The sequence below is a fragment of the Pinus tabuliformis genome, chromosome 9 (assembly GCF_031772625.1).
Source record: "Pinus tabuliformis cultivar Carrire ecotype Pingquan chromosome 9, CPIR1, whole genome shotgun sequence".
Classification (NCBI taxonomy): domain Eukaryota; kingdom Viridiplantae; phylum Streptophyta; class Pinopsida; order Pinales; family Pinaceae; genus Pinus; species Pinus tabuliformis.
This window is the reverse complement of record NC_142307.1, coordinates 1,083,721,116-1,083,793,204: the sequence shown is the minus strand read 5'-3', so window position 1 is coordinate 1,083,793,204 and position 72,089 is coordinate 1,083,721,116.

Genomic DNA, 72,089 nt, shown 5'->3' with positions numbered 1-72,089 from the left:
GGAGGCCACCCGATATGATTGTCAACCGTCAGATCAAATGGGGCAGATCGCATGGTGATCGAGGCGAGGTCTTGTCACGAGGTTTAATGGAGGGGCCTGGCAGAGTTTTAAGAGTGTGGTATTAACGTTAATCAGAGATTATGGTGTGCTTAGGGCGTTGGGGGCGATTTCACTGGCAGGGTCAATTATTAATTAACCGCAGATCAGTTAATTAATCTCTTTTATTTGGATAGGGTTTATATAAAGTTTATTTTTCAAACTTTTTCAGGGTGGGATATTAATATAAGGGTTTTATATAACTATAGGGGAATGGTTTTTATCTCGGGAGTTAATATATAAATAGAGTTAAAAGTTAATATGAACGAAGATGGAGAATGTTTATAGTGCTAAGTGTAAAATGAATTCTTTGCAAAAAGAATTTGCTTTTCACATAGAAAACATAAAAACTTAGGCTAAATGTATATTTGTGGGTTTTTGTGAAAAGGGGGTTTTTATGGGGGTAATGGCTTTTCCTTGGGAAAAATAGTGTTTAAACTTTAGGAAAAGGGGTTTTTTGGGGAATATGAGTAAATTTGAAGGGGTGGATGTTGATGAGGATACTTTAAGTACTTAGGACCTATAAGTCATTGGGTCGAGGGTCCCGTCCCTCCAGAAGTCATAGAAATGCTCTGAGCCCCTTTAACTTAATATTTTAGGCACTTTAAGACTTTTGTTGGAAATTAGTTAAGTGGAAAATGTAATGAATGAGGGAGGTTAATCAATTGACTTTGTGTACTTTGATAAATTCTCAATTCTCATCCATATTTTAGAAGTTTGATAATGAAGGTGAATAATATGATCTTATCAATTATCACAATTCTACAACCATTCTTCTACTTACCCACCTACTCATCCTAACATTTTTACTTCTCTTTATTAGGGTGCACTTAAGCTGGCAAACCCTTTATCAAAGCTTTTCTTTTCTTTTACAATACAAATCTATATAAATCTAACCGTATTGCATCCAAGGGCTCAGATTAAACAGTTGAGCTCCTTTTATTCACTCTACCTATCTACTTATCTGCCAAGAATAAATAGTTTGGTCAGATTTTATTCTCTATCTCTAAGCACAAAATTGAAAACATGAAATGGTCAAGTTTAAACATTTTGACCATCCATGAATTATGGCAAAGGTAACAAGCTACACAAAATCTTTATTTTGCATCAAAAGTAAATAGTAGTGGCATTTTGGCTTGCACACTTTCATGGTCTTTTTCTTTCTTGGGGTTCATTTTTCATCATTTTTTGACCTTTTTATTCTTTTTGTCCTTTGATTTTTCTTTTAGGACATACCATATTTACATTTTTAAATTTTTTTGAGTTTTTGAATATGGAAAACATTTGTAGAAAGCAAAGGTATGTACATATTACAATTTTAATCTCAGTCATTAAAAAATTATGACTCCTTTTGACATAGGAACCTAACAGTGATATTTGTGGGTTTAGCGGTAGCTCATCCCTACGCGAGGGTCTTCCCATCCTTTGGAATGTGTTGCATGCCCTACAATATGCTTTTGAATCCTTATGAAAGGTTGGCCACCACAACCCCACATAATGACCTCCTTCAGCTCCATCATGAGCCTTAGCGAGGATGTTGTTTCATTCAAACTATGGCACATAACGTTGCAATATTTCATTTGGTCTCATTTTGTACAAGTGCCCGACAATGATAAAAAAGTCTATCACATGCACCACCAGTTCCTTCTTTTGTATCTTTTCTTGAACTATTATTGGGCTCACCCAATCAGATTCTTCAACAAGTTCAATGATACCCACCGCAAGTATCTTATCTAACTCAATGCGGACTCTTTCCTTATACTTCAAATTGAGGCGGTAAGGTCTTTGCTTTACAGGTTCCGCATCTAGTTTTAGGGTGATCTTCATGACACCCGAGTCTCCTATTATTCCTTTCAAATCGGAAAAATTCGTGGGGAAGAAGTCTTGATATTCGCGGAGCAATTTGGTGACCTTATCCATTGTCACGTCGTCCCAATAGTCCCCAATCTTTGCAAACTTTGGCTCTACCACCTGTCTAGTTTTGAGGGGCTCCATTATGTCTGGCTTCTCTAGCTGTGGTCCTTCAACTTCACGGTGTCCTTTAGTCTCTGGAATATTAATATTCCTCGGGTATTTGTCTTTTTCTTCCACTGTGACATTGTAGAACTCCAGCACGTGGCTCGGTTGGGTGGTCCAATAAGGTTGAATCAAATCTAGAGGATCCTGTAGTATCCTAAAAATGGTTGTCTTAACCTCCTGCAACGCTTCATCGATAGATTCAAATCCATCCTCAAAACAGAAAATTATCATAAATCCTTGGTGCAAAACATCCCATTCTTCGATGCCATGACAAATTTCAATCTCCAAGTACCAATTCATTGGTATAACATCCAAGGTATGACAAAATAGATGGACCCACTCGAGTGAGGCTTTGCTCCATATACTTTAGCCCATTTGGCCAAATGATCATGTAGATCATTTCTCCCATCATACTTTTCGGTTAGTCGTACCTTTGGGTGGCCAAAGTGTATCCTCGTCATCCTTCTATATTCGTGACAATCCTCAAAATTTTCCTTGTGTGTACCGCACCATCTTGCGGATGTAGTGCGCAATGCCCAATCTAATGCTTGGAAGCGATGCTTCTCTGGTACTTCCCTTTCAAATGCATCCAAAAAGTGATAAACATTAGTTAACACATCATAGTGAGGTATATTTCTTACCTATGATGATACACATCACAACGACTTGGTCATCATATTATAGCGCAACGTAGATACTTCATGTAGTCGATTCTGCCAATGCTCCAATTCTTCATCTGATTCTGATGTGCAGTGCTCTCACAGTCCCATGCAATATGTCTGTCTACTGCTGGATTCACCGAATACTCATCTTGCATTATTATCTTGTAAATCTCGTCCAAATCATCATCACTTTCATAATCGCGGACCAGTTCCATATAACGTAGGCATTTTGCAGGATCTAGTGGCACCACTATGCGGAGAGATTTCTTCTCAAATATCATCTTTCGCTTCTTCAGGTTGATTACCCCATTAATGTAAGTGGCCCAATTGATCCCAAGGATGGCAGGGTAGGGATTGCTATCATCCACAATCTCTATTACTTCAAAATCCACTAGTGCGCTCGTTCCTTTGACATCAACTATTACCCCCTGCAATCTCCCCATTGGGATGATTTTCTGTTGATTCGCCATCATTAACTGAAGCGGAGACCACTATAGCATAGGTCTGCCCATTCACTCCCACGTATTTTTAGGAAAAACATTCACGTCAGACCCTAGATCCAAGATAACTTGGTCCATTTCATATTCCACTATCTGCATAGTGAGTCTCATCTCACGTCTAGTCCTTGCCTTATGCTTACCAAGATTTTTGACTACGTGCAGTTCATCAGTAACATTTTCCTTGCCAACGCATCGATTGATCAGTTCATGCAGTCCCTTCACAACCTTACTATCATGGAGTAGTTTCATGCAGGTATCCAAGAATGTGGTAATCATGGACGAGCCCATTTCTTCAACCGGTTTCTCCTGACTTCCTGAGGTAGAGGCCTTGGTGAAGACTTTCTTTGCTTCCATAAATGTTTCTTTTGTGCATTCCAAATCAAACCTGGTCTCCTTTTCTGGTGCTTTGTGGAACCACTCACCTTCTGTAGGCTACTTCCCCTTAGCCTCAGCAGTCGTCGTTCCACTCCGCATCATAATGTTTACCTTAGGGTCTTCCCCACCAGGCTTGGCCCTCATCGTCTGTAGGTTCTGAGTTAGTTGTGGAGGCTACACCCCCTTTTCGCGAATCTTAGCCAACAATATAGTGAAATCCTCCATTGTATGGTAAAACTGAGTATAATAGCGGCCTGAAAGACATGTCGGATTTAGGCAGTCTCTCACGTAGTGTCCTGGTCCTCCACAACTGTAACAAATAAGTTGCCCTCGATATATACCAAGTTATCCTCTACCTCTTCCTTGGTTGGCCCCTAATACTCACCTCATGCTCCTCCAGGGCCTTGGTCTGGAGGTTGCATTTCTTCCTACACCCTGTATACAGGTGTCCTGTCCATCATGAATTCATAAATACGGAAGTTGTGCTCGTCGTGGCCTACTAATTGACAAAAATTGTAGAATAGCTGTTGTGGTGTCTGTATGAATTTCTGCAAAAAAAGGAAATTGTCGGTCGCATGTTTCCCAGCTACCTGGCAGATAGCACAGCATAGCGTGGGCCCTATACTTGACCCTGTTGCAGCCTCCGGCCTCAGAGTCATTGGTCCCCCTGCTGCAACATAATTTGCAAAGACTGGACAGTGATCCTTGTCATGCCCTTGACCTTTGCATTTAGGTTACCAGACTTCTTCACGTACCTCACGCCAAACTGTCATATCATTCTTTATACTTTTCATCTGCAGGCAGAGGTTCTGCAACTACGCGTGAATCTATTAAACCCCTAGATTAGCATCCTGAATTGGTGTCCCATGCAATATCATCACAATTTATAGAGCTTCCACCTGGGTCCTGATCTTCTGTTGTGATAGCGCAACCCTTAGGTGAGGTAAGAGCGAGGGCACAAACCATTCGCAGTGATACCCATCAGTCAGATTCATGTTGGCTTGACGGATCGTACACTTCAATCTTTGATCCAAATCCCCGGGCATCTCTCCAGGCTTCATCATAATATCTTTGAATCCCACAATGGATTGTGCTTGAGACTTAGGTCTACTGAATTCCCTATTTAGTGCAGTCTAGATATCTGCTAACACAAACGTCGAGTTATCAAAACTATACTTAATGTACCACATTAGTGTGTATACCTGCAAAGCACCAACCAATGTTTCTTTCTTCATTTTATCATCTGTGATACCCTGAGCTTTTGATACAGCCTTCGCGATGAACCAAAACTGGTTTGGATCTTCATTTCCTATGCCCTTGAACACAAGTAGTTTTATGGAGTTCTCCATGTTGAACTATGCTGGAGATGGTGGCAGTGTGGGTGAGGGGGTAAGTGGTGGAGGTGAGGATGGAGGTGGTGTGGATGGATGAGATGAGGATTGAAGTGGTGTGGGTATTCACGGGAACCCTTGTCTTATCAACTGAATAGCGTTCAGCGGAGAAGCCTATGTCACTCCTTCATTGTCACTCAGAGGAGGCTCAATCAGCGGGCTATATTTGAGACCTCTTCTTCCTTCGTCCCTAAAAGTCCTTCCACTTCCCATAGCCCCAAACATCAAGGTAATTGCATAACTTGTTTTTCACATAAGAGCATCTTAATCCAAGTATTTAATGATTTCAAATACTTATCTCATGGCCCCTTGAAGAAGCAGTGCTCTGCTTCGTTATAACTGACCAAAGTATCGAGCGCGAACTCTGTCACAAACCCTCCTATGATACGGTCAAGGCAATGATCGACAGTGCGCATGATCTTATCTTTAGAGGCTTCCAATTTTCACACTAACTCTGGGGTCTAGACAATCAGACCATCAAGCCTCCACCTCCCTTGGTCGTCTGCCAACTTCGCAAACTAATCATAGAATTCAACCAAGAAGTAATAGAAGAAGATTTTGTCTATCTTTATGTATAGATATTTGTCCAACCACTGTTCTTTTGTAAATTACAGATTCATGTTTTCTTGCACCATGAATTCATGGATCTTTCTATCCAACCAATCTTCAATCTCCTTCTTAGTTGGATTCCAATGATGCAACATCAAACATCTCGTTATACAGATCCTGGTCCCAGAAATGGAACCATTTTTTGGCTTGATGGGCCCTGGCCCAAGTTCAGCTTTAGTTAGCCAAGAAAATCCCTACACTATTGGCCCTTTTAGCATCAATCTGTGGAACGCGGACTGAATTCTCACTTGAAGTAGTATGGGGGGATGCAAGAACCAATTTTCCACACCATGAGATGGTTGTGATGTCGGTTTTACACTTTAACTCTTCCTTCATGCAGATCGATAAGCGTTTAGGGCTTATCGATGTACTTCTTTATTAGTCTTTCAAAACTTTCGCGAAGGTCTACGATCATCCTTCACGTAACCCTAACAAGCAATTCAGGCACTTACGCGCCTCTGTAACTAACTTTTTGTATAGTTTCCTGAATTATCTTAAGTGTTCACCAATTCTACCATGAAATTAAGATTGTCTTCGCATAAACATAGATCTCTACTTGTGTTCTTATAACAGAGGAAAACATATATATATTCATGCATCAAATTAGCAATAAAACATAAACCCAATGCTTAAAATAACATAATCATTTTGTATTTTTAAATTAGTAGGTCAATATTTTGAATTTTCAATATTCTACATATTTATATATCTTTAATTAACTTTTCAATCCACACGAAATAATTGTTTCTAAAAAACAATATTTTTTAACAATGGACATAAAAAAAACCATTTTTATCATAAATATAACTAAAAAACTACACATTTTGATAATTTTTTGCTAGAATTGACATGTCAAAATCACAATTTTTATACGAAACTTTTAACTAAAAATGGTTAAATAATAGTTTTTTTATGAATTTCATGTCAAAAAAATAAAATAATCACTTTTTTCTTTCAAAAAATAATGATTAACTTAAAAATTGATGCGAAAATCACATATTACAAATATTGAATGCATAATAGTATCAGTTCCCGTAATCGGAATCAAAGAACCACCACTCGACTGCCCATGAGGGTGGCTATCCGATTCTCAAAATTAGATAGCTACCACTCGGCCATCCCCACGGGCGGCCGAGTGGTGGCCATCTGATTCTGAGAATCATATAGCCACCACCCGGCCACCTCCACGGGTGGTTGGGTGGTGGCTATCCGATTCCGAGAATTGGATAGCCACCTCCATGGGAAACCGGGCGATTGCTATTCGATTCCGAGAATTGGATAGCCACCCCCACGGGCATCCAGGCGATGGCTATTCGATTTATCTACAATAGAATGATAGAATGGCATTGGGCTCCGCTATAATGATATAGGAAACTAAGTGGATTAACGAGTCATCAACTGTGATTGTGCAACACCACCGAGGCCACCACAGTTGATTGCTCCCGGCTCCAGCGAGTGGGGAATTCAAGTGGTTAAAGGGGAAAGCGACAGGGGAACTGGATGAATCATCGTGGTAGTGACGTGGCCTGGTCAAAGGTGATTACAGGGAAAGATGGGAGATATTTTACTCACCATCATTCAGTTTTCCTTATTTCTATTTATTTTGTATTTCTTGCATTTTAAAGAAGGAACCAAATCCCGATTGTAATCATTTTTTCAGTGGACATATCGCACACCGAAACAACTAGTCGATCAAATAGCTAGAGATCTAGTTGAGATATTTCATAAATAATTTTCAAAGCTCTCCCTCTCCTTATAAATAGGGGAAAGAAACACTTAATAGAGGTTCCATAATTCTGCACCCGAGGGGTCCAAATTATGTGATTCCACTTTTGGATCTAATTGCATGTTCATGAGGGACTTGAGTGATACATTGTTGAATGCAAATGGACTAGGGATTTCAAATTTTCAAGGATTAATGAAACTATTATGTTGATTCTTATCAAAGAAAAGAGTAGTATGTTTTCCTCTTTGTATTTCATTTCCTCTATGTTTCTCTTCTACTAAAATTGTGTAATTAATTTGTCGGTTTCAATCTCTCATGGTTATATGTATGTTGTTGAGTAGTAGTAGTCCCTTTGTTAATTAAATATTTACTTATGTACCTGTAATTAGCACAAATTTACATATGTTGATCAGTGACAAGTGTGTCCATGAGGTATAGAGTATGAAAACTTAATTCACACTCCACAATTCCTATCATTCCACCTCTTCAGTCTTCCATCCTTTTGTTGGAATATTTTTGCTTAGGATTTTGTATTGTTGCCAACCCTATGCATAGAATTCCTTCCTTTCTCTTCTCCTCTTCATTTTATTACAACTCCAATAATAATTTTCCTATTTTTGTGTATCGGCCACAAAAACCATACATTTCTCTTTGAGATTAGCCCAATCTACCCCCTGTATATTCAAATCCATGTATTTTTTTACTCCACCTTAATGGAAGACTATTGAACCAATCCCCCTTATTATCTTTTTCAACTACATGACAATTGGAGTACAACAAGAGGCCCTCACTAATAATATTCCAATGCACTCCTCTCTTTAATACGTCCAAAGAACTGGTCTACAATCAACCAAGAGTTTGTCTCTAGAAATATTCTATATCGCCTGAAGCACTTGTGCTACAGGTTCTAGAAAAGGCGACAACAACTAGTATACTAAGAGTCAAGGAAACTAAATGAGCATCAGCAAAAGTATGGGACACGTGATCTTGAGTTGGCAATGATCATTCATGCTTTGAAGATGCTTGGCAATTGATTCATATTGATGAGTGATCACAATGGTCTAAGATACTTATTTGACAAACTGAATTTGAATGACATGCAAGCTAAGTGGTTGGCTACGATCAATGAGTTTGAATTCAAGATTCGGTATGTTAAAGTTAAAGAGAATTGGGTTGTAGATTCTCCCAGAAGAATAGTATAGGTAAAATACATAGCATTTATGAGTTCATATGGGATAGATTTACAGGACTAGAACTTGTAGGTAGGACAACAGGTACAGGTACAAGGATCTTAGGCAAGCGTAGCAGGCTACAAGTGAAGAGGATGTGGACTATCAACTCACAGAAGATGGTTTGATCAGATTTAGGGATAGGATCTACGTGTCGGACAACAGTGAGATCAAGAATCTTATCTTGAGGGACTTTCATGTTAAGCCATATTCAGGTCATCCAGGATATTAGAAGACGTTGAGAGTAGTGAAGAAATTCTACTATTGGTCGAATATGAAGAAAGTGTTAGGAGAATTTGTAGCTAGGTCTTTATATTTTCAATAGGTAAAAACATAGTGTAAGCATCTAGGTGGTCTACTATAGCCGATTCCAATTCCAGAGTGGAAATGGGAGGTCATTTACATGGATTTCACTATAGGTTTTTTTAAGACATCTAAACATCATGATTTTATTATGGTTGTGGTTGAAAGGTTGAGAAAGGTAGCACACTTCATTCCATTAAAGTCTACTTATTCAGTTAGTGATGTAGCACATGTTTTCATCAGGGAGATAGTGATGTTGCATGGTGTTCTGAAGGAGATTGCGTCAGAAATAGATGTTAAGTTCACTTCCAGGTTTTGGAAGGAGTTATTTTTAGGTTTGGGTACATAATTGGCCTTCAATACAACATATTTTCCGTAGACCAATGGACAGGAAAAGAGGGTCAACAAGATTTTAGAGTAAATTTTGAGAATGTATGCTATGCATCATCAGCGGAAGTAGGAAGAGTATCTTCGACTAGTTGAGTTTTATTATAATGGGTATCAAGAGTCATTGAGGATGAGTTCATTTCATGCACTTTATGGACAGAGTTGTAATACTCCTATCAGTTAGAGTGATCTAGTGAACATGGTACTGATTGGACTAAACATGTTGGCAGAAATGCAATAGGAAATTAAGGTTATTTAGAAGAATCTAAAGGTAGCATATGACAGAAAAAATATTTATTTAGATCAGCACAGGTTTTTTAAGGAGTTACATGTTAGGGAACAGGTGTACTTATGCATCAATCCCAAGAAGAGCTCCTTGAGGATTGGGTCATGTGCCAAGTTGGGACCTCGATATTGCGAGCATTTCAAGATTCTTTAGAGGATTGGACCAGTGGCTTATGGACATGTACTACCTCCAACAGTGAAAGTCCATGATATTTCCATGTGTCATTTCTTAATAAGTATCTGAAAGATGTTGATCATGTGATTGACCAGTCTATATTGCAAGTGGAGCCAAAAGGAGAATTTCATCCGGACCCTTAGTGCATTTAGCAGTGAAAGATGCTCATGGTATGGAATTGAGCAATCGAGCAAGTTAAAGTGTAGTGGAAACACTTTGGGCCCGATGAAACTACATGGGAGATGGTTGACCATATGTGGGTTATGTATCCTTCTATATTCACTGGTTGAATGAATTTATTTTGGTATATGTTTTCGTGTTGTGTTTTGGTTATGTCTATATATGCATATGAATTATGTAAATACCACATTGATCTATGTTATAAAGCTCCAATAAGCGTTATGGTTGTTATGTTGTCATGTGGGTTACATTGATTTTCCTTTCTAGCAGGTTGTTCATTGTAGATATTGCATCGAGCTAAGTTATAAAGCTCCATGGGTAGTATATTTTGGTTTTTAGTGATCTTGCTAGTTATAGGTTCCATTGAACACTGAAGACGGTGTTACCCCAAGCAGTAGGGTTTTGTAAAAAAATTGGTTAAAATCCATATAATAAAGTTAATAAAGACAAAAATAAGGCCAAGGTCATGGGACACGTATTCCAAGTTGAATTTTAGGAAAACCATCATAGTCGATGTTGATTTGGTTTATTATGGCAAAGGCATTGGTAAAGCCTTTTAAAAGGTAAGGAGGCATTAATTGGATTTTTATTTAAAAAAATAAAGGAAAAGAGGAGAAAAGGAAGGTGAAAGGTCACAAGTTGCATGTGAGGAGGAAATTGAATGAAAATAATGGAAATTGAAGAAAATGGAGGCCTTGATGATAAAGAAAGGCTTTTAAGGATTAGTTCACAACCTTTTTTCAGTTCAATTTTGGAGCACTCTCTCTATTCTTTCATACTCCTACACAATTAAAGCATTCTTGGAGCACTTTAGCATTAGAGAAAGGAAGTAAAAAGGAAAGACAAGAAAGAAAAGGGAAGCAAATATCAAGGAAGGAAGAGTTCGATCAAGCAGATACAGTGGGATTACTTGTAGGTATCAAGTTGCATGTATGATTTTCTTGCTAGTTTTGGCATGCATGGTATATGTATGTGTGTATTTGGTTCTATTGTTGTCATTGACATGGGTTTTTCTAGGTGTGACAGTTGTTTTCATCCTTACCTTTCCATTTCCGAATAGTCATGGTCTGATGGGGTTCTTTCATTTGGTTTAATAGGATTTCCGAATGGTTTTGGAACTGGGTGAGGTCATCTCAGGAAAATTCCCAAGGGCCTAAGAATCCCTTGACCGATAATGGTGGGATGCACAATAAATCCTGAGGGTGGAGGTGGGAAATTCCTCAAGGTATTAGTGAATAAACCTAGAGGCATCCATGCTTGTTTAGGCCTAGTGATTCCTTGACCTGTAGTGGCAGGATTATGGTAAATCCTGGTAGTGTATTTTCTTTGTTTGGGCCTAGGAATACCTTGCCCAGTAATGGTAGGATACATGGTAAATTTGGGTTATATATATGATTTTTTTTGGCCTAGAAATCCCTTGACTAGTAATGGAAAGATACGCGGTAAAGCCTAAGGAATCCCTAGTTGGTTTTGTTGTGAGTTCCACATTCATGCTTGGAATATGCCATGGGAATGATTGGATGAAATAAAGATTTGGTTCAACCCAATATATGGTCGGGTGGTACGTGAAAGTCCCTAACTTGGTTCGATTTTTCATATGTTAATAAGAGCTTCTTCTTTCCCTTGTATTTCATGAGTAAATGTACTTTTTGTTATTTGGAATTGATGGATGTTCTAGTATTACTATTATTTTGGTTATATGTTGGTTATAAGCATGGTTTCATGACAAATTCTAGTCATGGCTCTTAACATGTTTTAATTGGTAAATGAATGGTTATTGAATGCATGTTCAAATAGATGTTATTGCAGCTATTTTGAGAAGGAATCAAACCTTCTTAACAATTCTTAGATAAGTATGAGACCCCTATGTTCAGATATGTAATTATGACATGTAGATTACATGTTCATGATGTGTTTGAAGAAATGTCTGTCATGGTTGGAATTGGTCAGGTTATGTACTTGTTCAAGATTTTGTATTAAAGACCTTTTCTCTGTGTTATCTATCATTTCTGGGAGTTCCATTAAGTTCTGGGCAGAGGTTTGGATCCTAGCCCTGAAAAAGTGGCTTAGATCTCAGGGTCACTAGCATAGAATTGAGAGAATTAGTCTACAGTCATTGGGATGCAGGATTATGGGAGTGACTGAAGGGTCTTAACCACTGGCTTACCTTGTCATGGGAGAAACTGAGAGCCCAGGTCAGTGAAAAACTAAGTTAACTCTAGAGTTAAGTACCTAGAGTTTTTGGTTAGCTCATGGGGGTCCTATATCACCTACGGTAGGTAAGCAAATTTTTGGTTTGTCTTTTCCACTTCCTTAACTATACTTATGGATTTGAGTCCTATGATAGTAACTCTTCACCACATATTTACCTTGGCGGACGGGTAAGGTTGAGTAAGTGTGGGAGGAGGGTGTTACAATAGATATCATTATTTGGTCTCAAAATGACTCACAAAAAAATGATACACACATTAAGCCCGATGAAAGCTTTACTATGATGTATGAATAAGAGGAAGAAATGCAACATGATATATCAAAACTATGGGACCAAGTGTAACAAATTTCTCTCTCACAAAGAGAAAACAAAAATGAACTAGAAGAAATGATGAATGCAAAGATGGATGGTTTAAAATAAGAAATAAAAGGTGACATGGAAGGTTTAAAGAATTGTTTGAAAGGGGACATAGAAGGTTTGAAGGAAGGTTTCACAAAATTGCTACAAGAAATGATTCATAGTGGTGACAAGGTATTCCATGAAACTCATGATGAGAACAAAAGGAATTTGATTTAGAGACTCCAACTTTGGGTTGAAGACCAACCACATTCCAAATATCAATATGAGGAAGTTTGATGGCAAAGATCTGATACCATGAATACTACATATTGATCGGTTCTTTGATCTAAACAATGTGTAACACACACAAAAGTTACGCATTACATCTTTATATTTAGAACCTAATTAGTTTGTGTGGTATCAATGAATTTGTTCTCATAAATAATTTGTTATTTGGGTAATTTTTATACAAGAATTGATAGCACATTATGAGGATACAAAAAGAAATACCTTATTTAGCCATTGGATAAAACTCAAACAAAAGGGTTCAGTTGTGGAGCACATTGAGAAATTACTAATATTGAATATCAAGGTAATTGATAATATATAGGAGCATCTAACTTTAAGGGATAAAATCCAACATGAGGTTCACCTTTGGGAACCTAAGTCATTGGAGAATGTGTTCAAGGTGGCGATAAATGTTGAAAGAAAAATTATGGAAACAAGGAGGTCTACCACTCACAAATATAAATATGGAAGTGTTACCTCTCCTAGCCAACCACAACCTACAAGGTTCATACCACAACAACTAGAGGAAAAAAGAGAAAAAGGGATTTGTTATAGTTGTGATAGAAAGTACACTAAAGGTCATAAGTGTGTTGAGAAGAAATTATTTTACATAGATTGTGAAGAGGAGGAAGAAAAGGAACAAGAAACATAAAAAAAAATATATACACCAAGAACAAACCCTAGGGGTTGAAAAAGAAGAAATAAATCTGACCATGCCTTGTAATGCATTGGCAAGAATTACCACTCCTCAAACTCTCAAGATAGAATGATATATCAAGAACAAAAAGGTAATAGTGATGATTGATTTCAGGCAGTTCACATAATTTTATTCAGTGTAATATAGCCAAGGATTTGAATTGATTTCTATATCTAGCACCAGAGTGTCAAGTGATGGTTGTAGATGGAAGAACTATAAATTTCTTAGGGAAGTTCCATAATATCAATTGGACCATGGAGAAATATGTATTAAATATTCCAATGCCAAAAATTCCAATGGATGGTGTTGATGTTGTATTAGGAGTCTAATGGTTGCCATCTTTAGGGACAATATATTTTAATTTGCAAGAATTTTTTTAGAAATTTTTATGGGAAGGAAAGAAATTCAATTAAGGGGTATCATAAGGAAATCTTGGAAGATAATCAGTTTTAATGGCATGGAAATGCTTTTAAATAAGGAACAATGAGTGGTAATTGCAAAATTATGCTTATTATATGTTCAAATATCTAAGTCATCCATTTCTCCATATCTCCAAAGAGTCCTTGAAAACCATTCCAAGGTATTTCAGAATCCCAAAAGTCTCCCACCTATTCACGATCATGATCATAATATTCACTTGTCAAGAAGAATTGTTCCACCAAACAAAATACCTTATATATATATCCATATTCCTAGAAGAGTGAAATTGAATGTATGGTTGCAGAAATGTAGAGGTGGGTATAATTCAACATAGCCAAAAAAAATTCTCTTCTCTAGTAGTATTGGTACATAAGAAGGATTGATCATGGTGTATGTGCCTATATTATAGAGAGCTCAACAAGCTCACTATTAAAGATAAATTTCCCATTCCTGTCATTGATGAATTTTTGGATGAATTACATCGAGCAATTTACTTCACCAAGTTGGATCTTCATTCAGTATATCATAAAATTAGAATGAAGACATAATACATTCTAAAAATAGTATTCAAAACTCATGAAGGTCATTATGAGTTTTTGGTCATGCCTTTTGGCCTTGCTAATGCACCTTCCACATTTCAAGGTTTGATGAATTCCACTTTAATATCCTTCCTCATAAATTTTGTGTTAGTATTTTTATATGATATACTAATCTACATCAAGTCATGGAAAGATCATGTTCAACATGTTGACTGGGTGCTCAAACTAATGGAGGAGAAATGATTTTATGCAAAACCCTCCAAATTCTTCTTTTGGGTACAAGAGGTGGAATATTTGGGTCATATTATATCTCATGACGATGTTAAGGTAGACCCTAACAAAATTAAAGCCATCAAGGAATGTAAAATCCATACAACCTTAAGGCATATTCGAGGATTTCTCGGGTTGAATGGGTAATATCACAAGTTTCTTAAGAATTATTGGAAAATAGCAGCACCTCTAACAACATTACCGAAGAAAAATTATTTTCCTTGGACTCCAAAAGCAACTAAGGCTTTGAAGGTATTGAAGAGCAATGTGCTAAGCTCTGATCCTAGCTACACCATGCTTCACAAAAACCTTTGATATGGAATGTGATGCCTTAGGAAATAGTATTGGTGTTATTTTATTACAAGGAAGTGTTGGAATTATGGCTCTGGTATTGTCCTTGATGGAAACCTATACTAATGTCAACTATGTCTACATGGAGAACAACAGTTGCAGTGCAAGATTGAAGTTTCAAAAGTGATATGATTAATGTTTAATGTGCCAATATCTAAGGCAGAGTGCAAGATATGTCATTACAGGATCAAGTCATAGTAACATGTCATCATGGATTAATGGTTTGAATGGTTGAGTTATGGAGACATCATAGGCATGTAGAGGAGGTGAAGAGAAAGTGGAAAAAAATTGGAGGTGTTTTAATAACAAAATAAGTTATTTTACTTAGCCTCTGCCCTAGCTGCATGGAGCAAGGACTATGTGTGTGGATAGAAAGCCCTAGCTACATGGAAGGAGGTCTATGAGGGTGACTAGACCTATTACAACCAAAATTTCCCTTCGTCTTGGGTGCAGCCAGGTCTCTAGGTAAATAAAAATAAAAAAACCATGGTGTTGCAGGGATGATTTGACATGGTCAAATGATTACCTTAGTATTCCTAGTTGTGGTACTGATAAATCCAAAGTAATTACCTATGGTAATTTTGGGGATCAAGGGCAGTCAAAGGAGGTCGATCTAGAGGACTTTGGTTTGAAAATTTTATGAGTCATTTTTTATGTATATTTGAGCAGTTGTGCACCAGTGATAGTGAGGAGACTCAGATCTCACTAGATATGAAAAATGGAGTATAGACTAGAAGAGTATATGATGACTGTGCTTGTTTACTTTATATTTTTCTTGTAGGACAAGCAAATTTTTAGTGGAGGAATTGATTGTGGAGGCTAATTAGTTGTAAGTTCCAAAGGTAAAAAATTATATGATTTGAATCTATATGTGCATTTCTTTTCATTTTTATTACAAATCTGATGCAGAGGTATTAGAGTATGATCTACCTATTTGTGATAGTGAAGATTCATTGATGTTAAATGCTTCAGATCCTTGATTGTTTGTAGATAAGTATGCGGATATCGATTTTTGTATTATTGTAGAGATTATTTTGTGTAAGTGATTGAATAAGTACATGTTGTTTATATTCTTCATATAGATATCTTTTGACAAAGTATGGTTCATCTAGAGTTGAATATTAATGAACTTATTCATTGGGTCTTGATTTCTCCTTAGTAATGGTATGATTATGGAAGAGGTTATCATAAGTGATTACAAAGATCCTTTTTAGTTGTCAATGAGACTATTTTCTCATAGTAGGTGTTTGATCTCTTTATGTGTGCAGAGAATAGCTTGAAAGCTTAATGAAATGACACTTGAACAATGAATTATGTGTATTGTTGTTTAGTGACATTTGTAGAAGATAAAGTGTGGATAGCTTGAATCCTCTCATTTTTCAGAGATCTATATGTTTCCTTGGCCAAGTATGCAGTGGCTAGAAAGTACTCCAAACAATTGATTTTTTTATTTGAGGACAGTGAGACTACATATTTTCTTGATGACAGTAGCAACATATGCACAGCTCGGATAACGTCATGGTTACTTATGCTTTGAATTTTGTATTAAGTATGATTTGTTTTATGCCTCGCTCATATACGGAGAAAACTAGTAAATTTTGAAGTTTATTTCTACTTCACAATGCCTACTCTACTTCAATTGTAAAGAATGTTGTTGAGAAATGGCAACAAGAAATTCCAGTTTAATTTTTCCTTGAATTAAACTGTGAATTAAAATATAATTCATTTCTCATAGCAATTTGAAAATAATTAATTAAGTTTAATTAACTTAATTAATTTAGGAAATTCAAATTGGAAGTCTTTTAGAATACATGTATATGTTCTCCCTAACTTATAGGAGTTCAGGATGAGTTATGAATGAGTTGTAATTACATAACTCAGATTATTGAGTTAAGTACAGTTAAATTAGTTCCAAACAGTTTCAGGAACTAATAGTGAGTAAACAGTCAGTTGGGACACTAGTAACCTAATTAGTGCTACTCTAGTCAACTGAAGATTCCACCATCACAAAATCATGCATGTCGATTCTGAGAAAGACCTAGTTGAGACTAGAGTGCAGGGACAATGTACTAATTGTTTTAGATTTTTATGAGTGGCACTGATAGTGCATGCAATCAGGAACTGATCCTTGAGGGATTGTGTTATTTTTAGAGGCTTTAATTCCCTTTAAATACAAGTTATCCTTCATAGGAATTACACATTGGAATAGAGACTTGGAGATCTTTTGAAGAGGCTAAGATTTGGCCTTGAGCTTTCTTATGTTTTGGAGACTAATTTTCTGAGTGCTGGGATTTTTCTAGAGAGAACAAGCATTGTAATTTCATCTTGATTTTCCGGATTAATACAAAATAGATAGTGGGGTTTTTAGTTGTGGCTTTCCCCGGATATTTATTGTGTTATGTGCCTGTGATTATATTCCTCTATTGATTATTGTTTTCTCGATGTTTGTGGGCTTCCGATGTAAAGAGTATAAGTAGATTCTTGTCTCTTGTTTTAGTAGATTACATGAGCTTGTGAATCTACAAGTTTTTCTACATGGTATCGAAGCAAGATTGGTTTTTGGGCCGATTGTTTGCATAGAATTTTTGAGAATTTAAGTACAAAATTTTCGGAAACAAATTACATATTTGGATTCCTTTGAAAAAGATATCCAAATTCAAAACAAAAAATCATCCAAATTGGAGTTCAAATGAGGGAGATATCGTTGATTTAAAATTAGCTCTCTAGAGGAGATTTCGAAGTTTTGAGTTTCTAGGTTACAAGTCAAAGTCGAATTTGCATACATACTTCAAGATCAGCAGATGGTGTTCCAAGGGTTGAGGCTTGAGTATGTCTTGGAAGTAACCTTGAATTTTATAGCCTGGAGGGACAGGATAGAAGTTGTGCTAGAAGATAATGGCTTGAAGGAATTCATTAATCAAGAAGTCCCCAAGCCAGCAGCTATGGATGCACAGAATTTGGCTAAATGGAAGAAGTGTGTGACGAAGGCAAGGTGGATAATCCTTAAGGAAGTTCGAGACCACATTGTCTCGAGTCTCCATGGCAAGGAAACTCCATATGCTATGTGGAAACAATTGACAGACTTGTATCAGAATAGCAGTGATCAAAGGAAGTTGGCACTGAAGGATAAACTTTGTAAAATCAAGATGGAGAAAAGCGAGACAATTCCAAAGTTCTTGACCAAGTTCACTCAATGTCGGGATGAACCTGGAAGTGTTGGAATCACATTTATCGAGGAGGATATAGTGAGCCTTGCTCTTCCTGGACTCCCAAAGAGTTGGCATAGTTATCAGGACTCTATCAATGGTCAGGAGAAGCTGCCAAATTTGGAAGGACTATGGTCAGATTTCATGCAGGATGAGATCAGGAGGAACACTAGGTGTTAGAGTCAGTCTTGTCAGTCCTCTGTCAGAGATCAAAACTATTTCTACATTTCATTTTTAGGTGTCTCGCTCCATTCACTCAGCTGCATTACAATAGGGGCATGCCATAATCTGTTGAAAAGGTCATGTCAGTCACTTCCCCTCATGTCTGGCACCTGCTGGCTTAGGTCTTTTCATCAATTTTCACTAAATTCCATGACAGTCAATGTTTGATCTTTTAATGGACGATAGTCATTTTCAGTCATTAGGTCTAGGATCAGATAAATTGGTCTTCAAACATGTCCAATAAAGCCATGCAGGCCAGAGGGAGGCCCCTTACAAATTTATGATTAAGAGATTTTCATCGTCATGTTGATAGGTTACGACTGTTCTTCAAAACTCTGTTTTGAAGAAAAGTCAAACAGCGTGCCATTTGTGATAATTTTCAAAAAAGCATCCAGTTGATTTCTTCAGGTGCAGTCATGGTTTCCTTGGCCAAATTCCATGTCGTGCAACCCCTGCAAAAGTGCCAAAAGATTTCATCATTTTAGCTAAAAATTCAAAGGGAAAAGTGAAAAGTGTCAAAACAAAACATTAGCAAAATGGGTTTTGGAGAAGCAAAAATCAAACCCATGACTTCAAAGACTTTTTATACAAGTTTCCACAAGAAACAAAGTCATTGTGAACACCAAGGACGAGAGAAACATTGCAAAGTGAGTGCGAGAGTGCAAGCACGCATTTGGAGTGAGTTTGGAGTCATTTTCAGGAGTGCGGCCTACACACAGAGGCGCAAGGCGCACATAGGGAGTGCGGCGCACAGAGCACGACCCCGCAGTGTAAAGTTAACATGGGCACGATGCATATACCGAGTGCGGCGCACTGGGTTTGTTGCGCGGCACACACCCACAAAGGCCCGAAATTGTGCCAAACTTGCAACAGATCACTTTGAAACCCTTCAAATTGACAGGTAGGGTCTACATCTTGCTTACTCATCAAATTTTGTGGATACGATGATGGTTTATGGCCATGTATAGTTGCAATAAAAACGCCTAAACCCTACGTCTTGAAATCATAAAAGCCATTGCTCTTAGGGTTGCAAATTTGTTGTGTTGAGGCCAATGTTCCTCCTCCCTTTCATTTTTCCCCTTCTTTCCATTTTTCCCTTTCCCCCTATTCCATTTTTCCCATCTTTCCCTACCCTAAAATAGTACTAAACCTCTATTCCCTATCCCCTCCACTCATTTGTCAATATAAAACCCCAAAACCCTTCCTTATAAAATCCCTAAACCCTCCGACATGTCCCTAAAACAAAACTTCTCCCCATAATCCCTAATCCCATCATATTAATCCCCTTCCTAACATTCCCTTATTGCATTGTTCCCCTTGGTGGCAGAGTTCATAACAACACATAGTTTCACTACCATCATCAAAGGGCAGTCCAAGCATAGTCCATATACAGTAGTCATGGCATCTGAGCATTCATCAGAGTATGAGGTGGAAACTCAAAGTGATTCATCCTCAGAAGAACAGGCTCCTCGGAGACGTCACAAAAGTGGAAAACATGTTAGGGATGAGCCAACCACCCTCACAGAATTGCAGGCATGCCCTCTTGCTATGTCATGTTTCCAACATCTATCATGTTTTGAGTTTTGTCAAAGAGTGGCTAATGTTTAAGTTCATCATGAGTTGGCCCGTCTTTTTGTGCTTCACCTACATGGAGATCACTCTATCTTGGCTGGTGTCACCTTCACACTGACACCTGAAACTGTCTCATTAGCAATCAGCATATCGAATGTTGGAGAACCATGGCACAAGAAACAAAAGGTTGATCGGTAGCATTATGATCCTTACATTAAGGCCACTTTCTTGAGGCAGCTCACAAGAGTCTTTCCATTCCGATATTTGAAAGATGAATATGCTCCACTCATGAAGTTGATCATGAAGTACTTCAGCTGTGAGGGGAGGTTCTCTCGTCTATATTCCTATCACATCAGGTTGCTCATGCACTTTACCAGGGTACGGATGATGAACATCCCATATTTCATTTGCAAGAACATAGAGAGGATGAACACCTTCATGCAGCACAAGACCCCTCAGTAGCAACTTAACAGTGTTTATCAATTTGCTCTTATTAAGATTTTGGTGGTTCATCAGCTGGGATTGTAGGGCATTACATGGGATGATTTCATCTCCTGTGACCTCTTCAGCACTTCATAGGTATTATCAGAGGTTAAGCATGAGGGTGAACCTTCTCGTCGGTATGAGCGCCATGAGACTGCTAGTGTGTCGGTTTTCATCACATATCAGAAAGGCACCAGATGTTTGTTTGCAGCGGCAAATCGAGTGTTATCTCCACCTGGGGTGGAAGGGGCCTCGCTTCCTCCATCAGCATCACAGGAACACGACAAAGGTAAGGAGCCAATGCAGGATGAGGGGCCTTCATGTGAGCCATCAGGTGAACAAGAGACCGAATTTGTTCTCCTTCATGATGATGATACGGATACAGAACCGACAAGTGCACAACTTAAAGAGATCATCCAAGAGCAGCAAGCAGAGATTTAAGCCTTGTCCCTTGATTTGGAAAGAGCCAAATGGAACATGAAATATCTAGAGTAGAGGAACAAACAGCTAGAGGGTTAGAAAGTGATCATGGAGCTACAAAACATTCGTGAGCATTGCCAAGCTGCACAAAGGAGAAGAGTTGAGCTCACGTCATTGGAGCAAGAGATTAATGAGGATCGGGAGGCCAATCTCGAGAGATTTAACATGCACTTGGAGAGGCTTCTGGACAAGGCTGACAAGTACCATGCATTGCTAAGACACATGGATTTCCACTAAATGGCGCGAAACAAAGTGTGCAAGGCCCGAATCAGGAATTTGAAGGCGAAATTGAGGAAGGAAATCAAGAAGCAAAAGAGGAAAAGGGAGCTCGATCGTCTTTAGATATTGGAAGACCCTCTTTGGCCTAGCATAACACTTGATATGGAAGCTCCAGCCCAAATTTCAAGAAATTTGGGGCATTTTTGGTGTTTTTGGAAATTTTTGTGCAAAAAACACAGTTTTTCTCCCTGTGCGCCGCACCTCTGGTGCGACGCTTACGATTGGGAGCTCCAAATCACAAATGGTTTGCATTTTTGGATTTAGCATGAAAAATCATGACTGTTGGTATATGGACGAGAAGTTTGGGCAAGTTTTGAGTCCCCAAGAGGTCAAAAACACTCAAAAAATGACCTCTCTACCCCTATTTTGACACACAAGCAGTCTTGGGAGAATGAAGTTTTGGAGGGGCAAATGAGAGCCAAATTCAAAAATTCCACTTGGGTTGGAAATTAGACAGGTAGGGAATTCCAACAAGAATCCTTGGGCACAATGTGGACTCCAACAGGTACCTCAAAATTGCCTCCAAATTGGAATGACGCATATAGCTTTTGGCGCGGTGCACAGGGACCCAAAGGCCAAAATCATTTCTGCTCCGCGACATTTCGATTCGCGACTTTCACCAAGTAGGCCCGCTCATTTACACTATATTTTTCTCAGCAACTAAGGCAATTTTTAAAAAGTATTTTCACTAAAGGTGGGCTCCTATCCAAGTGGAAAAGGAAGGCGAGCAGTCACCCAAGCCATTTGTCATTTCTATAACACTGCACCTGTAACTAATGGTTGGCTTTCCCAACTATGGGTCGTTCTATTTCCCAATGTCATAGTCTATTTATTGTATGCAACACTATTTTCAAAGGGTTGGCATTTTTGGGAACTGTGGGAGAAAAACCCAGTTACTCACTATACATTTTGACAGAGAATTAATGAAAGATTGCAGCTCTGGTTCATGAGATTCCTGTGGCATGAGTTTAGAAAATGTATCTTCTTTATGTTTCATATGTATTTCATTATGTTTTATATTTTCATTCACATTCATTTCTAGTGAAAGCTTTCTAAGTAAAAAAGGTAGAATTCAATGCACTGCTCTGCCTTGGGATAGTTTTCACGTTCTATGTTCTCTTCTGTTGAAAAGGATTCATGTATTTATGCCATTTTCACACTCTCAAACAATCTCTCCACCTCTCATTTTTTCAACTCTAATTGCTAGAATTTTCGCCTGTCTTGCCTCACGAAATAACCTGTGTCTTTGAGTTAAATTCTCTGCTCATGCTGTTCCTTGGCCCCACACGTCCCAGAAAACTCAATTATTCCTCAAACATCTCCATCATATTTATTTACCTAGCCTAAAATCAATATACATTTTTGAGTCATCTCAGACCCTATTGTTTATTTTCTGAGTGTGACCCAGAGAGAGCCCTCTCCTATTCTGGTAGGGCTAGCTACCAGACTGAGCGTGGTTTGTGGTTACCCTGAATTTTGCCTTCCTTCAGCCTAATGCAGATTTAGGTGATAACATAGTGGCGACTCCACTGGGGAAGAAATTCTTTGTTTGTTAGTCTTCTCCATTGCATAAACAGCAGGCTTAACCTACGAACACCCCATACTTCTGATAATTATAAGCTTCTGGATGATAAGTTTAGGATTTGATAGGCTGTGTAAGTTGTTCATGTCCTTCTGATTTTTTCGAAAATAGCACGCTGGCTTCGAGACCATATACCAGAGCCAATCTAGATTCGAATCCTCCTCATATCTACAAAAACCCCAACTTGATTCCAAGACTCCTTCGTCAAGAGAGCTCTATAACTCCCGTGTTCAAATCTCATTCATGTCTTGACATTTTTGAGTATCTTTAAGAGCTTGAGTTTGATGAACGGTTTGAAATATAATTGTTTGAGACCAAATCTGAAAGGGTTGTTGACTATACTGTCCCCAATCCACAGTTTCTTGTAGACCTAGAAACTGAAAGGGCTAACCGGTCAATTGACAATTATATCGCGACACAGCTTCAAACTCAAATTGTTAATTCCCTACAAACTGCACACACTCATCCAACACCTCCAAGACCAAATCCACCAAGAGTGATGGTTGCCCATTTTGCACCTCTTATGCTGCCTCAAGTTCTAGATGATATGCTTGTAGATTATCAAAGAAAAATCCCTTTGTTTGACGGTGCCCCTCACAGCATTACCGCTCAACAACATGTGGACAAAATGGCAGATTTCTATGACCTTCATGAGATCGATGCAGAAAATGTAGCAATGAGACTCTTTGTTCAGACATTTGTAGGTGAAGTTAGGAAATGGTTCAAAGGTTTTCCGGTTGCATGTATCGCTACCTTGGCCAAACTGCAAAGACAATTTTTAGACCGCTGGGAAGTGAAAAAGAATCGTCTTCAAATTTTTGCTGAGTATGAGCAGATCAAATGAAACACTGGTGAGTCGATCCAAGACTACTGCATTAGATTCAATTCCGTTTATAATGAAATTCCTGATCATCTAAGGCCACCTATGGGACTAGCCATGATGAAATTTCCGGATGGTTTTGATGTTGAAATGGCTTATCAACTGAGAGAGAGAGAGTCGGCCACAATGGAAGACATGCAGAAAATTACGGTCAGCGTTGAAGCAAATCTGCTATCCAAAAGAGCTAGAGCGAAAGTAGAAAATAAGGTCACAGTCAAGGAACAGTCTTCCTCGATGGATCAATTACTCAAGAAGGTAGAGCAGATGCTTGAAAGGGTGAAACTCGACAAACCTAAGCCACAAGTTAGAAATCCTAACTTCCATGGCCAGTAGCAGCCACAATATAGGATAAGGCAGAGAGATCAACGAACCCAAGATCAAATAGCATAGTAGCCAGTACAGACACCTCTTCAGCAAAATTTTGTGAATGGACCGGACACTGATGAGGAAGGGAAGGTAATAGGGGAAGAGAACCACTTCTTTACTCCAGATGATTTGCCTACTTAAATTATTGAAGAGGAGGAGTATGTGGAAAGTTCAGCTGTACACAAAGACACAGATTTCATTCTAGCAAGTGACACAGTTTTGGAAGAAGAATCAAAGGAATATCAAAGAGGCTATATGAATGCTCTATTCGCTCAGCAGTGGTAATATTCACTTACAAAAAGAGATGTGCCACTTAACCCAATTCAGAAGAGGAAGGAAGTCTCAACATGAAGGAACGATTTGTCAGTTGCACAAAAGAAAGGCAAAGAGGAACTTGGACCTGACAGCAGTAATTCACCGTCAGCAAAAAAATCAAATCAGCAAATTGTATCGAGAGAAAAGGAAAAGAAAGAAGCCCCAGTCAAAGAGGTAGAAAAGACTTCCGCTTTTAGTTTAGGGAATGAAATTTCTAAATTGAAGGTATCCATTCCCTTGACTGAAATGATGAAGAACAACAGTTATAGAGGGCAAGTTTCTAAAATTTTAAACTGTGATCCAATGTCTAATATGGTGAATGTCGAAGATGATCAACCCGAAATCATTTTTGGGCCAGCATTGAATGGTGAGTCTCCAGACAATGATGTGCCCCCTTTTTATATCAGTTTAAGATTGCATGATTTTGTGTTACACAATGCCATGTTCGATTCCAAAGCTTCTCACAATCTCATGCCCAAGGCTATCATGGATAAGCTGGGTTTGGACATTACCTGGAAATACCATGATCTCTATTCGTTTAATTCCAGCAGAGTAAGATGTATCGGGCTCATCAAAGACACGGTTGTAAGTCTAGATTAGATCCCAGTGAAGAATGTTTTGATGGATATTGTAGTAGCGGATATTCCTCCCAGGTTCGGCATGCTTCTTTCCAGGTCTTGGGCAGCGAAGTTGAAAGGGACACTACAACTTGACTTCTCCTATGCAACAATTCCAGTGTTTGGTCAGATGAGAAAACTGTATCGGGAACAAAAAATGAAATACATGATTATAAGCAAGGAGAAACCCATTAATCATCCAATTAATTATGTACATACAGATCTAGAGTCTTTTGTTTTGTATTCAGATAGTTTTAATGATGTAGATAGTCAGTTAGTTGAAGCAGAAAGTTTTCCAGAAATAGTAGAAAATTTAAGAGAAGTTTTGAAGAAAGAAGGACGAGAACAACAAAACACCATTGAGAAATTAGCTGAAGATAATGGACAACAAGCAGGAAAAACAGAGCCAGCAGAATTTCAACACTTGGAAGGAGAGGAAGAAGCTTTGTGAACCATGGATTTCGATGGAGCAATGGGAAATGATGGCGCTGGAATTGGAATTTGGGTATGCAGTCCTTTCTTTGCCCTAACAAGGTGCCTAGTAATGTGTGGGTATGCTCTTACAAATTAGCTTTTGATTGTTCAAACAATGAGGCTATGTATGAAGCTCTGATTGCTAGCTTAAATATTCTAAGAAATCTGAATGCTAAGATGATTGTAGTATATGGCGACTTCAAATTGGTGATTAAGCAGGTCAGAGGTGAATATCCAGCAAAGTATCCTCGGATGCGGGCTTACCGGAAAGCAGTCCTAGACATCCTGAAATTATTTTTAGAATATACCTTGACATGTGTGCCTCGTGTTCAAAACAGCATTGCTGATGCTCTTGCTAAGGCAGCCAGTAGTTTGAAGATTCCAGTGAACTCTAGTAATAAATTCGAAATCCATGTCAAGCATCATCCGACTGTCCCTGAAAATCAGAGGTATTGGCAAGTCTTCCAAGATGATGAGGAGATTGATGATTTTCTGCAAAACAAAGGTAACTTAAAAGAGACCTCAACTGATGAAGAAAATGATATTGGAAAAGATGAGGTGCAAATCAATCAAATGGACATATTTCATCTGAAGGACAACATCATCCCTAAAGGCTTGATACCTTTAGAAGAACTTTTTGATCAAGATGATGTAGCCCACAAACCAACATTGCAACCAACAGAGAAGGGTGTTGAAGAGGTCAATCGGAACAGCTGCTAATCCTAAAATGGTAAAACTGTCTAAAGCATTGCCACAAAAGATGAAAGCCAAATATATCAGTTTTCTATCTTCATTTTCTGACGTGTTTTCTTGGGATTATTCTGACTTGAAGACATACGATACTAATATCATTCAACAATTATACCCATTAAGCCTAATCAGAAACCGTTTAGACAGAAGTTAAGAAGTCTAAATCCAAAACTGCTGCCATCGATTGAAAAGGAGATAAATAGGTTGTACAAATCAGGAATCATCGTTCCCATCAGATTTTTGGATTGGATCTTCAATTTGGTGCCCGTGCGGAAGAAGACAGGTGAAATTCACTTGTGCATCGATTTTAGGAATCTCAATAAAGTTTCATTGAAAGATAACTACCCACTGCCCAAAATGGATCATATACTTCAGCGAGTAGTTGGAGCATCTCGTATGTCACTGCTTGATGGTTATTCTGGATATAACCAAATTTTAGTCCATGAAGATGACCAAGACAAGACAACATTCACTACTCCATGGGGAACTTTTCATTATGCTAAAATGCCTTTCGGTTTGAAGAACGCAGGTGCCACCTTTCAGCGGGCTGTTGGGTGTGGAGCCTGATTATCTTCTATATTCAAAGGTATCGCCACATTGGACCCCAGTTCGAAATGGGGGCGGCAACACCACCCGTAAATTATTTGCTGCAGGAGGGGTCGAGGGGGGGGTCCGTAAAAGTATAGTAATTTCTAGTCAATCTGGGCCATTCATTAGGCGGACGATCTGATGGTAGAACTTATGTTTAGTTTAGGGTTTTTCCCTAGAAGGCAACCGCTCTCTTTGTATGAGGGCATTGTATTTGAGGTTTTGTGATAGATGTGTATTCTGTGAGCGGGAAATAGAGAGTTGAGACTGTGAGAGAAGATAGAGGATATTACAGCGGATCTGTTGTAGGTTGTGTCTCTTCATTTTGCTGGATAATAAAAAGGAAGGACTAGTTGTTCGGGGTGGACGTAGCCCAAACTGGGTGAACCATGTATATCTGTGTCTCTCTTGTTTTATGCGCTTTCTGTGTTTATATTTCTGAAATATTTTATGTGTTCCATTGCTCCATAATATATAATTTTCTAACACGGGTAATGGACTTGACTTTTGCAAATGAGAAGGATGTATTTTTGGTTGTATACCTTGATGATCTGATGGTGTTTTCCAAATCCGATGAAAAACACATGTATCATCTAAAAACTGTCTTTCAAAAGTGCAGAAAACATGGTCTATCGCTGAATCCGAAAAAGAGCGTGTTTGCCATGGAGGAGGGCAAACTACCTGGGCACATTATCTCAAAAGATGGCATTCGTGTAGATCCTGCACCTGTAAAAGCTATTCAACAAATTGATCTACCCCGAAATAAGAAGGAGATTCAGTCTTTCAATGGTAAGATGAATTTTATACGCCGCTTTGTACCTAATCTTGTTGAACACTTAAGAGAGATTACCAATATGCTTAAAAAGGACAGCCAAGTGAAGTGGACGGAAGAGGCTGTAAAATCTTTCAATTTAGTCAAATTGGCTCTTTCCTCGGCTCCAGATCTAATCAACCCGGAATACACTCAGTATTTTATATTGTTTTCATTCACTTCTAAGCATACTATGGCAGCAGTGTTGATGCAGAAAAGAGATGATCATGAAAGACCAATTTCTTTCTTCAGCCGGACTATAAGAGATGCAGCCTTAAAGTACAATATCATTGAGAAGCAAGCTCTCGCACTTGTGAAAGCATTGAAAGATTTTCGGGTATACATTCTACATTCTCATATTTTGGCTTATGTTCCTAACGCTGCTGTCAAAGATGTTTTAGTGAAGACCAATCCGAAAGGAAGACGAGGCAAGTGGATCGCAGCTTTGTTAGAATATGATGTGGAGATAAAGCCCACAAAGCTGGTTAAAGCACAGGGATTAGCAAAGTTAATGGCCGAATCAAACTTGCACGCCTTAGACATAAATCTGATCACTGTTATGTCCAATGAGAATGAGGAAGATTCGTCAATTCAGGTATCTAAAATGTTTGCTCTTTCTCCGTGGTATTCAGACATCATATATGTGCTTCAAAATTTGTCACCACCACCCGACATGACTAGAAACAAAGCTAGAACTCTCAAATTAAAGGCTACCAAGTTTTGCATTCTAAATTCTGCACTTTATTGGAAAGATCTCGGCGGTGTTCTTTTGAATTGTTTGGTGGAAGAAGAAGCAAAGCAGGTCATGGAGGATTTCCACGAAGGGGATTGTGGTGGTCACCTTTTTTGGAAAACAACAGCAAATAAAGTTTTGAGAGCGGGATAATATTGGCCAACATTTTTTGTTGATGTGTATAAGTTTTTCAAGAGCTGTCATAAATGCCAGATTTTTGAAGGAAGGCAGAAATTATAGCCTTTGCCGCTTAATCCCATTGAGGTGAGTGCCCCTTTTCAACAATGGGGGTTGGATTTCATTGGTGAAATTCATCCCGCTTCTTCCGATCAGCATCGCTGGATTCTCACGGAAACAGATTACTTCACGAAATGGATCGAAGCAATTCCCACCAGACAAGCTATAGATACGGTAATTATTTCATTCCTTGAAAATAACATCTTGTCTCACTTTGGTTGCCTGAATAAGTTAATCACTGATAACGTAGCAGCTTTCAAATAGAAAAGGATGGTAGAGTTTTTTCATAAATATCACATCATTTTTGGTCACTCAACTGCCTATCATCTGCAAGGCAATGGATTGGCATAGTCCTCTAACAAATCTTTGGTCAATATCATTAAGAAGCTACTGGAAATCAACAAGAAGAGCTGGCATAAGAAGTTGGTAAATGCACTTTGGGCAGATCGGGTCAGTCAGAAGAAATCCATTGGTATGTCCCTCTTTGAGCATGTGTATGGGGTTGATACCTTGTTTCCTACCTCTCTTGTAGCCCCAGTAGTCAAACTTCTTCAGGAAGCCAACAGTGAAGATGATCCTATGCAGAGAAGATTGAATCAGATGATCCATTTGTAGCAGACCAGAGAAGAAGTTTTCGAAAACACATCCAAATTGCAGGAGAAGATTAAGAAAATTTATGACAGAAAAGCAAAGGCAGACAAATTTCAGCTGGATGATGTAGTGCTGAAGTGGGATGCAAGAAATGTGGAAAAGGGTAAGCATGGTAAATTCGAGAATCTCTGGAAAGGTCCCTTCAAGATTGCAGCATATCGGGGTCAGAATGCCTTTCTTCTGAAGGAAATGAATGGGGAAGATTGTCTAGGAGGGCTGATCAATGGTCGGCTACTCAAGTGGTACCATCTCTAAGTTGTTTCTACTACCTCCATTGTCACTGTAAATACCATTTTATTTCAGTTTTGGTTTGAGTTTGTCTAGTCAATCTTTGACTCATTTTAAGCCCAAATTTGAGTCAGTCTGAGTCAAGTTTCAATCAATAAATGAGTCAAGATTTGCATGTCGTTTGTCGAAATGATGACTCCATAGCCCAACGGATGAAGGCACTCTCTGCTCTCCCAAAGACCTGTCGTTCTTGGCACCTCCAAGGAGCTACCATCCCCATTGGAGCCAATGTTAGAGTCGGTCTTGTCAATCCTCCGTCGAAGATCAAAACTCTTTTTGCATTTCATTTTAGGTGTCTCGCTCCATTCAATTAGCTGCATTCTGCTAGGGGCATGCCATAATCTGTTGGAAAGGTCATGTCAGTCATTTCCCCTCATGTCTGGCACCTGTTGGCTTAGGTCTTTTCATCAATGTTCACTAAAGTCCATGACAGTCAATGTTTGATCTTTTAATGGACGAGAGTAATTTTCAGTCATTAGGTCTAGGGATCAGATAAATTGGTCTTCAAACATGTCCAATAAAGCCATGCAGGCTAGAGGGAGGCCCCTTAAAAAGTTATGATTCAGAGATTTTCATCGTCATGTTGACAGATTATGACTGTTCTTCAAAACTCTGTTTTGAAGAAAAGTCAAACAGTGTGTCATTTGTGATAATTTTCAAAAACGTCTCCAGTTGATTTCTTCAGGTGCAGTGATGGTTTCCTTGGCCAAATTCCATGTCATGCGACCCCTGTAAAAGTGCCAAAAAAATTCATCATTTTAGCTAAAAATTCAAAGGGAAAAGTGAAATTCAGTGTTGCATTAAATCAGTGAAAAGTGTCAAAACAAAACATTAGCAAAATGGGTTTTGGAGAAGCAAAAATCAAAACCATGACTTCAAAGCCTTTATATACAAGTTTCCATGAGAAACAAAGTCATTGTGAACACCAAGGAAGAGAGAAACATCGCAAAGTGAGTGTGAGAGTGCAAGCACGCATTTGGAGTGAGTTTGGAGTCGTTTTCAACAGCGCGGCACACACACAGAGGGACGTGGCACACAAAGGGAGTGCGGTGCACAGAGCGCAACCCCGCAGTGTAAAGTTAACATGAGCACGACGCATATACCGAGCGTGGTGCACTGGGTTTGTTGCGCGGCGCATACCCACAGAGGCCCGAAATTGTGCCAAACTTGCAACAAATCACTTTGAAACCCTTCAAATTGACAGGTAGGGCTACATCTCGTTTGCTCATCAAATTTTGTGGATATGATGATGGTTTATGGCCATGTATAGTTGCAATAAAAATGCCTAAACCCTACCTCTTGAAATCATCAAAGCCATTGCTCTTAGGGTTTCAAATTTGTTGTGTTGAGGCCAAGGTTCCTCCTCCCTTTCATTTTTCCCCTTCTTTCCATTTTTCCCTTTCTCCCTATTCCATTTTTCCCATCTTTCCCTACCCTAAAACAGTACTAAACCTCTATTCCCTATCCCCTCCACTCATTTGACAATATAAAACCTCAAAACCCTTCCTTATAAAATCCCCAAACCCTCCTACATGTCCCTAAAACAAAACTTTTCCCCATAATCCCTAATCCCATCATATTAATCCCCTTCCTAACATTCCTTTTTTGCATTGTTCCCCTTGGTGGCAGAGTTCATAACAACACATAGTTTCAATACCATAATCAAAGGGCAGTCCAAGCATAGTCCATATACAATATTCATGGCATCTAAGCATTCATCGGAGTACGAGGTGGAAACTCAAAGTGATTCGTCCTCAGAAGAACAGGCTCCCCGGAGACATCATAAAAGTGGAAAACATGTTAGGGATGAGCCAACCACCCTCATAGAATTGCAAGCATGCCCTCTTGTTATCTCATGTTTCCAGCATCTATCTATGTTTTGAGTTTTGTCAAAGAGTGGCTAATTTTCGATTTCATCATGAGTTGGCCCATCTTTTTGTGCTTCACCTACATGGAGATCACTCTATCTTGGCCAGTGTCACCTTCACACTGACACCTGAAACTGTCTCATTAGCAGCCGACATACCGAATGTTGGAGAACCATGGCACAAGAAATAGAAGGTTGATCGGCAGCATTATGAGCCTTACATTAAGGCCACTTTCTTGAGGCAACTCACAAGAGTCTTTCCATTCTGATATTTTAAAGATGAATATGCTCCACTCATGAAGTTGATCATGAAGTACCTCAGCTGTGAGGGGAGGTTCTCTCGTCTATATGCCTATCACATCAGGTTGCTCATGCACTTTACCAGGGTATGGATGATGAACATCCCATATTTCATTTGCAGGAACATAGAGAGGATGAACACCTTCATGCAGCACAAGACCCCTCAGCAGCAACTTAATAGTGTTTATCACTTTGCTCTTATTAAGATTTTGGTGGTTCATCAGCTGGGATTGCAGGGCATTACTTGGGATGATTTCATCTCCCGTGACCTCTTCAATGCTTCACAGGTATTATCAGAGGTTAAGTATGAGGGTGAACCTTTGTGTCGGTTTTCATCACATATCAGAAAGGCACCAGACGTTTGTTTGCAGTGGGCAAAGCGAGTGTTATCTCCACCCGGGGTGGAAGGGGCCTCGCTTCCTCCATCAGCATCACAGGAACAGGACAAAGGTAGGGAACCAATGTAGGATGAGGGGCCTTCAGGTGAGCCATCAGGTGAACGAGAGACCAAATTCATTCTTCTAGAACCGACAAGTGCACAACTTAAAGACATCATCCAGGAGTAGTAAGCAGAGATTCAAGCCTTGTCCCTTGATTTGGAAAGAGAAAAATGGAACATGAAATATCTGGAGTAGAGGAACAAACAGTTGGAGGATCAGCAAACGATCATGGAGCTACAAAACATTCCTGAGCATCACCAAGCTGCACAAAGGAGAAGAGTTGAGCTCACGTCATTGGAGCAAGAGATTAATGAGGATCGGGAGGCCAATCTTGAGAGAGTTAAAATGCACTTGGAGAGGTTTCTGGACAAGGCTGACAAGGACCATGCATTGCTGAGACTCATGGCTTTCCACTACATGGCGCGAAACAAAGTGTGCAAGGCCCAAATCAGGAATTTGAAGGCGAAACTGAGGAAGGAAATCAAGAAGCAAAAGAGGCAAAGGGAGCTAGATCGACTTCAGATATTGGATGAAGCCTCTTTGGCCCAGCATAACACTTGATAAGGAAGCTCCAGCCCAAATTTCAAGAAATTTGGGGCATTTTTGGTGTTTTTGGAATTTTTGTGCAAAAAACAAGGTTTTTCTCCCTGTGTGGCGCGACACTTAGGATTGGGAGCTCCAAATCACAAATGGTTTGAATTTTTGGATTTAGAATGAAAAATCATGACTACTGGTGCATGGACAAGAAGTTTGGGCAAGTTTTGAGTCCCCAGGAGGTCAAAAACACTCAAAAAATGACCTCTCTGCCCCTATTTTGACACAGAGGAAGCCGTCTTGGGAGAATGAAGTTTTGGAGGGGAAAATGATCACAAAATTCAGAAATTCCACTTGGGTTGGAAAGTGGATAGGTAGGGATTTACAACAAGCACACTTGGGCACAATTTGGACTCCAGATGGTACCTCAAAATGTCCTCCAAAGTGGTGCAGCGCACAAGGACCCAAAGGCCAAAATCATTTCCGCTCCGCGACATTTCGATTCGCGAATTTCTCCAAGTGGGCCCGCTCATTTACACTATATTTTTCTCAGAAACTAAGGCAATGTTTAAAAAGTATTTTAACTAAAGGTGGGCTCCTATCCAAGTCGTAAAGGAAGGCGAGCAGTCACCCAATCCATTTGTCATTTCTGTAACACTACACCTGTAACTAATGGTTGGCTTTCCATTTCCAGTTTGTAATCATTTGAAAAACTCCCCAAATGTGGGTCGTTCTATTTCCCAATGGCATAATCTATTTATTGTATGCAACACTATTTGCAAAGGGTTGGCATTTCTAGGAACTGTGGGAGAAAAACCCAGTTACTCACTGTACATTTTGACAGAGAATTAATGAAAGATTGCAGCTCTAGTTCATGAGATTCCCGTGGCGTGAGTTTAGCAAATGTATCTTCTTTATGTTTCATATGTATTTCATTATGTTTTATATTTTCATTCACATTCATTTCCAGTGAAATCATTCTAATTAAAAAGGGTAGAATTCAGTGCACTACTCTGCCTTGGGATAGCTTTCACGTTCTATGTTTTCTTCTATTGAAAAGGTCATGTATTTATGCCCTTTTCAAACTCTCAAACAATCTCTCCACCTCACATTTTTTCAACTCTAATTGCTAGACTTTCCGCCTGTCTTGCCTCATGAAATAACCTACATCTTTGAGTTAAATTCTCTGCTCATGTTGTTCCTTGGCCCCACACATCCCAAAAAACTCAGTTATTCCTCAAACATCTCCATCATATTTATTTACCTAGCCTAAAATCAGTATCCATTTTTGAGTCATCTCAGACCCTATTGTTTATTTTCCTGAGTGTGACCCGGAGAGAGCCCTCTCCTGTTCTGGTAGGGCTAGCTACCAAACTGAGTGTGGTTTGTGGTTACCCTGAATTTTGTCTTCCTTCAGCCTAAGGAAAATTTAGGTGCTAACACCAGGGATGGCTCTTCATCAAAGACTGATGATGAAGGGAATTGTGCCTTAGCGATTAAGGCAAGGAATGGGAAAGGTAAAATTTCTCGTTCCAAATTAGATTCTTATCATGGAGATAAGAAGAAGGACATGATGAAAGTTAAATGCTTTCATTCTCACAAGATGGGTCACTTTGCTAAAAATTGATCATTGAAGAAGTCCAAGGAGAAGTCCTCAGGAGGAGTGGCGGGTGAGGCTTTGGCCTACCAATTCGAACTAGACTTTTCCCTCATTGCATGCATGGTGTCTTCAATGATGGGAAGTGTCTGGTACTTAGACAATGGTTTTTCTGGGAAAACTAGTACTCCTAAAGAATTCTAGCCCTCTAGGTTTGGCAGCTACCCTAGAAACAAAATTTTAAAGCAATTCAATGATTTCTCTTATGTGTAACAAATAAGAGAAAGATAATGGAACCAACCTGAAACTTATGCTTAATCCCTTGCTTGATCTCTCTCCCCTTTGATAGATCCCGCAACTCCTCCCCATACTTAACACGCTTGGAGAGTACCTGCACAAGTACAGCAACAAAGAACCGTCAAATCATTGTGATCTATTACAACATAAACATTAAAGAATCAGATATATAATGGAAAAATGATAACATTCACAATTGCACAATCATATGGGAGAAAACTTGAAGAGCTTTATTAATAGAAAGGACAATTACAACCCATTTTTCTGATCCAGCATCATCCTCCCATCTTCAATCCTTCTTCACCTCATGAAATAGCAAGATCATTTCAACAAGAATACAACGCACTCTCCTCAATTACAAACTATCAACACTTACATGCAATTCACAACATTCCAGCCTCTAGATATCTTGGATGAGGGATTCTTTTATAGATGTTTGCAAGGGTGTGAGTCATCCATGGGGTTTGATTAGTGTCATTCCACTTGTTACAATTGATTCCATAAGGGAAGGGATAACATATGGTTTTAGATCCCTTATTCATCCTTGGGCGACTTCAGAGAGGCAAGTGGTACAGGAGATGTTTCTAGAAGATTCCATGAGCATCCACTTAGAAAATTGTCTCAGACATTTGTCCATCCTCACCCATCACACCCTATAGAAGGCCTAAACAGTATGCAACACACCCTGGTAGTGTACCATTCAGTGTGCATCACACATTGCCACTAGAGCAGTCAGTATGGTTCAATTTAGGCAATTTCTAGATGGTTTCGCAGATGGAACTTTTTGGGAATGTTGTATTCAAATTACTATGTTCCTTTAGGGTATGAAATAACTCTTTTAGAGTTTGAATGAAGCCTAATACATCGACATATAAGTTTGGGGTTGATGTGCCCAAATATGTCTATAACAGTTGCCCCCTAAAGCATGAGGTCGTAAATATTCATGTCGGGTGAAATGCTTTATCATGAGGATCCGAAGTTTCGAACTGGAAGGTGACCTGCATCAATTACAATACAATACATTATCATAATATGATTTTAATTGTCTATATGAGGGAGGCATTCCCATGCTCAGCTTTATAAATTTCATTTCATGTACATAGATCAGATAGTCATCTGCAGATACAGACTAGTGATTCTTCAGATATAGAGTCATCATCCATGATTTAGATGACCATCTATGCAGAGCCTTTGTACATTTGATTTTTTTATATCCCTAAATATATTGCAGCCCGGATGGATGAAACTAGATCTGGGGTCTTCAAACTCGTTCAATATTCACTCAATGTACAAGTCAATCCATGTGAAGAGATGTTTTGATGTCGAACATGGAAAGACATCGCCTGATTACCAGCTAATGATGTGAGTTGTTAACAGACGCGAGAGGGATCATTGATAATGATAATGATCCTCAAGGTACTACAATACAATTAGCGTGGTGTATGTATGATCCGATGTTGAACACCACGCAAAATCTTTCGGTCGAAGGCCATTGATGTCAACCTATCACCAGAAGCGAGAAACTTTCCATTGATGTATGCAAGCTTCAAAGCACTGAAAGGGTTGTTTCTAAGTCAACTTCTTGGATAATGAGCTGATGTCGACAAGAAGTGACTCATCATAGGAGGGCCTTGATGTATCCCACATCTACGACACGAAACGAAGAAAATTATTTCTGGAGGTGAAAAATGAGTTGATGATGCAAGGTTTAGGAATTGCGGTCATGAAAAATGAAGGTTGAAGGTATTGCAGTGTATGAGACATTAAATAGATGGTGGTTTCTCAATTGAATGACTTCTCTTGAACATGTCGGCGACACTAAGATGAATTGGTAACATTAACCCCAAAATATGGATGGTATGAAAGACCAATGGTATGATGACCAGTGAACGAAATAACCCAACCCAACTCAATAATGGAGATGAAGTGAAAGTGTCATGTTCAAGAGCGACTTGCTACCATAAATTCTTCAAGTTTTTTTCCTTTTTTCCCAATCATTGTTGACCAGTACCTCTTTATTTTTGTCAAGCTTGAGGAGGATAACATATTCTTGTTCTATAATTCACCCTTCAGGCAAACCTGTTGCTATTTAATCTTTTAACGAGTCTAGCGATAGTGAAACTTGGTCTCATCTAGATGGACAAGTTTGTCGCTATTGTTTTAACGAGTTTAATGACAAGGATAACTCAGTCCTTTTCATGTTTAGAGAGTTTGAAAAGGGACAAAAAGAAAACTCCATAATTTATTTTTTGTAAAATAATCCCTCGGTTCCGAAAAAGGATAAAATAAAACAGGAGGGATGACATTTCCAATACTTTAACGAGCTGGAAAGGACAAGCGCTCGATAATCTTTTCATATTTAATGAGTTTGAAAAGGATTTAAAGAGGACTCTATATTGAGTAACGAGTGCTGTCTAGGGTAGCAACTCGTTCCGATGATGTTGGAACTTCTCAAAACATGTTGATTTATGTGAAGAGGTTAGCTAATAAGACCACTCATTGCAACTGTTCCTCAAAAAAGGTAAAACAACCAAGTGAAAGTGTATGATCAGCCCAAGAGATGGTGGTGATGATATGAAAACAACCAAGGCTCAAAAAGGTTGATAGAATGGCAATCACAAGGGTTAAATATTGAAAATGGGTTCATTTTTAGACAAGCTTGAACCATGGGGAACTATGATTGGATTCAGTTTCATGTTTAGACAATCTTGAAACGAACAAACTATGATTGGCTTCAGTTTCTTTTTTACACAAGCTTAAAATGAAAAAATATGCTTGAATTCGTTTACATGCCTCCAACATGATGAAAAGGAGAGTATCCTATAACCATATGGAAATCACTGCGGTGAAGTAGGATGGTTATCCAACACCTATTTGGCTTCGTTCAGATAGATAAATATGAATGGTGTGATAGACCAATCATATAACCTACAGGGAAACTTAGCTTTACCATTAGGTGCATGCCCCCCAAGCTTCATTACATTCACTTAAGTAGACAGCTCATGGCTATCAGGTGGGTGGAATGAATTTTCTTTCACAAGATCAAGTGAAAGACTTGATTGGGATTTTATGAGATCTAATCAGAGACTCAACTTTGACCTTGGTACCTTGTTTCATTTTTAAATGAGCTTGACACAAGACAAGGAATTATGCTCACATCCTTGGGTTCATTTTTTAACGAGGTTGACACAAGATCAGGAACTATCCTCGGAGACCCTTGGTTTCATTTTTTAACGAGGCTGACACAAGACAATGAACTATCCTCGGAGACCCTTCGATCACAACTCATAAGTGGTCTTGAAGGAAAGATCTGGTTCCAATTCCCCCAGTTCATAATGTACAACATCACCGAATTGATCATCAGTCGATGTAGGTATGGAATAGGTTGCCACAAAATTAAACCGTGGTGGGGATGATACCATTGATATAAGTGGACCATTTAGGGATGATGATTGACTTGGAGCTATGTTTGGGCCGAGAAATGAAAGCTGGTCAATGGTGAAAATATTGCCTTCATGCGAGAAACATATCACTCGGAAGAGTGTTGAAACAAAGCTTCGATGTTCTAAACATATTCATGCCCAAGAAGTAAATTGTAATCTAAAGGTCCTGGGACTACCATCACGTTCAGATAAATGGTCCTTCCTCCCAAAGAAATAGGTAACTTAGGAAAGATCCCTAGCGGTCAACTGGTTCCTTTGTTAAATCCTAATAGATTTTGTGTAACAGGCGCACGTAGTGGTGAACCAAGCGCTTTCCAAGCAGTCGAAGAAAGGATACTCATTGATGCACCTTCATCTATAATAGTGCCAGATACAATCATTTTACAAACTTGTACTATGATCTGGAAAGGCACATAAGAAGGAAGGCAGGATCCTGCCAGTTGATTCCAATCAAAGGAAGTGACTAGACTACTTGGAGGGGGTTCTGAAGAAATGGGAGAATTAACCTCTTGAGTTACGAGAACTGGAGTATTTTCCTCCTATCTTGATGGAACATGCAGATTTCCTCCAAGGTCATTAGAATCTGAAGTAACAAAAATAACTTGAATGATATCATTTTCACTCTCTTTGGGAAAGGTATGATTAGCTGAAGGTGAAATTGGGTCAACTGCTACCTTGACCTGTTGATTTTGGTCGGGTATAGACTCATAGGATTCACTTTCAGAGAGAGTGGTTTCGACTAACGATTGATTTAAGTCTGTTGGCTCATCTACTAGTGAAGGATTCAAGGAAGGTTTCCTATAACCAGATGGAGGTTGTTGCGGTGAAGCAGGACGGTTATCCAACACTCTTTTGGCTTCATCCAAAAAGGGACAAAGGTGAAGGGAATTATTACCTTCACATAACCTACATGGAATCCTGACCCTTCCCTTCTATCCATGAACTTTGCTATCACTAGTTAATGGCGTGTTACCAACATGATCTCCAGAGGTTAATGACACAGGATGGTGTGAACGGGAAAACAATTCTTTCAAGATCCGAGGTAGCCCTCTAGATTTGGAAGCTAACCTAGAAACAACAGTTTAAATAAATTCAATGATTTCTCCTATGTGTAATAGATAAGAGAAAGATAATGGAACCAACCTAGAACTTCCACTTAATCCCTTGCTTGATCTCTCTCTCCTTTGAAAGATCCCACAACTCCTCCCCATAGTTAACACACTTGGAGAGTACCTGCACAAGTATAGAAAAAAAGAACCGTCAAAGCATCATGATCTATTACAACATAAACACTACAGAATCAGATATATAATGAACAAATGATAGCATTCACAAATGATGACATTCATAATTGCACAATCATATGGGAGAAAAGTTGAAGATCTTTATTAATAGAAAGGAGAATTACAACCCAGTTGTCTAATCCAGCATCATCCTCCCAACTTCAATCCTTCTTCACCTCATGAAATAGCAAGATCATTCCAAGAAGAATACAATGCTTTCTCCTCAATTTCAAACTATTAGCAATTACTTGCAATTTACAACATTCCAGCCTCCAGATCTCTTGGATGAGGGATCCATTTATAGATGTTTGCAAGGGTGTGAGTCATCCATGGGGTTTGATTAGTGTCATTCAACTTGTTACAACGGGTTCCATAAGAGAAGGGATAACAGATGGTTTTGGATCCCTTATTCATCCTTGGGAAAATTCAGAGAGGCAAGTGGCATAGGAGAAGTTTCTAGAAGAATCCATGACCATCCATTTAGCAAACTGTCTCAGACATTTGTCCATCCTCACCCATCACACCCTATAGAAGGCCTAAACAGTATGCATCACACCCTAGCAGTGTACCATTCAGTATGCATCACACTTTGCTAGTGGAGCAATTAGTATGGTTCAATTTAGGCAATTTCTGGATGGTTTCTCAGATGGAATGTTATGAAACTAGCTCAAGAAAAGATAGAAAAGATAAATCAACGCCTTAGAATTTAGCCTCTTCGAGGGGGCAACCTCCTTTACATTACATAAATGAACAATTATTGGATGATTCAAATGACAAAACCTCCTTTCTATATATAGGAGTCTAAGGAGTCACAATATAATCCAGCCGACCTAACAATAATAATATAAAGCCGCAAAAATAACAATAGAGGGATTCTATGGGGCACAGAAATAACAATATGGGGGTAATAGGGGCACAACAATATAAATAAGGGGTATAACTACAATAGTAATGGGGTAATCACTAGTATTATAGGGACCCAACATGCCCCTGTCCTTCAAAAAAGTGTTGTCCTCAACGCTTAAGTAGTTCTGGATACTTCTGCATAAAATTCTCATCCTCCCATGTGGAATCTTCAGCGGATAAGTTCTTCCACTTGATAAGATACTCTGAAATTGATCGATTTCGTAGCTGTCGAGTTCTTGTTTCTGTGAGTGCTTCCGGTTCCAATATAATTTTTCCTTCCTCGTTAAGTTCTGGCAATATTGTTTGAACTGGGAGCTTGTCACCTATAACCTTCTTTAAACATGAAACATGGAAAACTAGGTGCAATCGAGAAGCTGCAGGAAGCTCCAATTTGTATGCCATAGTACCAATCTTTTGCAACACCTTGTACGGACCATAATACTTTGGTGATAATTTATTATCCTTCTTAGCTTGCTTTAGGGACATTTGCTTATATGGTTGTAGCCGTAGGAATACCCAATCACCTACATCAAAACTTCTTTCACTGCGATGTTGATCTTCCTGTTGTTTCATTCTATTTTGTGCCAACACGAGGTTATCCTTTAAGAGTTGGAGGACTTGTTGTTGATGTTTGATGTGATGTTCCACTGCCTGAACCTTAGAATTTTCTCTTAAATATGATATGATGGATGGTGGTTGATACCCATAAAGTGCCATAAATGGGGTCATTTTTGTTGCTATATGGAAGGAAGTGTTATACCACCATTCGGCCAGAGGCAACCATTTGACCCATTGTGTCTGTTTATCAGATACAAAGCAACGAAGATATCCCTCCAAACATTTGTTTAATATCTCAGTTTTCCCATGAGATTGAGGATGATAAGACGAGCTATGAGCTAACGGAGTACCAAGACAAGAAAATAATTTTGTCCAAAAATTTCCAGGGAAAATGGGATCTCTGTCACTTACAATAATCTTTGGGTTTCCATGTAGCTTTTGAATTGTTTCCATAAATGCAGTAGAAACTGTACTGGCTTTAAATGGATGTGATAATGCACAAAAGTGTGCATACCTGGTAATTCTATCAACTACCACCATGATGACACTTTTTCCCTCAGACTTTGGTAAACCTGTGATAAAATCCATTGAAACCTCCTCCCAAAGTTGGCTTGGAATGGATAAAGGTTGTAGTAGACGCGGTGTCTTAATTGTTTCAACTTTATTTTGTTGGCAAACCAAACATTCTGCCACAAACTTTTGAATATCTGATTTAAGGCCATCCCAAAAAATTCCTTCTTAACCCTGTGGTAAGTTTTTAAAAATCCTGAGTGCCCTCCAAAGGGAGAAGTGTGCAATTCCATAAGAATCTTTGTTTTAGCTGGGAATTCTTACAGAGGTATAAGCGATCTTTGTACCATAACGAATCATTTTTCCAGCTAAATGTATCAGACGTACTGGAATCTTGTTGTAGCTTTCGAATAAGTGCCCAAACTTCTTCATCATTCTTCCATTCCTCCCTTGCTTCATTTATCCAATCTGGTTGGATAATAGAAATGGTGCACAACAATGCTTCCACATCCTCATCCTTTCTTGAGAGTGCATCTGCCACCACATTTTGCTTCCCTTTTTTGTAGATGATTTCAATGTCATAACCCAACATCTTTGTGACACACTTTTGTTGCTCTTCAGAGGATAATCTTTTTTCTAAAAAGTATTTAAGGCTATCATGATCCGTTTTTACCTTGAAGTGTCTTCCCATTAGGTAGGGTTGCCATTTCTTAAGTGCATGGAGTATTGCCAACATTTCCTTCTCATAAATAGCTTTGCTTAAAAACCTTCCCTTGATTAGACGACTTTCAAAAGCAATGGGTCTTTCATCTTGCATTAGAACAGCACCAATTCCATTTCCTGAAGCATCACATTCCACAATAAAGGTTTTTGTGAAGTCCGGTGTAGCTAAGATCGGTGCTTGGCACATTGCCTCTTTAAGATGTTCAAAGGCCTTTGTTGCTTCCGGAGTCCATGAAAATGCATCTTTCTTCAATAATGTTGTTAGAGGTGCTGCTATTCTCCCATAATTCTTAACAAACTTGTGATAATACCCTTCCAACCCAAGAAATCCTCGTAGATGCTTTATGGATGTGGGGATTTTCCATTCCTTAATGGCTTTAATTTTGCTAGGGTCTACCTTAACTCCTTCATGAGATACAATATGACCCAAATATTCCACCTCCTGGACTCCAAAGAAACATTTGGATCTTTTTGCATATAATTGTTTCTCCTCCAATAGTTGTAGCACCCTATCAACATGTTCAACATGATCCTTCCAAGACTTCTTGTAGATTAGTATATCATAAAAAAATACTAACACAAATTTTCTAAGGAATGGTTTGAAAATTGAATCCATCAAACCTTGAAATGTTGAAGGTGCATTGGTAAGGCCAAAAGGCATGACCAAAAATTCATAATGACCCTCATGAGTTCTAAATGTTGTTTTCGGAATGTCTTCAATCTTCATTCTGATTTGATGATATCTCGAACGAAGATCCAACTTGGTGAAGTAAATTGATCCATGCAATTCATCAAGTCATTCATCAATGACAGGAATGGGGAACTTATCTTTAATACTGAGCTTGTTGAGCTCCCTATAATCTGGACACATGTACCATGATCCATCCTTCTTGTGCACCAATACTACTGGAGTAGAGAAAGAACTTTGACTCGGTTGAATTATACCAGCCTCTAGCATTTCTGCAACCATATGTTCAATTTCACTTTTTTGGACATAGGGATATCTGTACGGCCTGATGTTTGGAGGAACACTTCCTGGAATCATATGAATAGCATGATCATGATCACACATAGGTGGGAGACCTTTGGGAGTCTCAAATACCCTAGAATGATTATCCAGGACTTTTTGGAGATCTGGAGAAATAGATGATTCCGATGTGGAAACAACTAGCGAACATAATTGTGCAATTACACCTCTTTGCTCCTTTTTTAGAAGCTTTGTCATACCATTAGAGCTGATTATCTTTCCTGGTTTCCCTGCAATACCCCTTAATTAAACTTCCTTTCCTTCCGTAGAAAATTTGATGAAAAGTTCTTGAAAATTAAAAGCTATTGTACCCAAGGATTGTAGCCATTGGACTCCCAGTACAACATCAGCACCTCCCATTGGAATGGAAAGCATTGGGCTAGTCAATACATATTCTCCCATGGATAGCTTGATATTATGGCACCTTCCAGAGAAATTTATTGTTCCTCCATTTGCAATCATCACTTGACACTCTGGTGCTGGATATAGGAAGCAATTCAATTCTTTTGCTACCCTACAATGAATAAAATTGTGGGTGCTTCCTGAATCAATCAACACTATTACCTTTTTCTTCTTGATTTGTCCTTCTATCTTTATGGTTTGAGGAGTGGTAATTCCTGCCAATGCATTACAAGATATGGTCGGATTTAATTGTTCTTCATCTAGGCTTTGTTCCTGGAGTATATCCTTTTCTTTTGACCTTTCTTTCTCCTTTTCTTCTTCCTCTTCACAATCTATGTAGAATAATTTCTTCTCGGCACACTTATGACCTTTAGTGTATTTGCTATCACAACTGTAACAAAGCCCTTTTGCTCTTTTTTCTTCCAATTGTTGTGGTGTAAACCTTATAGGTTGTGGAAGACTAGGGGCAACAACACTTCCATCTTTATAGTTGTGAGTGGTATGCTTCCTGGTTGCCATAATTTTGCTTTCCATTTTTCTTGCTAACCTGAATGCCTTCTCTAATGAATTAGGTTCCCAAAGGCGAACATCATGTTGGATATTATCCTTTAAAGACCCTATGAACACATCAACCCTATGCTCCTCTAGAATATATTTTACCCTTATGTTCAATTTTTGGAACTCCTCAATGTGCTCCATTACTGAACCCTTTTGTTTGAGACTTATCAATTGCCTAAAAAAAGTGTTGCTTTTTGTATCCTCATAATGTGCTATCAATTCTTCCGTAAAAATTGCCCAAGTGATAAATTGTTTATGAGAGCAAAGCCATTGATACCATACAAACTGATTTGGTTCCAAATATACAGTTGCCATACGTACCTTTTGTGTGTTTTGCACATTATTGAGATCGAAGAATTGCTCCATCTGTAATATCCATGTGGCAGGATCCTTGCCATCAAACTTCTTCATATCAATTTTTGGAATATGGTGAATCTTTTATCCAACATTAGCATCTATGGAATCATGATTAACATTTCTTTTATTCTCATCATGAGTTTCTTTTAGTACCCTTTCATCCTTAGTGCCCATTTCTTGTAGCAACTTATTCATATTTATCTTCAATTCGTCCATGTATGTCTTCAAATCTGTCTTCAAATATGCCATGTCTCTCTTCAAATCTATGTTCGAATCATCCATCTTAGCTTCCATGCCCTTTATCTTAGATTCCACGCCATTTATCTTAGCTTCTGTTAGCTTTTGTGAGTGCGACATTAGTTGCACTTGTTCTTGTAATTTTGATATATCATGTAGCATTTCTTCCTCTTCTTCATGAGTCATGCTAGAGCTTTCAGGTTCCTTACTAGGTGTTTTCATTTTGTTTCCTCGGGGCATCAGCTACCGATAATAATTCTTTACTATGCCCTTTGAATTCCTTCAAACCAAGCTTATGCAAAAATTTAAAAAACAACTACACACATTTTTTCACTTTGTAGAAGCCTGATATTGAATCTGATGTATCTCTGTAATTTCCGATCATTTAGTTCTGAAATTTTGACCTATAGTAGCCTTCTGAGTCCTCTTTCCAATGCCACAATTCTGACCCAAATTGGTTTCTCCAAGGAAGCGTTATGCAAAATCTCCCACAGTGACTTGCTTATAGACTAGTTCAGTAGAGCAAACTTGTACGACGTGCCACGAATCATTGTTTCGACCTATGGATCTGAAAAATGCATACAAGAAACTATAGTCCATCCTATTTCTGTACCTTCTTACTAAATTTCAATCTAATCCTCAGAGCGAAAGTTATGACGATTTTCCCCAGGTCACCGGTTTTGAATGTAATTCAGGAGTCTGCAAAAAGACCAACTTCCTCAGATCGTATCTCCGAAAATATCACGCGAAAAGCTCTAAATTTCGGACCCAAGGTTCAGCGCGATTTCTTATCAAATGGGTTTTTTTTGCGACTTCTGAAACGTCACAGAAAAAAAGTTATAGCGAAAATGCCACGATGACCTGTTTGGAGCAGCGAAACCCTAGAATCCAAAGCTCTGATACCAAATGTTATGAAACCAGCTCAAGAAAAGATAGAAAAGATAGATCAACGCCTTAGAATTCAGCCTCTTCGAGGGAGCAATCTCCTTTACATTACATAAATGAACAATTATTGGATGATTCAAATGACAAAACCTCTTTTCTATATATAAGAGTCTAAGGAGTCACAATATAATCTAGCTGACCTAACAATAATAATATAAAGCCACAAAAATGACAATAGAGGGATTCTATGGGGCATAGAAATAACAATATGGGGGCAATAGGGGCACAACAATATAAATAAGGGGTATAACTACAATAGTAATGGGGTAATCACTAGTATTATAGGGACCCAACATGGAACCTTTGGGGAATGATGTATCTAGATGACTATGTTCCTTTAGGGTATGAAACAACTCTGTTAGGGGTTGAATGAAACCTAATAAATCGACATATAAGTTTGGGGTTGATGTGCCCAAATATGTCTATAACAGTTTCCCCCAAAAGCATGAGGTCGTAAATATTCATGTCGGGTGAAATGCTTTATCATGAGGATACGAAGTTTCAAACTGGAAGGTGACCTGCATTAGTTACAATACAATACATTATCATAATATGATTTTCATGATCTAGCTGAGTGTTATAGACATATTTGGGCACTTCAACCCCAATCACATATGTCCATAAACCAAGGGCTTCTAAGTCCCTAAAAGTGTTGTTAAGGTCAGCTGATTACATCATCTCCCAGAAGTTCTCCATGAAAAACTACTCAGAACTGGTCAAAGCAGGACCATACATACTACCCAGTGCTAAAGGTATGATCCATCTCACCTACCACATGCAAAAAGTGTGATGCATACTAGAAATCCATTCTATAGGGTGCAATGAGCGAGAGCAGACAAATGGCACATGCAGTTTCCTAGGTGGAAACCCAGAGAATCTTCTAGAAACTGCTCATTTGACACTTGCCTCTCTGAGTTCACCCAGGGATGAGTAAGAGATCTAAAATCTCCATGTGGAACTAGGAACTATCAGAGAGATGACACTAATCAAAATCCCAGAAGCTAACTCACCCCCTGCAAATATCTATAAATGGATCCCTCATCCCAGAGATCCAAAGGTTGGAATTTGGTAATTTGCAAAGAGGTGTTGCTGGTTTCTCTTTGAAGACATTATTGGGTGATCTTGCTTTGTGTGAGGTGAAGAGGGCTTTCAAGCTAGGAGGATGGCATTAGGTCAGACCAACTGGTTGTAATCATCTCTTCTACTACTTTTACTAATAAAGCTATTTGAGTTTTCCTCCATATTCTTGTGTACCTCTAAATATTGTGTTGGTATATGCATTTGTATGGTCAATATATATCTGATCCTATATTGTTTACAATGAAAGATCTCTATGCTTTAATGGTATTATGCTGCTGTGAATGTACAGGTGCTCTTTGAAGCGGGACAAGTAAGGAAGCAGTGGCAAGATTCTATCAAAGGGGAAAGGAAACAAGCAAGGAGCCAAGCGGAAGACTGAGGTTGGTACTCTCTGCTTCTTTCCCATCTCTCTCTCGTAAAGGAAAAACAACTTTAATCTATTTGTTTCTAAGATAGATACCCATCTTAGTGGGACTAGCAGCTCTAAGTAGACACTAGATTTCCTGATAACAAAATGGCGACTCCACTGGAGAGCGATTAGTTTGATTTATTGTCTCTATTTTTTTTATTCATAAACCACAGACGAAGTCTGTAGTCAAGCTAGCTAGCCTTCAAATTGCATTTTCTATGCAAGCACAAAGTAGATCAATGCTGCTTCAGTCAATCTCCAGGTTCGTTTATGAACTGAACAATTGACTTGCAAACATCCTAAGTGCCCTAGAGGTAGCTTGAGTAACCTCATTAGATCAGCCCCTATACTTTGTAGTTACTGCCTATCATTTTCTCGGCCTAAATCCATGAACTAAACTGCAAATTGTGACCAAAAACCAAGTTAAAGTCTCATCCCTGGACCATCGCACCTTTTCTTCTTGGAAATCTGGATGCATCGCACCTCCCGTGTGCAGTAGGTGGGATGCATCCATGTTTCCCTATATTACAGGTGCGATGATCAGACAAGACTAAACCTACCTCCAGATTTTGGTTTTTTCTTCACTCTCTTCAGCTTTATTCAACAGTTTTGCTATCTGTGATCAGTAGACCACTATTGAAAACCCCTTTCTTTGCATCATCCAACCTCCATTGTATAAATAATTGTGAATGTTTTTATGTATTGTGCGCCATTTACAGTTCTCTTTTACGAAGAAGTAGCTTAATCGAACTGTCATCTTTTGATTTGGAAGTGTCGCAAGTGTCGTTTTCAGTCAAAGAAAAGAATCCTATTGTTCTTGATAGTCAATTATACTGTTTCTCTTGTATTTGATCTGAATTAGTAGCATTTCAAGTGTCGAAAGCAGCTTTCTATTCAAAATCGTAAAGTGTCGTCTTGTCCCTTTTTCATTTTTTGAAAAGAAAATTGTTAGTATTGTCGCTTTGAAAGAAGAGATAATTCAAATTTGTATTCAACTTTGTTTTTATCATTCACGCATTAAGAAAGCAAAAAACAAATACATGCATGTGCATTTTAATTTAGACTACTCGTTGATTTTGATTTAGGACAGTGCATTTAGTGTGTGCTCTCTGCTCTATGTTGAAAGGATTTGATTTCTCTTTCCTTAGTAGCTAGGATTTTCATTGCAGAAGGAAGATTAAATGATTTTTTATCATCTTAGATTGCATTTTAGGAATTGTATATCTACATCATGTGGTGAACCTGAAAGGAAAATTTCTTAAGAAAGATCAACTGTAAAATAAATTCAATGAACATAAAAACGCTTTCGAACCTAACGCACAACATCTAGAAGTCTAGGCTAGAGACGTATTCCGGCGTCGTAAAACCTTGTAACTGTTGCTTTCAGCGTAGGTTGGGTGATTCCTCCTCTTTGAGATGACAAGTGCTAGTATGGACTTGTGCTCCCACGTATCGTCGAGTATATATTGGGAGACCACAATAGGCTATATCCTTTATCCTTAGGAAGCCATGTCTACCGCCCTATCGATCGCAATGCACTGAACACGACATTCGGGAAGATTGACTGTCGTACCGTAAAAAGTATTCTACAATTTTTCGATTGGTTTGGTAATCCCTCTATCTAGATTTCCAGAGTAGTCTCTTTCATTCCTTTTCAGACTCCTTAAAGGAAAATGTCCATTTGAGAACTTGTCACTTTGAGCTCATTAAAAATCGAAGGCGACTAGAGTCATCTTTAGCTTTTTCTCGACTCTTAAAAAGTGAAAAAGAAAGTTGTGTCAAAGCATCTAAAATTCATTTAATACGGAATAACATTTTCCCCTATTATTTTGAGTTGATCAAATAATCTGCAATCGTGGAAGAAATTCAATCAAAACCCCGTCGTTCGCAGAGACTGACGACTCAACCATCTTTGACTCTAGAAACCAAACCATTCCAAGTAAGCGAACTCATTTAACTGGGTCAAAGTCTCCTGGTTTGTTTGAAACTTGTGTTTCAACATCATCTGAGACTCTAGTTACTCCAACCATTTCTAGTATCCCTGCCTCTACAGAAGAAGTTCCGCAGTTACAAGAGGACATTAGAACTGATCCTAGTGTAACAGTAAACACTTCTATTCCTGAACTAGCTCCATCCAGGGTTGATTCAGAAGGTGTTACCCCTCCAACATCTGTCGCTGCAGAATTTATACCTTCTTTGGCACCAAAAATAGTTTACGGACCTAACGGTCTGCCTCTTCCACCTGGATTGATTGCTATAGAAGAGATTACGGAGGATATTCCATCCAGTACTCCATCGCATTTTGGGACTGGGATCCACCTATATCCTTCTACTTTAGAAGTTAATACCCCTTCATTGCAAGTTCCTGTAGAAGCGCTGGGAAGTCTTTTGGATAGACTCGATATGTCTAGACAACCATTGACATCTAGGACTGTCTCGTCCGATACAGCGGTAGCAGAACCTCCTGCCACCACTCCGACGATGTTCACTGGTATACTATTTGTCCTAACTAGCTCTCAACCGCTAGAAGGAGTCCACCCAGGGACTGTTTCGATAGTATGGTCTATTCCCGTTTGTTAATCTGGAATAGTATCTGGAATCTCTTATGTTGAAGCTCAACAAATTGATCCTTCACAACAATATCAATTTGGGCAGGTTGGTCTCCAAAGTCCAATCATTCCCTTGAGCACTAGATTTCCGGCCATATGGAGGGCACAACACCCTTTCATTGCTCCCTCTGGGATAACAACCATATGAGAGTTCACAATCGAATTCAGGTCAAATTGGAATCACATCCAGTGGTTGGGTGCCAATACTGCCTCAACAACCAAGAGTTGTATACTCAATGTAACTGAGTCTTCCTGTGTCGAACATCCCCACTACACCAGCTATTGTGATAGTGTCGCAAGTACAAGAATTTCTTATTGTATGCCAACCTCAAGTTTCTCAGGTTGTTGTATAGCAACCTCTTGTCTCTGCGACACAACCACAATCGCGAGTTAGTGGCTCCTTAACTGGAGTGACTCAGGCTCAAACAGGTACTATTACCCCTCATCTTGGTCAAATGTCCAGTATTGGGCAACAGCAAATGGTTTCACAACCATGGCTGGTGCAACATCAACAACCGCGATTCCAACAAGCTTACCAAGGACCTGAGCAGCAAAACTTTACAAGTGATGGGCAACCGTATATTCAAAACGGTTATCACCAATCATCTCAAATTGGTTATTTACAACCACCTTATCAAAGTTATCAGCATCAAATACATTATGTCGGTATGCAAAGACCCACTTCTCAGGCAATCCCATCGTATCCTGGGTACGCTTCACCAAACCTAAATCAATAGTTGCCCTTCGTCGCAACTCTAGAGTTAACAGATCTAAATTGGCTAACAAATGATCCAATCGCTTATGCCCCTTGGTGGTTGACGATTCCTCATAAACTTCCATCAGATATTTCTAAATTTAATTGAAATCCAGGTGAAGACCCGTCGAATCACGTGATGACCTTTCATCTGTGGTATTCATCCAACACTCTCAATGATGATTCGATTCGGCTTCACCTTTTGCAACGAATGTTAACTGGTCCGGCAGCAAAATGGTACATCGAATTTCCTAGAGCTTCATTTGATAACTTCAGTGCCCTTGCCACAACCTTTTTAACCCATTTTCAATTACCAATAAGGTATGAAACCGGAATAGCTTCTTACCAATTTCAAGCAAACAACGACCACTCACAAATCCGATCATATTCATGAATGGTGACATCATCGTAGAATGGTAAAAACATATTTCCCTGATCAGCTACTAGCTGAATGGTTTATTAAGTCTTTGTTACCTTCTTTAATAGAAAATGTGGCGAATGGAGGGGTTGTCACTGAAGAGCAAGTGATTGCTCGTGCGCAATATCTAGACTTGATCTATACTCAGTCTGGCACACTCTATGACAAAATCCCTGATGCTCCAAGACCAGAATTTTCTGGTTCTCCTCCTCCTAAATCAAATAAAGACTCTCATGTCAGTGATGGCATGATAGGTACGATAGCACAAAATCGACAAAGGATACATCTAAGAAAGCCTGTAAGATTTCTGATCAAAATGCAAATGAAGAAATTCTAGCCTCAGAGGTTAATGCCGTGTCAACTAAAAAAGGCAAAGAACCGAAGCAACCAGGAGGCAAGAAGAAAGGGAAGAGAAAAAAGAAGAAACAAGATGATTCGTCTCCTGAAAAATCTTTTGCAAACCCTTCTGGGCAAAAGAAACCTACTCAGCCATGCCTCATATGCGATGAGGATCATTGGATGAGAGATTGTCCATATAAAGCTAAAGTTAAGAAATTCTTTAAGAATTCAAAAACCTCAGCAGTATTGACTGATCCATTTCCAAACCCAGGAACCAATCTAGTTGCTAGTGACAATGCTTCCCCATCCCAAGTCCTTATGTTGTCCATTTCAAAACAGCAAAATGATGCTTTGATATCGACAAGGAATAAAGATTACGGGAATCCACAGCTGTCAAACAACAAGGCTACTGATCAACCTAGTAGTTCGACAACAACTTCGACTGAAGTTGTGCCACCCATCATTCCTGAGCTAACAATAAAGCTGCCAAAGGGAGTTGTACACAAATCAACATTTAATCCTCATGCCAGAGCAGCACAGAATTATAATATAGTAGAGGACCTGGCCCAATCGTCGTCTGCTATGTCGACACTTGAGGTACTGCAAAATTTCCCCTCCCAAAAGCAAGCTTTATTATCAGCAATAGGTGGGATTGACCCAGTGGATTCCAATCTTGTGGCCTTTAATCATAAAAGATATGACCTGCAGTTACCAGATCAGCTCGCTTTCTTCATTCAAGTGAAAGCCCTCAAGAAAACTGTTCATCGAACAATTATTGATGAGGGGGCATCTACATGTATTATGTCAATGAGTTGCTGGAAAACTTTAGGCTCACCACCCTTGTCGCGATCCTCGGCGACGTTAAAAGCATTTGATGGATGAACATACACTCCATACGGGATTTTATGTAACTTGCAAGTCGAATTGGCAGGAAAACAGTAGAAATTGATGTGGAAGTTATCGATGGAAACCTCGATTACAACATCCTACTAGGAAGGCCCTGGTGTTATAGACATTTTTGTGCCTTACAGCATTGAGCATGAAATGTCCATAATCTAAGGGATCCAAAGTCCCTAAACATGTTGTTCCTACCCCTAGAGGAACAAGGCTAACTAACCACAGCAATTCATAGAAGTTCTCCACCTGAAACCACTCAAAAACAAGTCAATTCAGGATCATGTCAACTGCTCCACTAAGCATCTGCGTTGAATGTCAACTGCTCCACTGTCTACCTGCATTGAATGTCAACTCCAACAAAGGCTACCTGCGCTGAGCGAGTTTGGACAAGTGGCAGGTTCATTCCTCAAGGTGTCAATGCCCAGGAAGCTTCCAAAATGACACTTGCCTCAGGGAATTCGACTGGTGATGAGTAAGAGGTTCCAAATCTCCAAGTGGAAGCAAGAACCTCCAAGTGGACTCAAGAACTGAGAGAGAAAGAGGACACTAGTCAGATCTCAAGCTGACTCATCCTCTCTCCAAAATAACTATATATAGATCTCTCCTCCATGAGATCTGGAGGCTGGAATTTTGTTATTGCAAAGAATTGTTGTTGGTTTGAGACTGGAAACATTGGGTGCTTAATGCTTTGAAGGGAGCTAAAGAAGTAATTCCATTCTGCTAGGAAGGAGATGCTGGATTGGAGCCCTCTGGGTTAGATCTTTTCCTGAACCCTGTTATCAATCAATAAAGCTATCTTGGTTCTTTCCTATATGCTGGTGTATTTTGTATGATTGCATTAGTGTATTTGATTTACTTCTAATCCTGAATCATTTATGAATATGAATATTTGCCTTTGTGTTGTGTTCTTCTCTTGTCACAGGTAGCTGTTCTCTTGTGATCTCGTGGAAATCAAGTAGTTGTTCTCTTGAGCAAGCGAGGAGGCAAGTAGCTGTGAACAACCAAAGAGAAGAGGATCTAGATCGAGGGACAAACGGAAGACAACGGTAAGTCTATCGATCTCCCCTTTTTCGCATTTCATAAAGGAAGAAACCATAATAGCTGTATCTGTTTGTTGCTAAGGCTCTGTCACACCTTAGGTGGATAGGATCGTCCTGCATAGGCATTTTTCCCCACAAAAAATTGGCGACTCCACTGGGGACAATTTGTTTATTCATTTCATTTGTGTTTCTGTCTTTTGTTTACTTCATAGACTTGACAGCAATTATCGAACTGCATCCTTCCCGGATGCAAAGTAGAAAGTTGCTGCTTTGATCCAGTTGCTGAACTTGTCTATGATCTAAACAATGGATCCACAAATGATTTGATGATCCTTTGTGATAGTCTTTAGTACCCTCTCAAAGCATCCCTCTGTTTATACCTTGCTTGTGTTTCTGATTTGGCCTGAAACAGTTGATTTTTGAGCATTTTATGACCCAGAACCCAGGGGAAACGAGAGTTTCTCCTTCAGCGCAACTGCTGTGAAGGCAATCTGCATTTCAACGCAGGTCCCGTGAGGGCTACCTGCGCTGAATGTCAAATCCTCAGTGTTGAGGTTGCGCTGAACCAGTTTGGCCTTGTGGAGCTGGGGTTCTCTGCTCTTTGTTGCCCTGTTTTGATCTCTGTTTTTTGCAGCCTTTAACCAGCATAGGTACCAGTCAGATAACTACTTTTCTTTGCTTAGATTCCGCCTCCTTTTGTACAAAAAGACTGTGAATGTTTTTATGTGTTTGTGGCGTCATTTATAGTTTTCCTTTGCATGAGTAAAGTAGTCATCCTGTAGCCTTTGATTCAAATCTGATTGATTGTGATCTTAGAAGAGAGTTCATTGGCTGGTTTCAGATTGATTATAGATTTACTTTTGCTTATTGGTTTGAATTTGTCTCTTTTGAAGTGTCAAAACAAGTCTTTATTTCGAAAATTGTTAAGTAGTGTAATCTCTTCTATCTTCTCTGATTTCGAAAAAAGTGAACTTGTTTGTATTGATCATTTTAAAAGCAAATTCAAAGTTGTGCAAAAAGCTTTCTTTGTAGGCATTAATACTAAGAAAGTGGAAAACAAACACCTGCATTGTGCATTTTACATTTGATAGTTTGCATGTTGGATTTAGGAAAAGTGCATTAGAGTGTGTTGATTGCTCTTTGAGAAAAGATAGTTTCTTTCTTTTCCCTTAGTAGCTAGGATTTTCAAAGTTGAAAAGATAATAAAGCTTGCTTATCATCTTTAGATTGCATTTAGGAATTTGTATCATACATCTCGTGGTGAACCTTGAAAGGCAAACTTTAAAAAGATCAACTTAAAATAAACTGAATGAACCTAACAATGCTTTGTAACATAACGCACAACATAGAGGTCTAGGCTAGAGACGTGTTCCGGCGTCGTTAAGCCTAGTGACTGTCGATCTCGTGGAAGGTGGGTGATTCCTCTTGAGGGACGATAGTGCTAGTACGGATTGTGCTCCCACGTACCGTCGCGTATATATTGGGAGACCCCTATATGCATATATCTTTTATCCTTAGGAAGCCGTGTCGGCCGCCCTACTGATCGCAATGCAGTGAACACAGCATTCACGAAGATCGACCGCCCATACCCTAAAAAGTATTCTGCGGTTTTGCGAAAAGTTTGGCACACCCTCTGCCTAGAACTCCAAAGCAGTTTCTTTTGGCCTTTTTCAGACTCTATAACGGAAAAATTCCATCCGAGCATTTGTCACTTCGGCAGGAAAACTTTGGGTATAGAGTAGGTTTCCGCGGGAGAATATGACTAGTCCGTACCCCGTCCGTGGTTGGAAGAGGGGTTGTTCTGGAATAAGATTCTTTTGTCAAAGTTATGTGAGAGGGCGGGGGTCGTCACTCACCTCTATCTATTTCGGTAGACATTGCCGAGGAAGTGTTTTGTTTGAAAGATTAACGAGACAATCTTTGGGTAACCTGAAAGAGGTAAGCCTCTCCTGGTGAAACAAAAGTTTCGATGGAATTGAAGTAGAGGTAACTTTGAAATCGTACTTTATACCTAGGGGCATGCAAACCTTTTGGAGTGCAAGCAAGGGGCGACTATTTATTTTTTAAATTTTTAGGTCCTCCCTTTAAACCTGTAGGTCTAACCCTTTAAACTCGTAGGATTAGCCGTTTCCTAACTTGCATAAAGAAAGGATGGGGAGCAAAGCTTAGTGAGATGAAGCTCCATAAAAAATAGGATCTTGATGAGACACTCTTATCAAATGACTGGGTAATCGAGCATTTTTAGCTTAAAGTTCATGCTCATTAAAAAATAAACACAAGATCCGAGCAGTTTTAACGCGGAATTTATGCTCGTTAAAAAATAGAAAAGCGATTCCGAGCAGTTTTAACGCGGAATTTATGCTCGTTAATAAATAGAAAAGCGATACCGAGCAGTTTTAACACGGAATTTATGCTCGTTAAAAAATAGAAAAGCGATACCGAGCAGTTTTAACGCAGTCTTCATGTTCGTTAAAAAATAAATATAAGCAGTGAGCAAATGTTTCCTCCAGTGTTTAAGCTCATTTTTAACTAAAAAATGAACCTACCCGGTAAATAACCACTGTGAATGTAATATCATCAGCCATTAAAGCCTTGGCCGTGTTTGCACCTGCCACCTCCACCTTTCATTTGGCCGATCGTTCACCTCCATATGATTGTTTACCCATTTTGAGGAACAGCTGCGAAGAGTGATTTCACCTAGCCATCCTTGTGACACTGCCGTGACTGGAAAATTCCAACCTGTACCTGGAATATGCTGCTATCCCTGTTTATCACTCGTTCCTCAAAGACGAGTCTTCTTTAAGCTCTTTTCAATTGATTCGTAAAATGTGAAAAGATTGCCGAGTTTTGGCCTTCCAGCTCGTTAAAGGACAGGAAGAGCTATCCCTCCTCTAGATTTTAATCTTTTTGGACCTGAGGGATTATTGCACAAAAAGATCGAGCGCTTGTTTTGTTCGGCTCGTTAAAGCTATCGAAAACTCATCCCTTCTGTATTGTTTTATACTTTTTCGGACTTAAGGGATTAGATGACGAAAAAGGAATTTTGGAGTTAACTTTATGTACCTTTTCAGACTCTCTAAAAATGAAAAGGACCGCGTTATCCTTGTCGTTAGACTCGTTAAAATTGTTAAATAGCGACAAACTTGTCTTTAGACGAGAACGAGTTTCACTATCGCTAGGCTCGTTAAAACATAGCGATGGGCTTGCCCGAAGGGCAGGTTATAGAACAAGCATATGTTATCCTCCTCAAGCTTTACAAAAATAAAGAGGTATTGGTCAGCAATGACTCGGGAAAAATTGGGGGAAAATCAAGAAAACTTTGATGGTAGCAGGTCGCTCTTGAACATGACACTTTTCCTCCGTACCACAATCGGGTTGGGTTGTTTCATTCACCGGTCACATCACCATGGTCTCGCCATACCATCCATAAATGTGGTAATGCTACCGATCCATCGCATCAGTGTCGCCATATGTTCAAGAGAAGTCGTTCAGAAAGAGTCAACCGGGTCCCATCCACTGCCATACATTATCCTTCATCCATTCATGACCGCCACCCTGAATCATATGTCACAGATCGTTTTCACCTCCATTAAAATCATTAGCTTCGTTCCATGTCACTGATGTGGGATTCATCAAGGCCCTCCTTTGACGGATCGCTTCTTGTCGACATCAGCTCATTATCCAAGAAGTTGATCTAGGAACAACCCCCTCAGTACTTTGAAGCTTGCATGCCTTAATGGAAAGTTTCTCACTTCCGGCGACAGGTATACATCAATGACCTTCGACCAGAAGATTTTACGTGGTGTTCGACGCCAAGTCCATTATTCACACCACGTGAATAGTATTGCAGTACCTTGAGGGTCATTATCCTTACCGGTGATTCCTCTCGTGCTTGTTAACGGTTTACATCATTGACCGGTAATCAAGCGATGTCTTTCCATGTTCGACTTTAGTGCAATTCTCACATGGATCGACTTGTACTTAGAGTGAAGATCGAACGAGTTTGAAGACCCCGGATTTAGTTTCATCCATCTGGGCTGCGATATATATTCAGGAAAGATAAAGACATTTTACATGTACATCATTGCAGCAGATGATCATCCTACTCAAAGGATGATAATTTCGCCAAAATTATCAGTCTACCATCAGACGATCGTCTGTTCTATGTACAAAAATGAATTTATAAAGCTGAGCATGGGAATGCCCACCTCATCTAGATCATGAAAGCAGTATGAATTATAATGTATTATATTGTATCTTATTACAGGTCTCCTCCCAGCAGATGGATGAACTTCGGACCCTCCTGGATAAAGCATTTCACCCGATAAACGACCTCATACTTTAGGGGGCAACTGTTATAGAAATTTTTGTGCCTTACAGCATTGAGCATGAAATGTCCATAATCTAAGGGATCCAAAGTCCCTAAACATGTTGTTCCTACCCCTAGAGGAACAAGGCTAACTAACCACAGCAATTCACAGAAGTTCTCCACCTGAAACCACTCAAAAACAAGTCAATTCAGGGTCATGTCAACTGCTCCACTGAGCATCTGCGCTGGATGTCAACTGCTCCACTGTCTACCTGCGTTGAATGTCAACTCCAACAAAGGCTACCTGCGCTGAGCGAGTTTGGACAAGTGGCAGGCTCATTCCTCAAGGTGTCAATGCCCAGGAAGCTTCCAAAATGACACTTGCCTCAGGGAATTCGACTGGTGATGAGTAAGAGGTTCCAAATCTCCAAGTGGAAGCAAGAACCTCCAAGTGGACTCAAGAACTGAGAGAGAAAGAGGACACTAGTCAGATCTCAAGCTGACTCATCCTCTCTCCAAAATAACTATATATAGATCTCTCCTCCATGAGATCTGGAGGCTGGAATTTTGTTATTGCAAAGAATTGTTGTTGGTTTGAGACTGGAAACATTGGGTGCTTAATGCTTTGAAGGGAGCTAAAGAAGGAATTCCATTCTACTGGGAAGGAGATGCTAGATTGGAGCCCTCTGGGTTGTATCTCTTCCTGAACCCTGTTATCATCAATAAAGCTATCTTGGTTCTTTCCTATATGCTGGTGTATTTTGTATGATTGCATTAGTGTATTTGATTTACTTCTAATCTTGAATCATTTATGAATATGAATATTTGCCTTTGTGTTGTGTTCTTCTCTTGTCGCAAGTAGCTGTTCTCTGGTCACAGGTAGCTGTTCTCTTGTGATCTCGTGGAAATCAAGTAGCTGTTCTTTTGAGCAAGCGAGGAGGCAAGTAGTTGTGAACAACCAAAGAGAAGAGGATCTAGATCGAGGGACAAATGGAAGACAACGGTAAGTCTATCGATCTCCCCTTTTTCACATTTCATAAAGGAAGAAACCATAATAGCTGTATCTGTTTGTTGCTAAGGCTCTGTCACACCTTAGGTGGATAGGATCGTCCTGCATAGGCATTTTTCCCCACAACACCTGGATTTATGCTATGGCTGTCGTTGTGTCAACATACTTTAGAAACATTGCATTTCCCTTCCAAGGGGGAATTACGATCGTCAACCAACAAACATTCTTCCCCAACAGTTCACAAGTTACGAGAAGCATCTCGATGATCCACGGAAGCTCTCAGTCGCTTCAAAATATCAGAATAGGCCTACTAAAAGACCCTACATTGATGGGTAATTTTTCCCTACCACCTCCAAAAGACTTGGCGGAAGTTGCAACGGTGGGAACCTGCGATATGGTATCTTCCATTCAGAAGATGTCCAAAAATGATATTAGCATGGATCATCACCAGGTGTTTCCTCCAAGCCCAATAGAAATATTGTAGCAATCAATGTTCTTGGCATGGGAGGCAAACCCCAATGAACACCCATCAAGCGTTTGGGTAGATAAGTCTAAGGAGTATGGTACCTCTTCAGATTCTTGGTCACATGTACATTCTACAGATGAAGGAATTGTTCAGTCAATGAACATACAGGGGGCACCATGGGAAGATTACCACCATCGTTCCCATCTTCCGTATTACAACGAAGATTACTCTGACAACCAGATATCATCCATCAGTTTTTTATTTTATATCAAATACTGTAAACACAGTGGATTTCAAGAGAAATCTGTCCAATATTGAAGAAACTATCGCCATAAATATCTCGACTAAACCAGATGTTGTAGAAAATATTCATGTTAGAAAATCTTGTTCTTCTTCAGAACTTGAAATATATTACTCTCTCTTTCGCGAGTTTAGAGATGTCTTTGCATGGTCTTATGAAGAAATGCCAAGCATCGACTCGAGCATAGTTGAACACAAAATTAAGATGTATCCAAATGTCACACCAATAAGACAACGGCTTCAATAGGTGCACCCAAAGAAAGTCGTTGCCATCAAGGCAGAAGTTGAAAAACTTCTTCATGCTGGTTTCATTTACCTACTTCCTCTAACCGATCGGGTATCGAACATTGTTCCTGTGATGAAAAAGCAAGGAACAACTAGAGTGTGCATTGGTTACAGGGATGTAAACTAGCCTTGTCCAAAGGACAACTACCCTACACCCTTCATCGACCAGATAATTGATGAATGCGTCGGATGCGAAATCTTTTCATTTATGGATGGATTTTCTGGGTATAATCAAATAAATATCCGCCCATAGGACCAGTCAAAGACTGCATTTATATGTCCGTGGGGCACATTCGCGTACCGTAAGCTACCTTTTGGTTTAAAGAATGCAGGGGAAACTTTTCAGAGGGAAATGAATTATGCCTTACATGACATCAAGAACATCGTTCAACCATACCTCAACAATCTTCTAGCTCACTCGCGAAAGCAGACCGATCATCCGCAACATTTGAGAGCAATATTTCTACGTTGCCGACACTGCAAAATAAGACTCAATCCGCACAAGTGTGTGTTTTGCATCGGTTCTAGTCATTTACTTGGCTTTGTAGTTTCTAAAGATAGAATTTGTCTTGACCCATGTGAGGTTCAGGCAATCATCGATTTGCCTCCACCTTCAAATTTGCTTCAGATTCAAAAACTCCAAGGGAAAGAAAACTTTCTGAGGAGGTTCATTCCAAATTATGCCGAACTTGCTAAAGGTTATATGCATCTTTTGAAAAAAGAAGCACCCTTCAATTGGAATCAGGTTGCGCAAGCTTCCTTTGATGCTCTAAAGGAATCCCTAAAAAAAGCATCATTAATGTATGCTCCTGACTATCAAAGAGACTTTACCTTGTATCTCGTTGCAGCAGATACGACCATTGCAATGGTTTTAGTTCAAGAAGACAATGGAATAGAACATCCTGTTTATTATTTAAGTCGAAACTTAAATGATACAGAAAGCAAGTACTCATATGTTCAAAAACTAGCTCTCACTACCATTCAAGCAATACAGAGATTTCGACACTATGTTCTCTTTCAAAAACAACCGTTTTATCAGATTGCAACCCCGTGACTTATATCTTGTCGTGGCAGTTGCTTGGGGGCAAATATTCAAAATGGATAGCAATTTTGCAAGAGTTTGATCTGGAATTCACAAAATTCAAATCAAAGAAAGCTCTAGTTTTCGCAGAGTTACTATGCAATTTCCCATCGTCGTCCAACGATTCAACATCCAAAACAACAATCATGGATGAATCTTTGTTTCTGATATCTTTAAGCGATCCATGGTACGAAGATATAATCATTTATCTCCAGACCCAAACATATAGGTCTAATACCTCTCACTCAGAATAGCGACATACTCGATACCAAGCAAAAGACTACATGATCATCGGTGATACACTTTACCGTCGTGGTGTCAATACTGTTCTGCGAAGGTGCCTCATGAGGACGCAGAAAAAGTCCTGAATGATTGTCATTCAGGCGCATGTGGGGGACACCAATCTGGTTATGCTATGGCACAAAATATTTTGAGAGCAGGATAATTCTGGCCAACAATGTTCAAAATTGCATAACCGCAGTCAAAAGTTGCCATGCTTGTCAAATCTATGACCACAAAACCATAATACCACCCATGCCTCTGAAGCCAGTAGTTGCTATTGGGCCATTCGCCAAATGGGGCATAGATTTCATGCAATGTAACCCCACCTCGGCCGGGGGGCATGGGTATATCATAGTCGCAGTTGACTATTTTATGAAATGGGCCGAGGCGCTGCCTACATTAAACAACAGCGACAAAACGGCCGCTCTTTTCTTTTTCAATCATGTAGTCACCAGGTTCGACATTCCGCAAGCTATAGTCATAGATCATGGATCACATTTCCGCAATCACATGATGGTTGAATTGGCCACCAAATTAGGTTTGTCCCACGACACCTCTACTCCGTATTATCTGCAAGCAAATGGGCAAGTTGAAGCGATCAACAAAGTCCTGAAACGCATGCTGCAAAGGATGATTGGAGTCCATAAACGGAGTTGGCACCTAATCTTGTACTCAACCTTGTGGGCATATCGAACATTAGTGAGAAATGCGATTGGGTTTACACCCTTTCAACTGGTGTATGGCTTGGAAGCGGTCTTACCAGTTCAGTGTGAGATTTCATCTCTCAAGCTCGCGGTTGACCTCCTCCCCAGAACTTCAGAGGAAGAAGCTCGTTTCTTAGAATTAATCCAACTAGATGAAACTCGTCATGATGCTGCCTTGGCTAGCAAGGCGCATAAAAAACGAGTCAAAGTGAAATTTGACAAGAATGTCAAACCCCACATTTTCTCAAAAGGTGACCTGGTCTTGCTCTATGATCAAGAATCTGATAAATTGGGAGCAAGTAAGTTCTAGTTTTTATGGATGGGTCCCTATATTGTTAAGCATGTATTAGCAAAAGGAGCCTACGAGCTAGTAGATTATGATGGAATTCCACTGTCGCAACCCCAAAATGGGTTGTACCTTATGCGTTACTATGCTTGACTCGGCATGGCAACCTCTTCATATGCTTTCATTACATTTTTGTTTTCGTTAAGAGTGATCATTTTGGTTAGGTAATCCACTTTTGCATTTTGTTGCAGATGTTGAACCCATTGGAATCATTTTTTGGATATGCCGACGAGGCGAGTCGTAGTACGCGGAACCTATCTTCTGCAGCTTGGGCCATCTTTGATCCAAGCGGCGAGTTAGTGAGTTTCAGAGGGGTGTGTATTGGTCAATCAACGAACAACATCACTGAATATAGCGCATTGATAGAACTCCTCTCTGATGCCATCGCGCATGGCATACACCGACTTGTCGTCAGGCTAGACTCACAGCTCGTCATTCTATAGCTTACAGGCATCTATTCCGTTCGGAATCCAGCTATCTATCGTATGTTCCTAAGGGTCAAGATTTTGGAAAGGCAGTTCGATTCTATTCAATATCAACATATTTCCAAAAACTTAAACACATTAACCGATTCATTAGCAAATTATGTGTTAGATAGACATTTGCAACATTTGTAAAAGAAAAGAATTTTATCAATAAACTGCATTAGGATAATATAAATTAACCAAAATAAAGCTCCGAATATATATATATATATAACTGTTTATAGTTTGTACATAGTGTTCTGTGTCCAGGACAAAATCGGTCATATGACCCAAAAACTCAAAATGCAAGGGGGCACCCTAATCTAATGGTGCTCGTGATAACTAGTCACCACCTGTGCAATCATGCGTAAGAGCCTGGTCCATCGACTCAGCACGCCAGTGGTATGGTGTTGTAATCTTAGAGGAAGCTCATCGGTCCTCACATCCAGAATACCAAGGGTGAGACCCTCGATCTGATCCTGCAACACTGCAAGGGTCTCGGATACATCCAGGTCGTGAAGAATGGCCCTCCCTACAGCCTCTCCTGCTGGAACAACAGCTGCTCCTCTCAGACGCGCTGCTGGTCGCACTAGCCCAATATCTGCATAATCACATGAGTTTTGATTAGTCTTGATAAACATTTAAAAAACACAAGAACATTATGAAAACAATAAACAGAGATGTGGTCAGATATTTTTACCTATGACACCCCACTGCTCGCCAGCTGACAGCACCAAATCCGGGTCACCCCGGAAATCCATCCCAGCATATGGATACTCGGCATAAACCATTAGCTAACGGTTGAACCACTCAAAGAAGGCATCATAGAATGAAACCTGTGGTTGACTAGCATGTTTGGCCATGAGGTAGACCCATCTCTGCATCCATGGCTTAGTCGGTGGTGGTAGGCCAAGTGAAATGTACTGTGGCCGCATTAGTGGGATCTTCTCCAAGGCGAAAGTAGTCAAAATAGAACCATAGCCAAAGTTCTTGTATCTTTCATTTTTCACCTTGGTGAGTTGTTCTTTGATAACTGGAAGTACTGCATCACACTAGTTGAATACCTTGGGTTCGAGACATTCCAAGGCATACTGTATATAGGACCTGTTGGCCAAGTGAAGGGTCATGCTACCAGCCAATCTAGCGAAGGTCAATAAAATAGTCCTCAAAGGCTGGTCAGTGACATCTCGGATACTGATCTTACCGTCCCTTCTCGGCTGAGATCCTTCCCTACAGTATCAGCGAATATAATCCCTCACGGATTCACCCCCACGGGCAGAACCTGAAAGTGAGAGAGGGGCACCACACCTCGATAAACCGGTCAAAAGGTAGATGTCCTCAATAGTCATGGGGATGGACTTGCCTGTTATCTAGAACACTTGGTTGGTAGGATCCCATGCATCGAGGAAATATTGCAACAAGTTGATTTGTTGCCTCATGCTAGAAATGCGGAAAAACTTGAGCAAGCCACAGTTCTGTAATGCAGTTACCATACCTGGATCATGTAAGGAAACCATGTCCTCTTCTTCATGCTTGTGTTCATGCCATGTAATGACCATTTTGCACTGATGAATCTCTGGAAAACAAACAAGAGAAGAATCAGGGTCCAGATTTGGCGAAAAGCAGGCAAAATTTCCATGAAAAATCAGTGCAAAAGTTTTTCTCCTTGTGCCCATCGCACCCTAGCTATGTAATAAGTGTGATGAATACATTCTAGCCAGTGGCTAGCTTAAGATGCATTGCACCTTTCGATATACACTAAGTGCGATGGGGGCAGAACGAAATGTTCAAACCCCAGGGGCCCAAAAAAGCAGGAAAACATGCTCAGAATTCAAAAAGAAAAGAATGCAATTGAAGAGCTCAGGTTTAGCTCCTACCTGGTCCAAACGGCACCAAAAATCGTCCACAGAATCTCCCAGAATCAGCTGGTGAAAATCAAAGGGGAAAACACCTCCAGAGCTCCAACAATCACAACTCCAAATGAAATGGTAAAATGAGGGGTAAAAAACTATTTTTAAGTTACCTTTCACATAATTTAAGTAGGGAATTGGTTTTTTAACTCATTTTTCAAGCATATGTCCTCATTTCTAATCAATTTTATGGAGAAATTTAACAGGTAGTACGACCATCAAAATAACCTAGTGTCAACGGTGAATCAAATATCAATGACCATTATCACGAGCAATTTTACGCGAAGTTCAAGCTTGTTTAAAATTAAACCTAGCAATGAGCATATGTTCCACCAGCGTTTAAGCTCTTTAAAAATGAACCCACCTCCAGTAAATAACCATTGTGAATGATTATCATTAGCTTTTGAGCCTTGGTCGTGTTCTTACCATCACCTCCACTCTGTTTTTAGCCAATCATTCGCCTCCATTTGATTGTCTACCCCTTTTGAGGAACAGCTGCGATGGGTGATCCTATTAGCCACCTTCTTTACACTGTCGTGATTGAAAAGTTACAAACCTTACCTGGAACCAGCTGCTATCTGAAAACATCACTCGTTCCTCAAAAAATGAGTCTCCTTTAAGCTCTTTTCATCTGACTCGTAAAATATGAAAATATTGTCGAGAAATTGGCCTCTCCAGCTCGTTAAGGTGATTGGAAGTGCCATCCCTCCTCTAGATTTTAATCTTTTTGGACTTGAGGGATTATTACACAAATATCAAGCGTTTGTCTTGTTCAGCTCGTTAAAACTATCGAAAAGTCATCCCTTTCGCATTGTTTTATACTTTTTCGAACTTAAGGGGTTATATTACGAAAAATGGATATTGGAGTCTTCTTTCCGTCTCTTTTCAGAATCTCTAAAATAGAAAAGGATCGATTTATCCTTGTCGTTAAACTCGCTAAAAAATAGCAAAAAACTTGTCCATTCAGACAAGAGCGAGTTTCACTATTGTTAGGCTCGTTAAAACATAGCGATGGGTTTGCCCGAAGGGAAAATTATAGAACAAGCATATGTTATCCTCCTCAAGCTTGACAAAAATAAAGAAGTACTGGTCAGAAATGACTGGGGAAAATTGGGAATAAAACTTGAAGAAACTTTATTGGTAGCAGGTCACTCTTGAACATGACACTTTCACTCCATCACCATGATTGAGTCGGGTTGGGTTATTCCGTTCACCGGTCATACCACCATTGGTCCATCGTACCACCCACTTTTGGGGTTAATGCTACAAATCCATTTCAGTGTCGTTGATATGTTCAAGAGAAGTCGCTCAGAGAATTCACCTACCCAGCTTGTGTCTCATCCCCTACAATACCTTCACGCTTCATTATTTCATGACCGCCACCCTGAACCTTGTATCATCAGATCGTTTTCACCTCCACAAAATCATTTGCTCTGTTACATGTCGTAGATGTGGGATCCATTAATTCCCTCCTGCGATGGGTCACTTCTTGTTGACATCAGCTCATTATCCAAGAAGCCAACCTAGGGACAACCCTTCTAGTACTTTGAAGCTTGCATGCCTCAATGGCAAGTTTCTCGCTTCCGGTGACAGGTTTACACTAATGGCCTTCGACTGAAATATTTTGCGTGTTGTTTGACATCAACTCATATATTCGCACCACGTGAATTGTACTGCAGTACCTTGAGGGTCATCATCATTATCAGTGATTCCTCTCGCGCCTATTAACAGCTCACATCATTGGCTGGTAATCAAGTGATGTCCTTCCATGTTCGACATCAAAACGTCTTTTCACATGGATCAACTTGTACTTTCGGGTGAATATTGGACGAGTTTTGAAGACCTCGGATCTAGTTTCATCCATCTGGGTTGTGATATATTCAGGAAAATAAAAACATCAAATGTACATCATTGATGCATAGATAATCATCCAAACTAGGGGATGATGGCTCTACTAGAATCATCAGTCTGCACACAGATGATTGTCTGTACATGAAAATGAATTTATCAAAGTTGAGCATGGGAATGCCCACCTCAGCTAGATCATGAAAATATTATGAAGATAATGTATTGTATTGTATCTTATTACAGGTCACCTTCCAGTGCGAAAAACCTCGGATCCTCATTATAAAGCATTTCACCCGACATCAAAAGATTTACGACCTCATGCTTTAGGGGGCAACTGTTATAGACATATTTGGGCACTGCAACCCCAATCACATATGTCCATAAACCAAGGGCTTCTAAGTCCCTAAAAGTGTTGTTTCATACCCTAAAGGAGCAAGGTCAGCTGATTACATCATCTCCCAGAAGTTCTCCATGAAAAACTACTCAGAACTGGTCAAAGCAAGACCATACAGACTGCCCAGTGCTAAAGGTGCGATGCATCTCACCTGCCACATGCAAAAAGTGTGATGCATACTGGAAATCCCTTCTATAGGGTGCAATGAGCGAGAGCAGACAAATGGCACAAGCATTTTTCTAGGTGGAAACCGAGAGAATCTTCTAGAAACTGCTCATTTGACACTTGCCTCTCTAAGTTCACCCAAGGATGAGTAAGAGATCTAAAATCTCCATGTGGAACTAGGAACTATCAGAGAGATGACACTAATCAAAATACCAGAAGCTTCCTCACCCCCCTTCAAATATCTATTAATGGATCCCTCATCCCAGAGATCCAAAGGTTGGAATTTGGTAATTTGCAAAGAGGTGTTGCTGGTTTCTCTTTGAAGACATTGTTGGGTGATCTTTCTTTGTGTGAGGTGAAGAGGGCTTTCAAGCTAGGAGGATGGCACTAGGTTAGACCAAGTGGTTGTAATCCTCTCTTCTACTACTTTTACTAATAAATCTATTTGAGTTTTCCTCCATATTCTTGTGTACCTCTAAATATTGTGTTGGTATATGCATTTGTATGGTAAATATATATCTGATCCTATATTGTTTACAGTGAAAGATCTCTATGATTTGATGGTATTATGCTGATGTGAATCTACAGGTGCTCTTTGAAGTGGGACAAGTAAGGAAGCAATGGCGAGATTCTGTCAAAGGGGAAAGGAAACAAGCAAGGACCCAAGTGGAAGACTGAGGTTGGTACTCTCTGCTTCTTTTCCATCTCTCTCTCTCGTAAAGGAAAAACAAGCTTTAATCTGTTTGTTTCTAAGATAGCTACCCGTCTTAGTGGGACTAGTAGCTCTGAATAGACACTAGATTTCCCGATAACGCTGAGGGATGCATTCCCATGCTTAGCTTTATAAATTTCATTTCATGTACATAGATCAGATAGCCTTCTGCAGATACAGACTGGTGATTCTTTAGATATAGAGTCATCATCCATGATTTGGATGACCATCTGTGCAGATCCTTTGTACATTTGATATTTTTATATCCTTGAATATATTGCAACTCGGATGGATGAAACAACATCTAGGGTCTGCATACTCGTTCAATCTTCGCTTGATGTACAAGTCAATCCATGTGAGGAGATATTCTGAAGTCGAACATGGAAAGACATCGCCTGATTACCAGCCAATGATGTGAGTTGTTAACAGACACGAGAGGGATCACCAATAATGATAATTATCCTCAAGGTACTACAGTACAATTCATGTGGTGTGAATATATAATCTGATGTTGAACACCACGTAAAATATTTCGGTCGAAGTCCATTGATGTCAACCTGTCGCCGGAAGTGAGAAACTTTCCATTGATTTATGCAAGCTTAAAAGCATTGAAAGGGTTGTTTCTAAGTCAATTTCTTGGATAATGAGCTGATGTCGACAAGAAGAGACTCATAGTAGGAGGGCCTTGATGTATCCCACATCTACGACACGAAACGAAGCAAATGATTTCTGGAGGTTAAAAATGAGCTGACAACGCAAGGTTTAGGAATGGCAATCATGAAAAATGAATGTTGAAGGTATTTCAGTGTATGATACATTCACTGGATGGTGGTTTCTCAACTGAATGACTTCTCTTGAACATGCCGACGACACTGAGATGAATTGGTAGCATTAATCTCAAAATATGGATGGTATGAAAGACCAATGGTATGATGACCGGTGAATGGAATAACCCAACCCAACTCAATAATGGAGATGAAGTGAAAGTGTCATGTTCAAGAGCGACTTGCTACCATAAATTCTTCAATTTTTTTCCCTTTTTCCCCAGTCATTTCTTACCAGTACCTCTTTATTTTTTTCAAGATTGATGAGGATAACATATGCTTGTTCTATAATTCACCCTTTGGGCAAACCTGTCGCTATTTAATTTTTTAACGAGTCTAGCAACAGTGAAACTCGATCTCATCTAGATGGACAAATTTGTCACTATTGTTTTAATGAGTTTAACGACAAGGATAACTCGGTCCTTTTCATGTTTAAAGAGTTTGAAAAGGGAATCCCTCAGGTCTGAAAAAGGATAAAATAATACAAGAGGGATGGCATTTCCAATACTTTAACGAGCTGGAAAGGACAAGCACTCGACGATCTTTTCATGTTTAATGAGTCTGAAAAGGGTTTAAAGAGGACTCTATTTTTTAGGAATGAGTGGTGTCTAAGGTAGCAACTAGTTTCGGTGATTTTGGAACTTCTCAAAACATGTTGAATTATGTGAAGAGGCTGGCTAATAAGACCACTCATTGCAACTGTTCCTCAAAACGGTTAAAATGAGCAAGTGAAGGCATACGATCAGCCAAAGATATGGTGGCGATGAGATGAAAACAACCAAGGCTCAACTGACAGAAAGGAAATCACAAAATCTTTTCATATTTAACGAATCTGAAAAGCGTTTAAAGAGGACTCTATAGTTTTCTTTTCATTTTTTAATCAAAGATTGAAAAGAAGACAAAAGTTTGCTTGGTGGTCAATGATGTTTAATTCACTGTTTAGCACATCAAATTCTTTCATCAGTCATTCAACCTGCTCAAAACTCTATCAAGTTGATTAGATATATATATATATATATATATATATATATATATATATATATATATATATATATATATATATATATATATATATATATATATATATATATATATATATATATATATATATATATATATATATATATATATATATATATATATATATATATATATATATATATATGGATGAAAAATGAACTAAAACTAACATTTCATTTTGAAGTTCATGAATAGTAACATAAAAATTAGTTTTAACATTTCATTCCAAATTTGGGATTTGGAGCTCTTAAGCGATTTTCCCCCTCAAATTTCACCTGTCGATTTCGGGAGATCTTGTGGACCATTCTCCGTGCTGTCGGGACTAGGTAGGAGCTACCCTCAAGCTCTTCATTTTCATTTCCTCTTTTCTCAATTCTGGACAAGTTTTTTCACTTTTCTGGGCCCCTGGGGTTTAAAGATTTCGTTCCCGAATCATCACACCTAGCTCATATGAAAGGTGTGATGCATACTGAGCTATCAACATGCTAATCAATATGCATCTCACCTTGCTCAAAGGCAAGGTGCGATGGGCACAAAAAGGCAACTTTATACAATGTTTTTCATCAAGTTTTTACTTGTTTTTGCTCAAAATTGGATCCTAACTCATCTATTGTTTGCATTTCGGATATTTGTTGAATCAAGATGGTTGTCACATGGTGCGAATAAGAACATGAAGAGGAAGATATGATTGATTTACATGACCAGGGCACAATGGATGCATTAAGTAATTGTGGTTTATTGAAGATTTTATGCATATCCAGCATGAGACAACAGATCAGTTTTTTGCAGTATCTTCTCTATGCTTGTGATATTATTGGCCAGGTATTCCAGATCATAGGTAAATCTATTCCTTTCACGATCGAGGATATTTATTTTCTGACGGGTTTGTCAAGGCATGGTGCCCCTCTTTCACTATTAGGATTTGCTTATGGGGGCGAAACTGTGAAAGATTACATTCATCAATTTTGCAGGGATGGATCTCAAACCAGTAGAGATGGTAAGATTAATATTCATGATGTTACAGATTGACCTTTGAGGACCATTCTATTTACCTTTGCTAGATTGGCTGGCAGCGCGGCCTTACATTGAGTGAACAAAATTACATGGAGTATGCCCTGAAATGCCTGGAACCGAAGGTGTTCAATTGGTCTGAGGCGATACTTCCTGTCATAAAAGAACAACTGTACAAAGTAAAGAATGGAAGAACCAAGAAATTTCGTTATGGATCCATATTGAGTGATTTTGCTTTGGAAATAATTCCACTAATGCAACCTCAAAAAATTTCCCTAGGATTGTCTGCACCAAGGGAACCACGGATGCAAAGATGGGTGGACCTTATGGCTAGACATGCTTTCTAATCACAGATCTCCTTCTCAGATGCTTTTTTCGAGTGGTTCAACCATCAGGAGATGGTATTTGTGGAGTATCCATATACTGGGATGGATTTCTGAGGCAATCTGGATTTGGCTTTACCAAGTGGTGAGCAGTGAAGTGCTATAGGTAAAATTATTTGACCACATATTTTTTTTTCAGTTTCATAATGCTTTCGTGTTTTTGATGTTACCAAGACTAAACAAACTCGTATGTGTGTGCAGATATTGGACCAGTGTGACTAGTGGCACGTCTACGAGAAGCAGATGATGCTCCAATAGGAGAGGCTGTAGGGAGGGCCATCCTTCGAGATCTACATATATCAGAGACCCTGGCAGTGCAGCAGGATCAGATCGAGAGCCTCACTCTTGGCATTCAGGATGTCAGGACCGATGACTTACCTTTAAGGTTACAACACCATACTACTGGTGTACCGAGTTATTGGACTATGCTCCCGCGCATGGTAGCACAGGCGGTGGCATATTATCACCAACATCACTAGTCTAGGATGTTTTTCTACATTTACATTAAGTTTCTTGGGCAGATGACCAATTTTGACTTGGACACAAAACATTTTGTGAAATCTATAAACAACTATCTATTTTTTATTTTTGGAGTTTTATTTTAGCTAAGTGATGAAATTCTAATGCAAATGTTGATATGAAATGCTTTCTTTACAAATGCTGCGAATGTTTATTTAACACATAGTTTGCTAATGAATTAGTCAATGTGTTTAAGTTTTTGGAAATGTGTTGATATTGAATGGAATCAAAATGTCTTTCCAAAATCCTAACTCTCAGGAACATGTGATGAATAGTTGGGTTCTGAACGGAATAAACACCAGTAAGTTGCAGAATGATGAGCTGGGAATCTAGCCTGACAATGAGTTGGCGTATGCCATGTGAAATGGCATCAGAGATAATTTCAATCAACGCGCTATACTCAGCGATGTTGTTCGTCAATCGACCAATACATATCCCCCTGAAACTTACTAACTCATTGTTTGGAGTGAAAATGGCCCAGGCCACAAAAGATAGGTTCTGCGTACTACGACTAGCTCCGTCGGCATACCCAACAAATGGTCCCAAAAAGTCTGACATCTACAACAAATGTGAAGTGGATTACCTAATCAAAATGACAAATCTAAAAGAAAACACTAAAAAATGCAATAAAAGCATATGTACAATGAGTTTACTACACTTAATCAAGCATAGTAACATTTAAGAGACAACTCGTTTCGGGGCTGCGACAGTGGAATCCCATCATAATAGACTAGCTCATAGGCTCCTTTTGTCAATACACATTTAACAATGTAAGGGCCCATCCATAATGGTTCAAATTTACCTGCTCCTAATTTGTCAAAGTCCTGATCATAAAGCAAGACCAGGTCACCTTCTGAGAAGACACAAGGCTTGACATTTTTGTCGTATCCTGCCTTGATGCATTTCTTATGTGCTTCACTAGCCAACGCGGCATCACGAC